The 72,089-nt window shown below is 45.7% G+C and overlaps 2 protein-coding genes across 2 annotated transcripts; both read right to left on the bottom strand.

Annotated features, from left to right (window-relative positions):
• Positions 1 to 20,174: 20,174 nt before the first annotated feature.
• LOC306981250 (collagen alpha-5(VI) chain-like) lies at positions 20,175 to 54,440 on the bottom strand (the record flags this gene model as incomplete). The annotated part of the gene is given in 35 exon segments (XM_079580810.1): positions 20,175 to 20,501; positions 20,503 to 20,560; positions 24,190 to 24,472; positions 25,585 to 25,621; positions 25,714 to 25,746; positions 26,317 to 26,379; positions 26,467 to 26,529; positions 26,881 to 26,916; positions 27,712 to 27,762; positions 27,838 to 27,900; positions 30,788 to 30,850; positions 30,944 to 31,006; positions 31,808 to 31,870; positions 31,971 to 32,006; positions 32,086 to 32,139; positions 34,063 to 34,128; positions 34,637 to 34,699; positions 34,964 to 35,017; positions 37,288 to 37,332; positions 37,409 to 37,435; positions 38,408 to 38,479; positions 38,608 to 38,658; positions 41,115 to 41,207; positions 41,905 to 42,050; positions 42,644 to 42,804; positions 42,806 to 43,061; positions 43,830 to 44,018; positions 44,074 to 44,194; positions 46,741 to 47,004; positions 47,072 to 47,350; positions 47,813 to 47,859; positions 50,707 to 50,953; positions 51,479 to 51,852; positions 53,204 to 53,797; positions 54,152 to 54,440. Coding segments are annotated over 35 exon segments (4,731 nt in total).
• Positions 54,441 to 54,567: 127 nt separating this feature from the next.
• On the bottom strand, positions 54,568 to 57,093 carry LOC306981248 (collagen alpha-1(XII) chain-like; the record flags this gene model as incomplete). Its single annotated transcript, XM_079580808.1, has 4 exons — positions 54,568 to 54,681; positions 54,724 to 54,834; positions 56,376 to 56,621; positions 56,977 to 57,093. The coding sequence occupies 4 exons, from the start codon at positions 57,091 to 57,093 to the stop codon at positions 54,568 to 54,570; spliced, it is 588 nt and encodes a 195-aa protein (XP_079436934.1).
• Positions 57,094 to 72,089: the final 14,996 nt, after the last annotated feature.

Raw genomic sequence — 72,089 nt, 5'->3', positions numbered from 1 at the left:
CACTCTGCACCTTCACTCTCCTCACTCTGCACCTTTACTGTCCTCACTCTGCACCTTCACTCTCCTCACTCTGCACCTTTACTGTCCTCACTCTGCACCTTCACTCCTCACTGCACTTTCACTCTCCTCACTCTGCACCTTCACTCTCCTCACTCTGCACCTTCGCCCTCCTCACTCTGCACCTTTGCTCTCCTCACTCTGCACCTTCACTCCCCTCACTCTGCACCTTTACTCTCCTCACTCTGCACCTTTACTCTCCTCACTCTGCACCTTCACTCTCCTCACTCTGCACCTTCACTCTCCTCACTCTGCACCTTCGCCCTCCTCACTCTGCACCTTTGCTCTCCTCACTCTGCACCTTAACTCTCCTCACTCTGCACCTTCGCTCTTCTCACTCTGCACCTTCACTCCTCACTGCACTTTCACTCTCCTCATTCTGCACCTTCACTCTCCTCACTCTGCACTTTTACTCTCCTCACTCTGCACCTTCGCTCTCCTCACTCTGCACCTTCGCTCTCCTCACTCTGCACCTTTGCTCTCCACACTCTGCACCTTCACCCTCCTCACTCTGCACCTTCACTCTCCTCACTCTGCACCTTTACTCTTCTCACTCTGCACCTTCACTCTTCTCACTCTGCACCTTCACTCCTCACTGCACTTTCACTCTCCTCATTCTGCACCTTCACTCTCCTCACTCTGCACTTTCACTCTCCTCACTCTGCACTTTTACTCTCCTCACTCTGCACCTTCACTCTCCTCACTCTGCACCTTCGCTCTCCTCACTCTGCACCTTTGCTCTCCACACTCTGCACCTTTGCTCTCCTCACTCTGCACCTTCACTCTCCTCACTCTGCACCTTCACTCTTCTCACTCTGCACCTTTACTCTAAACACTCTGCACTTTCACTCTCCTCACTCTGCACCTTCACTCTTTTCACTCTGCACCTTTACCCTCCTCACTCTGCACCTTCACTCTCCTCACTCTGCACCTTCACTCTCCTCACTCTGCACCTTCACTCTCCACACTCTGCACCTTCACTTTTCTCACTCTGCACCTTTACTCTAAACACTCTGAAGGTGAGGAGAGTGAAAGTGCAGTGAGGAGTGAAGGTGCACTCTCCTCACTCTGCACCTTCACTCCCCTCACTCTGCACCTTTACTCTCCTCACTCTGCACCTTTACTCTCCTCACTCTGCACCTTCACTCTCCTCACTCTGCACCTTCACTCTCCTCACTCTGCACCTTTACTGTCCTCACTCTGCACCTTCACTCTCCTCACTCTGCACCTTTACTGTCCTCACTCTGCACCTTAACTCTCCTCACTCTGCACCTTCACTCCTCACTGCACTTTCACTCTCCTCACTCTGCACCTTCACTCTCCTCACTCTGCACCTTCGCCCTCCTCACTCTGCACCTTTGCTCTCCTCACTCTGCACCTTTGCTCTCCTCACTCTGCACCTTAACTCTCCTCACTCTGCACCTTCACTCTCCTCACTCTGCACTTTAACTCTCCTCACTCTGCACCTTCACTCTCTTCACTCTGCACCTTCACTCTCCACAGTCTGCACCTTCACTCTCCAGTCTGCACCTTCACTCTCCACAGTCTGCACCTTCACTCTCCACACTCTGCACCTTTACTCTCCACACTCTGCACCTTTACTCTCCACACTCTGCACCTTTACTCTCCACACTCTGCACCTTTACTCTCCACACTCTGCACCTTTACTCTCCACACTCTGCACCTTCACTCTCCTCACTCTGCACCTTCACTCTCCTCACTCTGCACCTTCACTCTCCTCACTCTGCACCTTCACTCTTCTCACTCTGCACCTTTACTCTAAACACTCTGCACCTTCACTCTCCTCACTCTGCACCTTCACTCTTCTCACTCTGCACCTTCACTCCCCTCACTCTGCACCTTTACTCTCCTCACTCTGCACCTTTACTCTCCTCACTCTGCACCTTCACTCTCCTCACTCTGCACCTTTACTGTCCTCACTCTGCACCTTCACTCTCCTCACTCTGCACCTTTACTGTCCTCACTCTGCACCTTAACTCTCCTCACTCTGCACCTTCACTCCTCACTGCACTTTCACTCTCCTCACTCTGCACCTTCACTCTCCTCACTCTGCACCTTCGCCCTCCTCACTCTGCACCTTTGCTCTCCTCACTCTGCACCTTTGCTCTCCTCACTCTGCACCTTAACTCTCCTCACTCTGCACCTTCACTCTCCTCACTCTGCACCTTTACTCGAAACATTTTGCACCTTCGCTCTCCTCACTCTGCAACTTTGCTCTCCTCACTCTGCACCTTCACTCTCCTCACTCTGCACTTTAACTCTCCTCACTCTGCACCTTCACTCTCTTCACTCTGCACCTTCACTCTCCACAGTCTGCACCTTCACTCTCCAGTCTGCACCTTCACTCTCCACAGTCTGCACCTTCACTCTCCACACTCTGCACCTTTACTCTCCACACTCTGCACCTTTACTCTCCACACTCTGCACCTTTACTCTCCACACTCTGCACCTTCACTCTTCTCACTCTGCACCTTTACTCTAAACACTCTGCACCTTCACTCTCCTCACTCTGCACCTTCACTCTTCTCACTCTGCACCTTTACTCTTCTCACTCTGCACCTTTACTCTTCTCACTCTGCACCTTTACTCTAAACACTCTGCACTTTCACTCTCCTCACTCTGCACCTTCACTCTTCTCACTCTGCACCTTCACTCTTCTCACTCTGCACCTTCACCCTCCTCATTCTGCACCTTCACTCTCCTCACTCTGCACCTTCACTCTGCACTTTCACTCTCCTCACTCTGCACCTTCACTCTCCTCACTCTGCACCTTCACTCTGCACCTTTACTCTTCTCACTCTGCACCTTCACTCTCCTCACTCTGCACTTTCACTCTCCTCACTCTGCACCTTCACTCTCTTCACTCTGCACCTTCACTCTCCACAGTCTGCACCTTCACTCTCCAGTCTGCACCTTCACTCTCCACAGTCTGCACCGTCACTCTCCACACTCTGCACCTTCACTCTCCTCACTCTGCACCTTTACTCTTCTCACTCTGCACCTTCACTCTGCACCTTTACTCTTCTCACTCTGCACCTTCACTCTCCTCACTCTGCACTTTCACTCTCCTCACTCTGCACCTTTACTCTCCACACTCTGCACCTTCACTCTTCTCACTCTGCACCTTTACTCTCCTCACTCTGCACCTTCACTCTCCTCACTCTGCACTTTCACTCTCCTCACTCTGCACTTTCACTCTCCTCACTCTGCACCTTCACTCTCCTCACTCTGCACCTTCACTCTGCACCTTTACTCTTCTCACTCTGCACCTTCACTCTCCTCACTCTGCACTTTCACTCTCCTCACTCTGCACCTTCACTCTCTTTACTCTGCACCTTCACTCTCCACAGTCTGCACCTTCACTCTCCAGTCTGCACCTTCACTCTCCACAGTCTGCACCGTCACTCTCCACACTCTGCACCTTCACTCTCCTCACTCTGCACCTTCACTCTGCACCTTTACTCTTCTCACTCTGCACCTTCACTCTGCACCTTTACTCTTCTCACTCTGCACCTTCACTCTCCTCACTCTGCACTTTCACTCTCCTCACTCTGCACCTTTACTCTCCACAGTCTGCACCGTCACTCTCCACACTCTGCACCTTCACTCTCCTCACTCTGCACCTTCACTCTGCACCTTTACTCTTCTCACTCTGCACCTTCACTCTGCACCTTTACTCTTCTCACTCTGCACCTTCACTCTCCTCACTCTGCACTTTCACTCTCCTCACTCTGCACCTTTACTCTCCACACTCTGCACCTTCACTCTTCTCACTCTGCACCTTTACTCTCCTCACTCTGCACCTTCACTCTCCTCACTCTGCACTTTCACTCTCCTCACTCTGCACCTTTACTCTTCTCACTCTGCACCTTTACTCTCCTCACTCTGCACCTTCACTCTCCTCACTCTGCACCTTCGCTCTCCTCACTCTGCACCTTCGCTCTCCTCACTCTGCACCTTCACTCTCCTCACTCTGCACCTTTACTCTCCTCACTCTGCACCTTTACTCTCCTCACTCTGCACCTTCGCCCTCCTCACTCTGCACCTTCGCTCTCCTCACTCTGCACCTTTACTCTTCTCACTCTGCACCTTCACTCTGCACCTTTACTCTTCTCACTCTGCACCTTCACTCTGCACCTTTACTCTCCTCACTCTGCACCTTTACTCTCCTCACTCTGCACCTTCACTCTCCTCACTCTGCACCTTTACTCTCCTCACTCTGCACCTTTACTCTCCTCACTCTGCACCTTTACTCTCCTCACTCTGCACCTTCACTCTCATCACTCTGTACCTTCACTCTCATCACTCTGCACCTTTACTCTAAACACTCTGCACCTTCACTCCTCACTGCACTTTCACTCTCCTCACTCTGCACCTTCACTCTCCTCACTCTGCACTTTCACTCTCCACACTCTGCACCTTTACTCTCCACACTCTGCACCTTCACCCTCCTCACTCTGCACCTTCACTCTGCACCTTTACTCTTCTCACTCTGCACCTTTACTCTTCTCACTCTGCACCTTCACTCTTCTCACTCTGCACTTTCACTCTCCTCATTCTGCACCTTCACTCTCCTCACTCTGCACCTTTACTCTCCTCACTCTGCACCTTTACTCTCCTCACTCTGCACCTTCGCCCTCCTCACTCTGCACCTTTACTCTCCACACTCTGCACCTTTACTCTCCACACTCTGCACCTTCACTCTCCACACTCTGCACTTTCACTCTCCTCACTCTGCACCTTCACTCTCCTCACTCTGCACCTTTACTCTCCTCACTCTGCACCTTTACTCTCCTCACTCTGCACCTTTACTCTCCTCACTCTGCACCTTTGCTCTCCTCACTCTGCACCTTCGCCCTCCTCACTCTGCACCTTCGCTCTCCTCACTCTGCACCTTTACTCTTCTCACTCTGCACCTTCACTCTGCACCTTTACTCTTCTCACTCTGCACCTTCACTCTGCACCTTTACTCTCCTCACTCTGCACCTTTACTCTCCTCACTCTGCACCTTTACTCTCCTCACTCTGCACCTTTACTCTCCTCACTCTGCACCTTTACTCTCCTCACTCTGCACCTTCACTCTCCTCACTCTGCACCTTTACTCTCCTCACTCTGCACCTTTACTCTCCTCACTCTGCACCTTTACTCTCCTCACTCTGCACCTTCACTCTCCTCACTCTGCACCTTCACTTTTCTCACTCTGCACCTTTACTCTAAACACTCTGCACCTTCACTCCTCACTGCACCTTTACTCTCCACACTCTGCACCTTCACTCTCCTCACTCTGCACTTTCACTCTCCACACTCTGCACCTTTACTCTAAACACTCTGCACCTTCACTCCTCACTGCACCTTTACTCTCCACACTCTGCACCTTCACTCCTCACTGCACTTTCACTCTCCTCACCTTCAGAGTGTTTAGAGTGAAGGTGCAGAGTGAGGAGAGTGAAGGTGCAGAGTGAGGAGAGTAAAGGTGCAGAGTGAGGAGAGTAAAGGTGCAGAGTGAGGAGAGTAAAGGTGCAGAGTGAGGAGAGTAAAGGTGCAGAGTGAGGAGAGTAAAGGTGCAGAGTGAGGAGAGTGAAGGTGCAGAGTGAGGAGAGTGAAGGTGCAGAGTGAGGAGAGTGAAGGTGCAGAGTGAGGAGAGTGAAGGTGCACAGTGAGGAGAGCAAAGGTGCAGAGTGAGGAGAGCAAAGGTGCAGAGTGAGAAGAGTGAAGGTGCAGAGTGTGGAGAGTGAAGGTGCAGAGTGAGGAGAGTGAAGGTGCAGAGTGAGGAGAGTGAAGGTGCAGAGTGAGGAGAGTGAAGGTGCAGAGTGAGGAGAGTGAAGGTGCAGAGTGAGGAGAGTGAAGGTGCAGAGTGAGGAGAGTGAAGGTGCAGAGTGAGGAGAGTGAAGGTGCAGAGTGAGGAGGGTGAAAGTGCAGAGTGAGGAGGGTGAAAGTGCAGAGTGAGGGGAGTGAAGGTGCAGAGTGTGGAGAGTGAAGGTGCAGAGTGTGGAGAGTAAAGGTGCAGAGTGTGGAGAGTAAAGGTGCAGAGTGTGGAGAGTAAAGGTGCAGAGTGTGGAGAGTAAAGGTGCAGAGTGTGGAGAGTAAAGGTGCAGAGTGTGGAGAGTAAAGGTGCAGAGTGTGGAGAGTAAAGGTGCAGAGTGTGGAGAGTAAAGGTGCAGAGTGTGGAGAGTAAAGGTGCAGAGTGTGGAGAGTAAAGGTGCAGAGTGTGGAGAGTAAAGGTGCAGAGTGAGGAGAGTAAAGGTGCAGAGTGAGGAGAGTGAAGGTGCAGAGTGAGGAGAGTGAAGGTGCAGAGTGAGGAGAGTGAAGGTGCAGAGTGAGGAGAGTGAAGGTGCAGAGTGAGGAGAGTGAAGGTGCACAGTGAGGAGAGCAAAGGTGCAGAGTGAGGAGAGCAAAGGTGCAGAGTGAGAAGAGCGAAGGTGCAGAGTGTGGAGAGTGAAGGTGCAGAGTGAGGAGAGTGAAGGTGCAGAGTGAGGAGAGTGAAGGTGCAGAGTGAGGAGAGTGAAGGTGCAGAGTGAGGAGAGTGAAGGTGCAGAGTGAGGAGAGTGAAGGTGCAGAGTGAGGAGAGTGAAGGTGCAGAGTGAGGAGAGTGAAGGTGCAGAGTGAGGAGGGTGAAAGTGCAGAGTGAGGAGGGTGAAAGTGCAGAGTGAGGGGAGTGAAGGTGCAGAGTGTGGAGAGTGAAGGTGCAGAGTGTGGAGAGTAAAGGTGCAGAGTGTGGAGAGTAAAGGTGCAGAGTGTGGAGAGTAAAGGTGCAGAGTGTGGAGAGTAAAGGTGCAGAGTGTGGAGAGTAAAGGTGCAGAGTGTGGAGAGTAAAGGTGCAGAGTGTGGAGAGTAAAGGTGCAGAGTGTGGAGAGTAAAGGTGCAGAGTGTGGAGAGTAAAGGTGCAGAGTGTGGAGAGTAAAGGTGCAGAGTGTGGAGAGTAAAGGTGCAGAGTGTGGAGAGTAAAGGTGCAGAGTGTGGAGAGTAAAGGTGCAGAGTGTGGAGAGTAAAGGTGCAGAGTGTGGAGAGTAAAGGTGCAGAGTGTGGAGAGTAAAGGTGCAGAGTGTGGAGAGTAAAGGTGCAGAGTGTGGAGAGTAAAGGTGCAGAGTGTGGAGAGTAAAGGTGCAGAGTGTGGAGAGTAAAGGTGCAGAGTGTGGAGAGTAAAGGTGCAGAGTGTGGAGAGTAAAGGTGCAGAGTGTGGAGAGTAAAGGTGCAGAGTGTGGAGAGTAAAGGTGCAGAGTGTGGAGAGTAAAGGTGCAGAGTGTGGAGAGTAAAGGTGCAGAGTGTGGAGAGTAAAGGTGCAGAGTGTGGAGAGTAAAGGTGCAGAGTGTGGAGAGTAAAGGTGCAGAGTGTGGAGAGTAAAGGTGCAGAGTGTGGAGAGTAAAGGTGCAGAGTGTGGAGAGTAAAGGTGCAGAGTGTGGAGAGTAAAGGTGCAGAGTGTGGAGAGTAAAGGTGCAGAGTGTGGAGAGTAAAGGTGCAGAGTGTGGAGAGTAAAGGTGTGGAGAGTGAAAGTGCAGACTGTGGAGAGTGAAGGTGCAGACTGTGGAGAGTGAAGGTGCAGACTGTGGAGAGTGAGGGTGCAGACTGTGGAGAGTGAGGGTGCAGACTGTGGAGAGTGAGGGTGCAGACTGTGGAGAGTGAAAGTGCAGACTGTGGAGAGTGAAAGTGCAGAGTGTGGAGAGTGAAGGTGCAGAGTGTGGAGAGTGAAGGTGCAGAGTGTGGAGAGTGAAGGTGCAGAGTGTGGAGAGTTAAAGTGCAGACTGAGGAGAGTTAAAGTGCAGAGGTGAGGAGAGCGAAGGTGCAGACTGAGGAGAGCGAAGGTGCAGACTGTGGAGAGCGAAGGTGCAGACTGTGGAGAGCGAAGGTGCAGACTGTGGAGAGCGAGGGTGCAGAGTGAGGAGAGCGAAGTGCAGAGTGTGGAGAGCGAAAGTGTAGAGTTAGGAGAGTGAGGGTGCAGAGTGAGGAGGGTGAAGGTGCAGAGTGAGGAGGGTGAAGGTGCAGAGTGAGGAGAGTAAAGGTGCAGAGTGAGGAGAGCAAAGTTGCAGAGTGAGGAGAGCGAAGGTGCAGAATGTTTAGAGTAAAGGTGCAGAGTGAGGAGAGTGAAGGTGCAGAGTGAGGAGAGTTAAGGTGCAGAGTGAGGAGAGTGAAGGTGCAGAGTGAGGAGAGTGAAGGTGCAGAGTGAGGAGAGTGAAGGTGCAGAGTGTGGAGAGTAAAGGTGCAGAGTGTGGAGAGTAAAGGTGTGGGGGAGTGAAAGTGCAGACTGTGGAGAGTGAAGGTGCAGACTGTGGAGAGTGAAGGTGCAGACTGTGGAGAGTGAGGGTGCAGACTGTGGAGAGTGAGGGTGCAGACTGTGGAGAGTGAGGGTGCAGACTGTGGAGAGTGAAAGTGCAGAGTGTGGAGAGTGAAAGTGCAGAGTGTGGAGAGTGAAGGTGCAGAGTGTGGAGAGTGAAGGTGCAGAGTGTGGAGAGTGAAGGTGCAGAGTGTGGAGAGTTAAAGTGCAGACTGAGGAGAGTTAAAGTGCAGAGTGAGGAGAGCGAAGGTGCAGACTGAGGAGAGCGAAGGTGCAGACTGTGGAGAGCGAAAGGTGCAGACTGTGGAGAGCGAAGGTGCAGACTGTGGAGAGCGAGGGTGCAGAGTGAGGAGAGCGAAGGTGCAGAGTGTGGAGAGCGAAAGTGTAGAGTTAGGAGAGTGAGGTGCAGAGAGGAGGGTGAAGGTGCAGAGTGAGGAGGGTGAAGGTGCAGAGTGAGGAGAGTAAAGGTGCAGAGTGAGGAGAGCAAAGTTGCAGAGTGAGGAGAGCGAAGGTGCAGAATGTTTAGAGTAAAGGTGCAGAGTGAGGAGAGTGAAGGTGCAGAGTGAGGAGAGTTAAGGTGCAGAGTGAGGAGAGTGAAGGTGCAGAGTGAGGAGAGTGAAGGTGCAGAGTGAGGAGAGAGAAGGTGCAGAGTGAGGAGAGTAATAAGAGTAATAAGAGAGAAAGAAGAGAAAAACACAGTTTGAGAGTTTTTTATAGAACTTTATTCACAAACTCCGCTCACCTGAGTCCCCCATAAAACATCATGAACAACTTAACTGTAAAAAAAAGACGTCTTTAATAACTGATGATCTAATGTGAGGAGGCGGAGCTTAGCACCATGTTTAACACATTACCCTTTGGCTCCACACAAACAGACGTGTTTACGGTAGTTACAGGACGGTGGCGCTGGAGAGCACACCTTTTATTGTACAAAAGTTCAAAAGAAACACGGTTAAGTTTGGATCAACACAAGTCCATCTGAACCAAAGGGGGGGGGGGGGCGGCACATGCTGACTGTGTTGTCATGTTCAAAGCGTGATATCAGTGCGACACATAGAACATGGATATTCACTCTTTTTCTAACTTCCAGTATATAAAGAAGCACTTTGGCTCCAGTTTGTGCGTAAGAACCTTTGTAAATGCAGTTTGAAGCTCATGGCCAGCACACCTGACATTCAAAAATAATGATCTACGTCCTGGGCGGGTCAGGCTTGACTTTTTGGGCCCGATCTAAGATCTAGTTCAGAGGATCGCAGAGTTCTAGTTGATTGGTAGACCGATACAAATTGGGCATGTCGGCCGGTTCCAGACCATTGATGGCCTTGAACACAAACATCAGGACCTTAAGCTCCATCCTGAACCGAATGGGGAGCCAGTGGAGCGAGCGGAGGACTGGGCTGACGTGCGAGCGTTTGGAGGTGTTGGAGACGAGATCTGCTGCTGCGTTTTGTACCAGTTGAAGCCGATTGTGGAGTGGTAGGACTAACCCGGCACTTTTCCGTGGAAGTAAACACCGATATGCGGCACTCATGGGCAGGAGTTATTTCACTTTTACGCTGTTTAACCTGAAGCTAGCTAGCTAGCTAGCTCAACGAGCTCAACTGTTTATGGAAACAGCTGCGGTGGAGTCCGCTTACACCCGGGCCCCACGAACTGAAACTTTTATGATTGACTTTACTAATCCAGACAAATATGTTTAAATGCAGGATCATTTTATGTACGCCTGAAAATCATGAATAGTGCCTTAACCGTTATCAATAGAAATGGAAAGCTCATATTTTATTAACAGTAGGCTAACCTAGCTGCTCACTCTCCTCTACTTCCCATTTATCAAACATTTTGTTTTGGCCAAAAACGTTGAAATTAAACAAAATCCATCTCATACGTTCCTGTCAGTCACTAATTACGTGTTTATCGATTCAGCTGTGTCATGCGTTGCTATGGCGATGCCCACAGCGGAGTGATATCCCAGTGATTTAACTACCGGACTACATGTGCGGTTATACGAAAATAATGCACGCTTGTTAGCCCCCACCAGCCAATCAGAATCGAGTATTCACCCAGACCATGGTATAATACTATTTATTTATTAGTTTATTTGACCGGGACAGTACACATTAAAGGGGGGGGGGGTATTATGCAAAATTGACTTTTTCAAGCTTTACATCATGTTTTTATGTCATTCCCTCATTAAAAACATGCCTGAAGTGTTGCCTTGGCACATTCACGTATTCTTGGGTAATCTGTAAAAACGGCGGCCATTTTAGGGATAGGTTTGCCTGAGTCCTCCTAGGAACGCCCCCACCTCCTGGAGACGCCTCCGAGCTTTCGTCACCAGCCGAGTAACCAACCACTGCTCCTCAGCAGAACCCCCTCCCCACTGATGCCACAGACAGCGTGTGGAGGGGGCGTGTCGGAAAGGCTCAGAGGTTCTTAAAGAGACAGAGGCCTATTTCAAGACATTCACTACAGCCATTTTGAGAGAGACATTTTAAACAAGGCAGTTATTCTAATTTACTGCATTTACAGACCAACAGAAGGTTTGTCATCATTGTAGTGTGATATAGACTGGTGCTGTGTGACTGAAAAAAGCATAATACCCCCTCTTTAATTAACATTTCTGTCAGAGATTATGTCAGATGACCTCCCGTGTTTGGGATTGTGTCAGATGAAGATAAACTTGAGATAAACTTGAGATAAACTTCTGATACACCTACAAGCCCTGCCTCCCCCGCTCGCTGAATGGCAGGTAGAAAGTCAACCAATGTAACGCGGCCACTGAGATCAAGCCCAGACTTACATGTAGGGAAATTATAATTGACCGGAGTTTACGGATGGCTAAGGCCAGGCTAGCCTTAACCAGATGCGGCGCAAAAGTAGGTCACCCTCTTCCGGCGGGCCAAATTTGGGCACCCCTGTCTTAGCGTTTGTCAGTGTGCCCCTCATTTAAAAGCTAAGTAAGCGCTAGTCAATACATTTTGGGGAATGGATCTGCAGAATGGCTAACCTTAAGATGTTTGATAACAGGCTACCAATTAGTTATGCTTAGTTATTCTTAGTAATGGCTGGTTACAGATAGTTAACCATTAGTTATGGTTAGTTACATATAGTTAATGATTAGTTATGGATTGTTAACCGTTAGTCATGCTTAGTTTAGTTAGGCCATAGGTAGTTACTGGCATTAGTTATGAGGGCATGGTTAGCGTTTCCATCACAGCGTCAGAATCAAAAGAACCCCAAAACCCCCAAGTCTATGGCATATAATGAGCAGCACGCTGCCAGATACACACAGGTCATACATGTAACTACAGGAAACAAGCGAGTGCAAATGACATGAATCCACAGGGAACATGACACAACAGGCATCAGTCAGAGACGAGGCAACCGGAGAAAGACAAGACTCCCACTGGCCCAGACTCATGTGAACCCTAAGGCCAGCGCTCACTGTTTATGAAGCGTTCATGTAGTGATGGACCGTTTGTAGAAACTGGACCAGATCAGAATCGCTTTGACTATAAGATCATTCATCAATTTGTTTTTGCTGCACAAATAAACGAGTAAAACGATGGAAAACATTTTCATGACTTTAAACAATAGGTTTTTTTTGTGAGTCAATGAGAATTCAAAAGCTAACAGGCGAGAATTATTTTCGTCTAAACCGCACATGCAGTGGTCGTTATATCACTGGGATATCACTCCGCTGCCACCGCTGATTCAGATAAACACTTCATTAGAATCATGTTAGCTCAACGAGTGACTGACAGTAACGAATAAGATGGATTTTTTGTTTAATTTCAACATTTTTGGCCAAAACAAAACTTTTGATGAATGGGAAGAAGAGAATCAAGCAGGCTAAGTGTTTGAATGGGGTTAATTACATTAAATAAATAGGACGATGCCCAGCAATGCCACATACTACTGTAGCTGTGTTTATTTCCGAGAAAAGTGCAGGGATTGTCCTACTGTGTTGTGATTCTGTGCTGATGTTTTGTTTCCTGACAGATCCTCGCTGCGGCGAGAGAATGGCTCACTTTGAGACAGTGTAAGACTGGCTAAAAACCCACGTAAAATAGTTCCTGTAGTTTGGCATATTTAGCCCGTTTAATAAATGAAAAAAATGTGTTAAAAAATGTAAATTTTTTGGGACCTTGGTATGAGCGGATTAAACAACTCGGAGGCGTGTATGAGACAGGCGTGCATGTGCGTCTAATGCAAGCCTCCTCATTGTTTAATCCTTACGTATATGTGGGTATTTGTAATTTACATGTAATATAATTTACTATATTTATATTCATAACTGTGTAATGTTAAGCCCCGATGAGGTTTTTGTAATGATTGGATAACTCCAGACAAAGTGTTGAATGAGCTGGTTTAAATTGGCCTCTGTGTATTTAGAGGCATGGTCAGGGGGCAGGGCTGGACGGGCAGAAAAAAAATCAGTCATATAGACACTGATTTATGTTCTTTCCAGTAAGTGGGCGTCAGGATTGATCCCACAAACTTGTGGTTATGAGCTCCGCACTCCACCTACGGAGCTAAACTAGCGGAACATTGCTCCACTGCTGCACGTAGATGTGCACATACTTTTTTTTTGTATGACAGTCAGGCCGGCGGCCAGCCCAAATATGGGCATCGGCCCACTGGGAAATGCCCGCTACGCCAGATGGCCAGTCCAGCACTGGTGGTTAGGTGAGGACAGGAGTGGTTGTCTGCACAACCATGTGCTTTGCTGTGCGCCGGCATTAAGGGTCCTGTCAGGAGGCTGTTGTGCATGTTTTAGGTTGATGGGGTAAACTGGAAAAGACCACCCCACTCAGAGAGAACCCGCAAACTCCTGAGGCCCCTGATGAAGCAGGAACGGAGCCTGAAGCCTTATTTCAGGCGTATTCAGATGTTTCTTAGCATGATGTTCTGTGGTTACAAAGGTCTGATCGTCTCCTCTGGTCCAGGTCTGGACAAGGTCCACCTGACCCCCCTGGGACCCTCTGCTCAGCGACAGCCCGGGGCCCGTCTGCTCCTGGAAACGCTCCTCCTCCTCCTCAGAGAGCGACCCCTGGCTGTGGAGGAGAGAATTACCGTTCAATCTTTATTGATGTTTCAGTCAGGTTTCAGTGATATTTTGGTGATGTTTCAGTCATGTTTGATGTTTTGGTGATGTTTCAGTCGTGTTTGAAACATGACTGATGTTTTGGTGATGCTTGGTGATGTTTCAGTCATGTTTGATGTTTTGGTGATACTTGGTGATGTTTCAGTCATGCTTCAGTCATGTTACTGTCATGTTTTTGTCACGTTTCAGTTATGTTTCTGTCATGTTTTGGTCATGTTACTGTTTTGGTCATGTTACTGATTCTATCATGTTTCGGTCATGTTTTGGTTATGTTTCAATCATGTTTCATGCTTCAGTCTTGTTGCTGTCATGTTTCTGTCTTGTTACTGTCATGTTTCAGCCATGATTCTGTAATGTTTTGGTCATGTTTCAGTCATGTTTCTGTCATGTTTCAGCAGTGTTGAGGACTTACCCGATCTGCCCCAGAAACTGTCCACAGCTCATGTTTCGGTCATATTTCAGTCATGTTTCTGTCATGTTACGGTCAAGTTTCAGTCATGTTTTGGCCATGGTCGATCATGTTTCGGTCATGTTTTGGTGAAGTTTCAGTAATGTTTCTGTGATGTTTTGGTAGTTTTAGCAATGTGTTGGTCATGTTCTATCATGTTTCCATCATATTTTAGTCAGGTTTCTGTCATGTTTCAGCAGTGTTGAGGACTTACCCGCTCTGCCCCAGAAACTGTCCACAGCTCCTCTGGACCGACACAGGAGGATATGAGTTCACTCGCACTGAAACAAGAGAAAGAATATATAAATATATTTTACATGGTATCAGGTGGTTATGTTATGAATTTATTCATAATGTAAATTTGTAGAGTCACTTTGAGAAGTTAACGCAGTTTCTTATATTTTAATATTCACAAATTGTATTGTATTCAATAAGTAGTGCAATTTCCAAGCTTTCCTCAAACACCAGTTTTCAATTCATGTTGATAGGTGTAACTTGCAAAAAATGTGATTGTACATGATTAAAAGTAATTAAACATTCCATAACTTGAAGGGAAAGATCTTAAATAGTTAAAATGTAAAGTGAAATTCATGTTTTAAAATTAAGTGTATATAAAAATCCAACAAAAATGGTTAAAGGGTTAAAAAAAACGTTGATAAATATCTGCTAAAACCTGGTCTTTACTTGCCTTTAAAACCTAAAGTACTTACAGTAGGGGAAAAAAGTATTCAATCAGTTTCCCATAGACTTTCTATTGGATTTTGGCCAAACCTTTTTTTCCCCACAGTACCTGGAAAATTAAATATACTTAGTGCAATTTATGTATATATGATTTTGACCATTTAAAAACTGTTTAGATCTTTCCATGTGAAGCCGCTCTGCTTTGTCAAACGCGCTCCAGAGAGCGAGAGAGAAGTGTCGGGTTTACAGCTGTTTACTACGCAACACCGCGCCCCCTCAGACTAACACCACGCCCCCTCAGACTAACACCACGCCCCCTTAGACTAACACCACGCCCCCTCAGACTAACACCACGCCCCCTCAGACTAACACCACGCCCCCTCAGACTAACACCACGCCCCCTTAGACTAACACCACGCCCCCTTAGACTAACACCACGACCCTCAGATTAACACCACGCCCCCTTAGACTAACACCACGCCCCCTTAGACTAACACCAAGCCCCCTTAGACTAAAAAACCCCCCGCAATAATCAATATATGAAATGTCTAGATCATGACTTTTCACAAGTTTTTGATCGTCATTTATTTCACTTCTGCTCATCACAGAGCAACCAACATCACACATAAGTATTAGTGTCTAGTTTCGTTTTTGGCACTCAATGCGCTAACAATGTGAGTTAAAAGATAAGTGCACTTTTCAACACCTGAAATTTGTCATGTATTTGAGGGAACCCAACCTCGAATGTGGGGTTTGTGTCTCACTAACAAGTGCTAACTGCTGTGCCACCGAGCCACTGGGGTTTGTTTTTTAAGGTTATGGTTCGGTTCTCTGAAGGCCTTAGCTAGAGTTAATGTTTGGGTTATTGTTCGGGTTCTTACTGTTGAGCACCTGGTGACATTAGGGTTAGTGTTAGGGCTTAAGAAGAAGAACTTTATTTATAAGTAAGTAGCGTGCAGCGAAATAGTGTTCAGGGGTCCTGAGCTGCAGCGGCTGAGCCTCGCTGCCACTGTGTGTCAACCTGATCCGCATGACCTTGGAGGTCAGGGAAACTGTAATACATGGAAGAAACCTGGCTGGCTGCCCTCTGTGTCCTCTGATCCTAGGGTTAGGTGTTATGGCTTAGGGGTTTGGTGTTTTGGCTTAGAGGTTGGGTGTATTGTATAGGGGTTGGGTGTATTGTATAGGGGTTAGGTGTTATGGCTTAGAGGTTAGGTGTTGTGGCTTAGGGGTTAGGTGCTATGACTTAGGGGTTAGGTGTTATGGCTTAGTGTTGGGGTTATTGTTTGCTTCTTACTGTTGAGCGCTGACAGCAGCATGCGCAGGAACCTGGTGGCGTACTCCCGCTGGCCGCTCTGGAGCTGGTCCAGTTGGATGAGGTGCTGGTCCACAGGAGGACTGGCCATCCTTTCCAACAGCGAGCGTTTAAACCTGGAGCCCACCGTCACCACGGCCACCAGCACAAGGCCTGCTGGGAAACGGACTCCAGCTGTGCCTGATCCTTCGCCGATATCGAACGGGTCCCCAACACGCAGAGGAGCGCCTTCCTGCGTTGAGGAGTGCCCGCGTTCAGGAGCACCTAAAACACAATGACATTATAGATGGAAGCAACACATGGAAACTTTTGCTGAGCCAAACCTCCTTTGGATGAAACAAGAGTTAAAAATGACATCGGTGTGTCTTTGAGGATAAAATATTCTGCTCCAGTGTCAGAACTACAGGAAAATGGCTATACTTGCTCATGGACTTATCACCTCACTGTCAGAAGACGGTTGTTGGGCATAATGGCTCTCCCTGGTGGCTGTGTATTATGACGTATGCAGATTTATTACACGTGCTCAGCGTGCTCAGCCTAATGAATGATTCTCTGGGTTTGAATGCACATTAACGTTTGCATTAGCAGCAGGAGGTTAGCTCCTGAATGAACCATGTACCATCTGCTCTAGGGATGGGTGGATCGATATCATAAATGGCTACTTCTTAGCAATGGATGCCATGTTAAAAGTATCAATACTCATTTGCATATACAAATAAGATGTGGCAGTAATGTTAAAGACAAAGGGATGATTTACTTGCTGAGCCCCCTCGTGTTCACTCTGTTGACCCATGACTGCACTCCAAAGTACGACTCAAAGCTCTTCATCAAGTTTGCAAACGACACAACAATGGTGGGCTCCATCAGCAACAGAGTCAAACTACAGGAGTGAGTGAGCAGTCTGGCCATGTGGTGCACACAGAACAATCTCTCTCTAAATGTGGAGAAGACAAAAGAGATTGTTGTGGACTTTTGAAGAGCATCCTGACCAGCTCCATCACTGTGTGGTTCTTCTACTATAGAAGTAGTCCACACAGAAGGGGTCTCACTCCCAGAAGGAACAATAGCAGACATTGAGGACAGTTACAAGTACCTCGGAATCCCACAAGCAAATGACAACCTCGAAGAGATGACAAGGAAAGCGGCTACGGCCAAATACCTCCAACGAGTAAGGCAGGTCCTAAGAAGCCAGCTTAATGGCAAGAACAAGTCCCGGGCAATAAACAGCTACGCCCTGCCAGTAATCAGATACCCTGCAGGAATAATAAGCTGGCCAAAGGATGAGATACAGACCACAGATGTTAAGACGCGAAAGCTCCTAACCATGCACGGAGGGTTCCACCCCAAATCCAGCACTCTGAGACTGTACGCTAGCCGTAAGGAAGGAGGCCGAGGACTAGTGAGTGTGAGAGCCACTGTCCAGGATGAAACATCCAAGATCCATAAGTACATCAAGGACAAGGCTCCAACAGATGACGTGCTCAGTGAATGTCTCAGACAATGGGGAACAGAAGATGAGGTGCTGGAGGTCCCGTCATGGGAGGACAAGCCCCTACACGGCATGTACCACCGAAACATAACTGAAGTGGCGGATATACAGAAATCCTACCAATGGCTAGACAGAGCAGGACTAAAGGACAGCACAGAGGCACTCATCATGGCTGCACAGGAGCAGGCCTTGAGCACCAGAGCAATAGAGGCCCAGATCTACCACACCAGACAAGACCCCAGGTGTAGACTGTGCAAAGAGGCCAATGAGACAATCCAGCACATAACTGCAGGGTGTAAGATGCTGGCAGGGAAAGCTTACATGGAACGCCATAACCAAGTGGCTGGTATAGTGTACAGGAACATCTGTGCAGAGTATGGGCTGGAAACCCCAAGGTCAAAGTGGGAAACACCTCCAAAGGTGGTAGAGAATGACCGAGCCAAGATCCTGTGGGACTTCCAGATACAGACGGACAAAATGGTAATGGCGAACCAACCGGACATTGTGGTGGTGGACAAAGAGCAGAGGAAAGCCGTTGTGGTCGACATAGCAATACCAAGCGACTTCAACATCAGGAAAAAGGAACACGAGAAACTAGAGAAATACCAGGGGCTCAGAGAAGAGGGAGGAGTGGCTCCAGCAGATCCCAGGAAATACATCAGACATCTCGGTCCAGAAAAGCGCAGTTCTAGGAACAGCAAAGATACTGCACAGAACCCTCAAGCTCCCAGGGCTCTGGTAGAGGACCCGAGCTTGGAGGAAAAAAGAGACCGCCCGCGGAGGGTGAGGAAGAGTTTTTTTTTTTTTATATATATATTTTAATTGTGGTGATCGACATACAACAAAAATGACCTCCAAAGTATTGGAATTGTATTTTTTAAAAAGTAGTGTCTCATCACTAATCGAAACTAAACTATAGACATTAGATGATATATGTGCCCCATCGTGGAATCCAGTTGGCTGATTCAGTTTCCCACAAATCGAGAAAGAAGAGTTGTTTTTTTTAATTGCTGATTTTCGCTTTTTTGCAGTATTGGTATATTTAAAAGCATGAATTCTCAGGCTGAAAAAGTCTCGTTTTATTGGAGAAAGAGCGATGATGCCCTGGCTGTAAGCATGCACAGCGCCCTGCTGACCATTACGTTTCCCGAGCCAACTCGCCTTCAGAGCGTGCTTTAAGACAGAAGGATGGCCATACATTGAAAATAACTGAGATGGACTGGATTTTAACACAATAGTGAGCAAGTTTGCTGAGCAGAAGGCACACAACGGTTACTTCAGACAGTGAGTGAAAGTTTGTTTTTTTCTGCTCGTGGCGGCTGTGCCATCGTGTCTGTTTGCTTTTTGATGAGGCCATTGTTGTGCTGTAAGCTAACGTGGTGATGTCAGTTGATTGGATTTGTTTGCCTTTTGTTTTTGGTCACAAGCTGTGTGTGCAGGTTACAGATAATATAACGTAGTCTAATGTCTAATGACCGTGTGCGTTCTTCTTTCCCTCTGGTCAAATGTGTGTGTGTTGGGATAATGTTGCTGGTTGTCATTGTGTTGCTAGTTGCTGTAGAGGTAGGCTCTATGGGAAATGGATTCATGAGACATTTATTTATATATTACCTGTTTGCAAACCTTTGTTTTTTTTTTCTTGAATGCCACATTTTTGTTGCTTTTTGCCTTTTCTCCAGAGCCGGTATGGCTTATCTAAATGAGATGTAAATGAGCCCTATTGTCACTCCGAGCAGCAGAGAGAGGTGAGAACTGCCCAAAAGGTTAGAGGCCGATTTCTCTCACCTGAACCATGCCCTCACCTGTCTGAGGGCATGGTTTGGGGTATGTGTCTCACTTGTCTAAGAGCATGTCTCACCAGTCTGAGGGCATGGTTTGAATGCGTGTCTCACCTGTTTTAGGGCGTAGTCCAGTGTCTGTCCCAAGGAGGACGAGCCTCTATGCTGAGTGACCTTCCGGAGGTGCTCCTGCACCTGGTCTTGCTTCTGGTACTTCTTGAGTCCAAACTCTAGAGTGGGCGTGGCTCCGCTCATCTGCAGCAGTGCAACACGGACACCTTTCCCAGAGGTGGGCCTCTGAGGGGTGGGGCTCAACTTCACCTGCAAGACCACACCCTGTAGCAGCTCCTGGGCTCCGAGGAACTCATCCTGAGGAACTTCCCGCGAGCCGTCCAACACCAGTGTCAGATCCAGGTCAAAGGACAGTGGGGGGAGGGGAGAGGGGATAAATGAGCAGAGCTAGGAGGGGCTGCAGGGGTCTGAGGGGGAGAAGGGAGGATGGAAGAGAGATAGGGGAGAGAGAGGAGAGGAAGAGAGAGGGGGGAGGATAGGGAAAGAGTGGAGAAGAGGGGAGAGGAGGGTAAGGAGAGAGAGGAGGAGAGAGTAAGTGTGAGGAGAGTGATGAGAGACAGAGGAACGGGAGGAGGGAGGAGAGAGAGAGGGAAGAGGTGGGAGGAGAGGGAGACAGATGAGAGGAGTGGAGGAGATAGAGAGAGGGGGAGGAGAGGGAGAGAGAGGAGAGAGAGATAGGTGGAGGTGGGGAATAGGGAACAGGGAGACAGAGGGAAGAGAGAGGAGAATAGCGAGAGAGCGAGAAGAGAGAGTAGAGAGGAGAAAGAGAGGAGAAAGAGGGGAGAGAAAAGAGAGGGGAGACATAATTCTTCACAATGTCTAAAGACTTCCAGACAAAGGAGACAAAACATGAGACAGGACTAAAACCCAAAGTAAAACAGCAGTAAACAGGAGCCGCTCGTTCTCGCAGAACTACGGTCCTGTAACCTACACAGATCTACACCACAGAGGCAATGGTTTGAGTGTGGTTCTGTTTCTGTTTTAGTGTCTGCTTCTGTTTTTGGATTGGTATCTGGTTCTGTTTCAGTGTCTGTTTCTTACCGTAGCAGACGGCGCAACTCTGGATCTTCTTCAGATCCTCGTCTTCGTTCTGCAGCAGCGTGAACATGGAGTTCCCGGAGTCATCCACTTGCAGTGCCCGCTCCACCTCGGCCGCCACCTTCAGCGACACTACGGCGGGCACCACGCCCAGCGCCCGCAGCTCCATGACGGCCGTGACCAGCAACGGCTGGTCCTGCGTCGCTCCGTTACACAGGAACACACACAACCTTTCGCACCATGGCGCCACTGCGGACGCGCTTCAGGACGTTCAGCCCCACGAACCTGGATCGGGTCAAAGCAGGACAAACTGGGTCAATGCAGGACAAACTGGGTCGAAGCATGACAAACTGGGACAAACCAGCTCAAAGTGGGATAAATTGGGTCAAAGTAGGACAAACTAACGCTACTCTCTGAATGTGTTAGCCGACAACTGTTGCTGCATCTGCTGCTTCCATCCCTTCATGTGTTCGCTGTTTCTAGCTATGCAATGTGAGAATGTAACTACTCCGGTCGGACAAAATGGCGTTGCTGAGGGTGGCTTTAACATTGATTGTTTGATTTTTTATTCCTCAAAGAAGAATACACATGGGAACTGACGACGCATGTCAACACGGCAGAAGACGACTCATTCACGCCCCCTCAAGAACCAAACCAACCTCTCCAACGCCAGCAATGTGCGTTGGAGAGACAGGCGGACGTTTTACGGAGGTGTGTGGAGACAAAACAGACGCAACAGAGATCACCAAAGAAATTAAGCTCAAAAGGTCAACAGTACCCCAAAACTGCCTCCACTTAGAAGCGAAAAGAGACTGCAATCATCAGGAAGTCGACGTCAAACAAAAACATTATCTGACTGATATCTGACCTGCTCCTACAAGAGGGTTTCAAAGATCAGTGTGAAGGGTTGGAAAATGAAATCAAGAATAATAAGGATGAAATCCAAAAATTGCAGGAAAAAATCCTCAAGATGATAATCAAAGTGATTGAGGGGGCCTTTCTGGAGATCTGGTCACGGAGCTGTGGGACGTAAAAGAGGTCAAGAAAACAGAAAAGAAGGAAATGGAGAACTATCTGAAAATGGTAACTCTATGGTAACTGTGGCCTTTCCCGAACTCTAGAATTGTATACTATTAACAGTATATTTTATTAAGCTGCCCCTTAGTGGCTGGAATGAGCATTCTGGTTATTCTTTAAAAGTTTATAACTCCGCACAGGAATTGGCAAAAGACTTACTTTTTTTATTAAACATTTTTAAACTCCGTATAGTCCCTTTAAGGCACTAACTAATGCAAAGCTCTCACTACAGAAACAACCCAGACAATAAAGTTTGGGAAAAGGCATAAAAACAATTCCAAAATGTCCTGTCCTCATTGTCCTCATGTCGTCAGTCCAAATGAAAAAAATATTATTGGAAGAGAAGAGGAATACCAATACACATATTATATATCAGTCTCAGCATACAGTGCCCTCTAGTGTGGTCATTAAAATTACCTCGCGTGACAAATAGCGAAATAGCTCCGCGCACTGCCTATACGATTACATTAGGCCTGAGCCCTGCCAGGCCGCTCAGGCCTATTGCAATAAAACCAAACCATCAATGTCAAGCCCTGAGTAAACAGCGTGGAAACTATTCAAGTACAATTCAGTCAATGCTTTTCAAACTGTTCTATTCAATATCATTATCATCATTAACCCACCCAAGAATAAAAAATATAAATAAATGGTGATAGTGACAACAATAACAACAGAATAAGATTTGTTCTCACTTAGAAACCCCTGAAGCTGATTTTGTAGATGGTGATCCCATGTTGTGGTGCATTAAAAGACGAGATTTTATGAGCCCGTTGTGAGGGGGCCTCTCAACAGATTTATAGCGCGCCTAGCCTAGTTCTCTTTTTGTAATTTTGAGCACTAGAAATTTGTTTCTGTGGGCATTAGCGCACTTGATGCGTGGGTTACGGGTTTCCCCGCGGTCCCGCAGGCAGTCCGCGGAATGGGTCGGGTCATAAAATTCTCCTTGGATCGCGGGTCGGGTTGGTGCGGGTAAAAAAATCCCTGTCCGCGCCCGTACGCGCGTCCAGCCACGACTCATTCTGTCATCTGTACAGCAGGTTATTGACGTGGCGGATGTGGCGGATTGCCATAAAAAAAGCCGCGTTTTGCTGCTTGTGATCCAGACAACACTTTTGTGGAGCTCAATGTCTACTATTTTCCACGGCATGTGCGTCGGTGTGCGAGTTATCTCTACGTCGGGTTTCGGTTGAGATCGCCGAGTTCTAAGGGCCTATAATGGTACATAGAGGTGGAGTTGTTTTGTTTTTGAGGACATTTTGGGTCATACATATACCCAGTGATTGGTGTGTAGATAATGTCCATTATCGACATCACTATGGCCCAACAAACACATAACATGACATGACAGTGGGGAGCTTTAGGGGGTATGGCGTATCTAAATGAGATGTAAATGAGCCCTATGGGCTATATGCACAGTGACCCCACGTGATTTCCGCCTGGACAGTCAGCCAGAGGCTGTCCTTCCTGTCTGTCATCTCTTCCCATTAAAAATTAGCAGGTCCCACAGAAATGAAGCAATAGCTTAAGATTTGGTAAAGGACAGCGAGTAAAAGTTCGGATGTGGCTGGAGCAGGTTAGAAAATATTACGTGAGACGTAACGACTTCACTGGAGGAAACCTCCGTGTTCATAACGGTGGATGTTTTTGTCTTGAAGCTAACGCGGCTAACACAATAAAAAATAAAACTAGCGCAAAGTTTAGAACGAGCCTGCGCAAAAAAGAATCGTCCTGTTAGTAGTTTAAATAATATTTACTTGTTTACATGTTATATTATCATTTTTCAACACTAGCCTTTAGCTCTAAGATAAAAGCTCCTACCGTACGACAGCTGGCGTTTCCTTTGGGTGCTGGATTCACAGCGAACATGATGTTTGTAATACGTTGCTGTGACTGTCCATCAGTAACTCGTTGTCCTTAACCAGATCCTGAGCTATCGCTATTTTTGTGTGGGAACCTGCTAATTGTGAACGTAAACGACCAGCGACAGGAAGTGCTGCGTCTGGCTGACTGTCCAGGAAGACGTCACGTGGGGAAACTGTGCATATAGCCTATTGTTGTTCTCAACAGCAGAGAGAGGTGAGAACTGCCCAAAACTTCAGAGGGGTTTTTTCTGCCCTTTCGGCTTTCTGGAGCTGTTAAATTCAAATCGCCGCTACGTCTCCAAATATGATCAGATTTCCATGAGTTACACATTGTTGAAAAGCTTGGAGACTACACTTTCAAAATCTGTGAAAAGCTCAAAATGCCCAAAACCGACATGTGTCCCTGACTCCTGTGACTGGTCACTCATAGACTGAGACTGAGACTAGTCTGGTGACCCTGTCGTAGAAAAGCTACTGCTTAAGGCGGGACTAATGTGGGACAACCGAAGCGCAGAGCAGCCAATGAGAACATAGCGGATGTGACGACAGAAACAGCGACAAGAAAGTTGTCGTCATTGGGACATTAACAATGGTGCTCCTGCCACACGGAGTTCAGTAAATGACTTCTGTCGTTTATGTCAGAAAAACTTGAGAATACAAGCATACCGAAGCACTACATGAAGTGGTTGCTTGTGTTGAAAAACTACAAAACAAAGGCGCAACAACGTGACACCCGTTCAGGGAGCTGCTCTGATTGGTCGGTAGGCTCCATATTGCTGCGTCACTTCCTTTGAAAGTGCGCAATGGAGTGTTGCCAGACCCTCTTCTGTAAAGAAGCGGAGTCTGGTTGGCGAGTCTAGGTCACTCATGCCCGGCTCTCTCGTACCTCATGCCCCGCCCTCTCGTACCTCACGCCCCACTCGTCCATCCCTCATGCCCCGCTCTCCCGTAACCACATGCCCCGCCCTCTCGTACCTCATGGTGCTGCCCAGGTGCCTCTGGCTGTACGTGCTCTCCAGTGAGATGTTCCTGACGGCGTCCAGGAGCTGGGCCTTGCGCTTGTAGTCGTTGAAGCGGATCAGGTACTTGGTGCGGTCGCTGTAGCTGACCACTGAGACCCGGGCGCCGCGGGGACAGTTGGAGTCTGTGATGGACAGCGCTGCCGACCGCTGCCTCTCAAACGCCATGGGAGTCACGTCCTCCGACATGTCCAACGCCAGCACCAGCTCTGTGGGCACCGCCGGGCACTCCACAGGGTCTGTGGTGAGAGGAGAACTGGGTCAGATGTGCGTCTGTACTGGGCAGTTTGGCTTTAATAAAGTGTGGGTCAGATGTGCGTCTGTACTGGGCAGTTCGGCTTTAATAAAGTGTGGGTCAGATGTGCGTCTGTACTGGGCAGTTCTGCTTTAGTAAAGTGTGGGTCAGATGTGCGTCTGTACTGGGCAGTTCTGCTTTAGTAAAGTGTGGGTCAGATGTGCGTGTGTACTGGGCAGTTCCGCTTTAGTAAAGTGTGGGACAGATGTGCGTCTGTACTGGGCAGTTCTGCTTTAGTAAAGTGTGGGTCAGATGTGCGTCTGTACTGGGCAGTTCCACTTTAGTAAAGCGTGGGACAGATGTGCGTCTGTACTGGGCAGTTCCGCTTTAGTAAAGCGTGGGACAGATGTGCGTCTGTACTGGGCAGTTCTGCTTTAGTGAAGTGTGGGTCAGATGTGCGTCTGTCCCGGGCAGTTCCGCTTTAGTAAAGCGTGGGTCAGATGTGCGTCTGTACTGGGCAGTTCCGCTTTAGTAAAGTGTGGGTCAGATATGCGTCTGTACTGGGCAGTTCCGCTTTAGTGAAGTGTGGGTCAGATGTGCGTCTGTACTGGGCAGTTCTGCTTTAGTAAAGTGTGGGTCAGATGTGCGTCTGTAATGGGCAGTTCTGCTTTAGTAAAGTGTGGGTCAGATGTGCGTCTGTAATGGGCAGTTCTGCTTTAGTAAAGTGTGGGTCAGATGTGCGTCTGTCCCGGGCAGTTCTGCTTTAGTAAAGTGTGGGTCAGATGTGCGTCTGTCCCGGGCAGTTCTTCAGTGAGTGACATGTGGGAGGTTCAGTCGAGACGTACCGAGGGAACAGGCTGTAAACACAAGAACAAAACCCAAATGGAGGTCAGTGCTAAGAGAAATATCTTCAACATCTCAAACATAGAGCCGTGCATGGATCGTGTCTAGCAAATATAAAAAGTTTGGAAGATACAAAATGTGGAAAACACAGAAATAATTTAAATGCAGAAAAAGTGTAAGATTTGGGGAAAAATAGGGACAAACTGAGGGAAATTGGGATAATGGGGCAACAAATAGGGAAATCTCCATCGTCCGTCCGCGGCTCAGACTCACCGCAGTTGTTGCGGATGTAGCGCACCAGCTCACACTCCTGCACAGAGGCACAGTCATAATTAGAGATCGCTAGAATAATAAAGTGTTAGAATAATAAAGTCATTAGCACGGTCTATGGGAGAGACTCACGTTCATACGCTCTCCGGCTGCACTTGGAGGACCCTGAACACATCACAAACAGGGGGCATTAGAGAGGGCGGGAAAATCTGACTCACGCACACAAACAAACAGAGCACCCCTGCAGGTCAGGAGCAGCACTGCACATGCACAGTCGTCTGGACTAGGTTGTTTGGAGGACACTTCACTTTGATGGTAAATGCTTTTCCTCCTTTATCAGGCCCAAAGCGTTTTACATCAAGAAACAAACTCACCCTCGCGCTCTCATTCACACTCCGGTGTATGCAGACACTGGAGGCAAGATGGGTGAATCCGCTCTACCACCTGCACCACTGTGAATCTTCAGAAGCTTCTTCTCGCTCCTGGCAATCAGTGTCAGACTAATGTTTATATACAGTGCCTCTCAAAAGTACTATGGTTGTAAATATGACAAAATGTGCAAAAGTTCAAAGGTGTATTAGTACTTTCAAGAGGCACTGCACACTCCCCTTCCTGAGGGGTGGAGTCAGAGCTGATATAGCCCCGCCCCCTCCACTGTCTGACCGCACAAGTGAGAGGAAGCTTCTGAAGGTCAGTCCAGTCTGTGGAAAACCCCTAGACGACAGAGAGCCTCACCTTGTGTCCAGTGTATCCCGGTTCTCCAGGAACTCCAGGTCTGCCCTGAGAACCCGCGTTTCCCTGTGGACCGAGAGAGACCAGAGTGAGACTGGGTCTAAATCGGATATCAACCAGGTCTAAACCAGGTCTGACCCGGGTGTGACTCACCCCTCGGCCGTGGTTTCCTCTGCGTCCCGGGAGCCCCTTTGGCCCCTTCAGACCACCCTCTCCCTAAACGACACAAACACCTTTCATCAGGATTCAACTCAAACAAACAAACACCAGCAAAATAAACGATAAATCCGTCGCCGTCACAAAAACTACTTGAGTAAAGTCCAGGTCATCAGACTCTACTGTACATTTACTCTGGGCTCCTCCTCCGCTTGGCCCTGGGCTCCTCCTTCGTGCGGCTCCTGGAGTTTAATCAATGAAATTGAAACAGTTGCTCTGTTTATTCTTCCTCAGAATCCGCCATTAGACCGGCCCCGTGTTCTCTCCCAAATATTTATTTAACAACACTCTCCAACCACCTCTTTTCTCACAGAAAAAGTAAAACGTGGAAGACTTTGATCCTGAACTCACCATGAGGCCGGGGTGTCCGGGGAAGCCCTGGTCGCCCTGAGACAGAGACACGAGTGTTACTTTGAACATGTGCAGGATGTACTGCAGTACAGACTCCAGTACAGACTGTAGGACTGTACTGCACTACAGACAGAGTACTGAGGACAGAGGCTCCAGTATCTACTGCAGTACAGGACTGTAGTACTGAGGACAGACATACTGCAGTACAGGCTGAGGACAAAGGCTGTAGTACATCCTGTAGTACTGGGGACAGACATACTGCAGTACAGGCTGAGGACAAAGGCTGTAGTACATCCTGTAGTACTGAGGACAGACATACTGCAGTACAGGCTGAGGACAAAGGCTATAGTACATCCTGTAGTACTGAAGACAAACATACAGCAGTACAGGCTGAGGACAAAGGCTATAGTACATCCTGTAGTACTGAGGAGAGACATACTGTAGTACAGGCTGAGGACAAAGGCTGTAGTACATCCTGTAGTACTGAGGACAGACATACTGTAGTACAGGCTGAGGACAAAGGCTGTAGTACATCCTGTAGTACTGAGGACAGACATACTGTAGTACAGGCTGAGGACAAAGGCTGTAGTACATCCTGTAGTACTGAGGACAGACATACTGCAGTACAGGCTGAGAACAAAGGCTATAGTACATCCTGTAGTACTGAGGACAGACATACTGTAGTACAGGCTGAGGACAAAGGCTGTCGTACATCCTGTAGTACTGAGGACAGACATACTGCAGTACAGGCTGAGAACAAAGGCTGTAGTACACCCTGTAGTACTGAGGACAGACATACTGCCGTACAGGCTGAGGACAAAAGCCTTGTACCTTCTTGCCCTTGGGTCCCGGGGTCCCGTACCCATTTCGTCCGTCCTGACCCTGTAACAGACACAGACTCCGAAGGCGTTGTAGTTATGTGTAAATTAAAGACTCTGACCCTCATGGGGGACTCACCGGCTGCCCTTGTGGGCCCTGACCTCCAGGGACGCCCTGCACTCCTGGCTCTCCGGGCTGACCCTGCACACAGAGGGTCAGAGACAGTGAGGAGAGCTTCTCATAACAGGATTATCCTGTAAACCTCCAGCAGAGACGGCAGAAGCTGTCTCTGCTAGAAATAAAATCAACATTTAAGACACTTTTGTAAATAATCAAATCTAACAGAATGAGTTTATCTGAAGCCGTTTTAGATCCTAAACTTTGGATGTCACTGCTTTGAAACATCATTAGGACAAGATGCAATATGGAGCAGTTTTTAACTATGAAAGCGAACCGTGATTGACCAAAAGCACCACAAATTCCAATGAGGCCTCCTCCAGTGGGGTCATCCAAGTTCTTCTACGTTTTTTTTTTTTTTTTTACCCCAAATTGTATAAAAGTCAACATGGGGTCCTCGGCCGGGTCCAGGAGGGGACCCAAGATTTCTATATGGGTTCTCCTCTTGTAATACTTGCATTTGGACTCACAATGGCGCCAGACTATAAGTGATTTGTCTCATGTATGTGCCTTGTTACTATTGCTACTTAGCAATTTCCTTTTGAGCTTTGAGTAACTATGTAGGAACAGGAAAATGATGATGTTATCAATATGTTTTTGAACTAGGGGGTGGGGTTAAATAAGTTTAACTTCTCACTCCTTTTTGGACATGTGCATTTGTATTTGGCTTTTCAAGGGAACTGACAAGTTTGCTTTGTCTTTTTGATTTGTAACAGCCTTTACGTTTAAAATTTTGTAAAGGTGTTGTGTTGCTCACATGTTCAAAATAAAATAACGAACGAACTCTAAAGGGCTCCATTCTTTCCCTTTAGGGGACCTTCTTTCCATATGGTGCCATATTAATATTGTTTTGATATTTGGGGAGTGGTTTCTGTGGGTCATTTCAAGGTCACCCGAAAAAACCTACTTTTTCAACATAGAAAGTCTCCCAAATGTAATCAGGAGGCCGGAATGGCCTCTTTGGTTTGACTTTAAAGAGAAGCCAAGGTCACACGCACCCACGACGGGACACGCCCATAAACTGAACCCTCGGTAACTTTTAAATTATCAAAACAAAAGCACATGATAAATTTCATAAAGGACACCTTTCCCAAAAAGCGTGAGCAGTCTCTGACCCGTTTTAACCCCTTGGACTTTGGGCTTTGACTGTTTCCCTTAGATCAGTCACCCGTCACACACTTCTGATGAACATATGGGGCCAGATCTTGTAGCGGCGCACGGGGCGGCGCAGGCTCTTGGCGAACTATTTTCCGAGTGGCGGCGCTATATGTGCCATTCACCTCCGCCACCTGTGAGGGGGCGTCACAAGAGGAGGCACTGATGGAAACACGGCTGACATTCACTTCCTCATTTACATTGCGCTGTCTTGCGTTCTTTCTTAAGCCTTAGGCTCTCACAGGTCAAACTAAAAACTTTATTTACCCCATCGTGAGCTAAACCATGTTCACGTCTCCAGAGAAAAAGAGCTACAGCGTGCGCTGTGGCGCGGATCGGCCGCGCTCGGCGTGAACGCGAAGCAAAACAAAAGCACATGTTCACCCCCCACTCCCACACAACCACTCTCCAGGACGCGGAGTCGATCTGGTTGGAGGAAAATGTCTGTGTCTCCACCCATGTAAATGCGCTAAGCCTGGAGTGGCAAGATCACAAAGTGCGCTCCGACTGAGCGCAAAATGTCACGCTATCGTCTCTGTTTTGATGCACAAGATCGGGCCCATGGTATTTTCAACCCTGTAGTTTAAGCCAATTCTGAAAGATCAAGAAAAATACACTACTATGAACAGTTAGTGGAGGATGGGTAAACTGTGAGGATCTTTGAACCATGGCAAGTGTGTCGATTGACTTTTTTTTTTTACATAGCAGAGTCTTATCAATCTGTTTGGGGCATGTTACTGGTCAGTTTTGACGGGAAAAGGGCCCATTATCTGTGGGATACTTTATTTGCTTTTTAAGATTGTGAGGAAATTTGGGGTATGGAGTGTCCCTCGCTTTTCAAGTGGCAATTATGGGTTTGGATTGGTCCAGTCAAAGTTTATATCAGTTACTTCCATAAAGGCGGCCGTTCATTATAACAACATGTCCCTGATGGAAGTAAGTGTCAAACAGGACTTCCAGAAGGGCTCTTTTCTAAACCCTTAAGTTCCATTAGTCACTTTTTTTTTTATTGTAGATGAATATGTTTTTCAAACTTGTCTCCACATAATGATGTTAATCTTCTTCAGTTCTGCACAAAACATTTGGCCTGAATTTGAATTTTAAAACACCCTTGGGTATGTCAAAGATGAGTAACAACTTTGACTTTGATTTGAGTTTTAATGTTTTCTCCCTAATGTCACATTAGTCATTGACCTCCATTATAAACTCACTTTTCCATCGCTCTGCGTCTCACTTTTAAAATCATGCATTCAACATTATCTGTGTTTCTTCTGATCAGAGGAGGAAACATTTGTGATTTTTATTGTTCAAACTGAAATTCGAGCATTTACCCTGAAAATGCATTTCCAGTGTATTTCTATAGGAAGAACATAATATCACAGTGAGACTTTTTCTGTGGAGCTATGAGGCTCATGGGTGATATGCTTATGTGGGGCTTTGGGGGAGGTCTGTGGGGAGGTGCTGGGGGTATGTGAGCTGGGGGTGGTTTTCCATGTTGAGGGGAGTCGTCAGGTGTAAACAAGTTTACAAATATTAAAGTCATATTACAGTTTACAAATTGACTGGGGGATGTGTGTGTGTCTATTATAGAGGGCTGCTGATTACAAACACCCCCCAGACCCCCCAAACACACTTGCACTTGGCCCCAGACCAGTAATTCCCTCACATTCCCACACCCCGCCCCAGGCCAGTCTATCCCTCACACACCTACTCCTCGCCCCAGGCTAGTATATCCCCAACACAGCATGACAGTTACCTTCTGTCCATTGGCGCCTCGTCTCCCGCTCAGACCTGGACCTCCGGCTTCCCCTAGTCCTCCCTGAAACACGAGATTATGTCACTTATTCACAGTATAATAAAAATAAAAATGTGAGAAGAAGAAGCAGGAGAAGTAGAAGGATGGAGGTCTCACCTGAGCTCCAGGTAAACCGGGGGGTCCCTGGGGGCCCTTTTCGCCCTGCTCGCCTCGGGGCCCCTGCACACACACACAGATACAGTTACTGTGACAAGAGCAGACACTTCACCGAGTTCTAGTCTGTGACTCTGTTTCTGATTTAGACCAACGCATGGGCGGGGGGGCTTTTATCGTAAACAGCCTATTGTTTCCTATTGTGGTAACTACGGTAACAGGACTTGCTTTATGGTTAATGTCCCTGTAGCAGCTGGACCTATCCACATAAAACAAGAACTGTCCTGAGTCAGCTGTATCTCTCTCAGCACTGATGAACTAAGGTCACATAACTGTCTCATAAAGGCGTCCAAAAGCAGAGTAGGTATTCAGAAAACTTTTGTGAATAAAGATAAAGGAGAACATTTAGATGATTCTTTACAAAACTGCTACGACTCATTCATGCGACGCATTCCAGCTCCACGAGCCCTCTCTTCCCACTAACGTGCACATCCAACGTGCTTCTTCAACTCGTCACTGGGACCAACCCAACCAGGCCATGTTTCCCTGTGCCTGCTTGCCCATCTTGCTGTGTCCCCTCCCATTCCCTCCCCCACCACCCTATGCATTCCACATGTTTACACCCATTTCTCCTGCTCAAGCATTCGCCTTTGGTTTACTTTACTATGGATGTTCATTCCATTTTGGCTCCTTCATTTATGCTATGCAAACTCATGTATCTCTGCTCCTACTAGTTCATGTGAGCTCACCTCCTGCTAGTCCATGCTATCTCAACTCCTGTTAGCTGATATTATCTCAGCTCCTGCTAGCTCATGTTATTCACCTCTTAGTGGTCCTTGCTAGTGAAAGAATAGACGTGAGTGTTACCTGAGGTCCGGAGGCTCCAGGCGTACCCCGGGGTCCGGCATCTCCCGGCGCTCCGGCCGCGCCCTGTGACACGAACACAACCAATCAGCTGCAGTGTATGAATGTGATGTCACTGCTGCAGTGCATGAATGTGATGTCAGTGTCTTGTGTTGCTTGGTATGACCTTTATTCCGGGAGGTCCTCGTCTTCCGTCCGCGCCCTGAAACACAAACATCAGTCACTTCAGCCCAAACCCCCGCAGCAACGCCTTCTGTCCACAGGGGGCAGTACTCACTCACCGGGTTCCCCACCGTCCCGCTCGCCCCCGGGCGGCCGTCAGCTCCGGGACTGCCCTGCACGGAGAACGCTGGGATTAAACTTGATCACAGAGAACGCTGGGATTAAACTCGATCACAGAGAACGCTGGGATTAAACGCCATCACAGAGAACGCTGGGATTAAACGCCGTGACAGAGAACGCTCAGATTAAACGCCGTGACAGAGAACGCTGGGATTAAACACCATCACAGAGAACGCTGGGATTAAACGCCGTCACAGCGAACGCTGGGATTAAACGCCGTCACAGCGAACGCTGGGATTAAACGCCGTCACAGAGAACGCTGGGATTAAACGCCGTCACAGAGAACGCTGGGATTAAACGCCGTCACAGAGAACGCTGGGATTAAACGCCGTCACAGAGAACGCTGGGATTAAACGCCGTCACAGAGAACGCTGGGATTAAACGCCGTCACAGAGAACGCTGGGATTAAACGCCGTCACAGAGAACGCTGGGATTAAACGCCATGCCAGAGAACGCTGGGATTAAACGCACAAAATACACTGCTCACAAATAAACTGCTTCAAACTAATATAATATAATATAATAGCTCATAAATACATAATATGCTTTTACTTGGTCTCAACATTAGTCCAGTTCTCCAGAGCAGGTAGTTCTCTCCCTTTTCCTGCCAAAATATAGTCGACCTATTGTCCGTCTCCACAGCGAGCTGCCAGGTCCTATATAACAGTCCATTGTTGTGCACTCGGTCACTCCCTGCTCCAAAGTGCTCATTCATTTCAACCCACTGCAGCTGCTGCCTTCCCATTTTTCCAATAAACCCGGGCAGTGCCTAAACCGTTAGCCGCAACCCTGTCATCAAGAGTCCAAATCAGTAAATATGTTTGATGTCTCTGACCGACAGGAGCGCGAGGCCAACGATAATCCACATACTCCACACATCCATCGCACACAAGGCTGTGAGAGTCCAGTCAAAGCTGACGACCTCCTCCATGGCGTCACTTTGTAGAAGAAACCTGATCAAGTGTGCAGAGAGACCAGTCATCAATACCACAGTGAAGGAGTTCAGGAAGACAGAGACAGCAAGCAGGGGATAGAGACGAAACATTCATCCTGGGTTAGTGTCGGGTACTCACTATAATCCTGGGTTAGTGTCGGGTACTCACTATAATCCTGGGTTAGTGTCGGGTACTCACTATAATCCTGGGTTAGTCGTGTACTCACTAAGTTAGTCGGGTACTCGCTATAATCCTGGGTTAGTTGTGTACTCGTTACAATCCTGGGTTTGTGTCGGGTACTCGTTACAATCCTGGGGTAGTGTCGGGTACTCGTTACAATCCTGGGGTAGTGTCGGGTACTCGCTCTAATCCTAGGTTAGTCAGGTACTAGCGATAATCCTGGGTTAGTGTCGGGTACTCACTATAATCCTGTGTTAGTGTGTAGGACTCACTATAATCCTCTGTTAGGTACTCACTATGATCCTCTGTTAGGTACTCACTATGATCCTCTGTTAGGTACTCACTATGATCCTCTGTTAGGTACTCACTATGATCCTCTGTTAGGTACTCACTATGATCCTCTGTTAGGTACTCACTATGATCCTGTGTTAGGTACTCACTATGATCCTCTGTTAGGTACTCACTATGATCCTGTGTTAGGTACTCACTATGATCCTGTGTTAGGTACTCACTATGATCCTGCGTGAGTCCAAACGTTTCCAAAATGTTCCTAAATGTTCAACTTTTTGTCTTGTTTTTTTAAAAAGAAAAAAGAAACAATTCAAATATTTATGTCAAAAAAGGTAAAAAAAAAACAAGAATAATTTCAAACATTTTCCATTTTTTTTCAAAATGTTTCCAAAAAATGTGTCAAAACTTACAAAAGTTTTCCAAAAAAATTCAGAATGTTCCAAAAAATGTAAACATTTCTTTACAATAATTGTACAACTTTTCAAAAAAATAAATAAAACTGGTACTCACGGGTGCTCCTGGATTCCCGTAGTCTCCTTTAGGTCCTGGGCTGGTGTTGTCAGTTCCTGATTCTCCCTGGAACAGAGCAGGAGGTCACAGGAGTTCACAAGAGGTCACAGGAGTTCACAGGAGTTCACAGAAGGTTACAGGAGGTTACAGGAGGTCACAGGAGGTCACAGGAGGTCACACAGAAGGTCACAGGAGTTCACAGGAGGTCACAGGAGTTCACAGGTCACAGAGGGTCACAAAGAAGGTCACAGGAGGTCACAGGTCACAGAGGGTCAGAGGAGTTCACAGGAGGTCACAAAGAAGGTCACAGGAGTTCACAGGAGGTCACAAAAGGTCACATGAGGTCACATGAGGTCATCGTGGCTGTAATCTTAATCTCAGTTACTGCATGTGTACAGAATATAATCCTTGTTGTTTTGTTCTTTGTACTGTTGTGAAATGACAATCTTGATTGTACTGATTAGGGGGGTGGGCGCTCTTTCCTACGGCCCACTCCTCTTGAGCAGAATGTTTTACTGCTCGAATAAACACATTTACTAAACTAAAAGAGCTGTAGTTAAAGGGCCGTACTTACCGGGTCACCGCGCAGTCCCCTCTGACCCCTTGAGCCCGGCCCTCCTCTCAGTCCCGGGATTCCCTGCAGGACATCAGAGCTCACACAGAATTCCTCAGCTTCATCGTTCACACAAACTTTATTATTATTCCTGAAATAGCTCATAACTTAAATGAGCTATTTCAGCCAATATAATTGAGTGGAAGACGCCTGAGCTCCCGCTATGGACCGGCCGCCACTGGTAGTAGTAGTAGTAGTAGTAGTAATAGCAGTAGATGTAGTAGCAATAGCAGTAGTTGTAGTAGTAACAGCAGTAGTAAAAGCAAGAGCAGTAGCAGTAGTACTTACAGGGGTTCCGGGGCGACCTGGAGCTCCTTTGTGCCCGTCTTGTCCCACCAGGCCCTGACACCATAAAGTACATGATTTAAGTATATGCATGTACATATAAGCATTAGGGCTGGGACAATACGCGTTTGTCCGATACTTCTGCAATACAGTAATTATGATAAGTATTATGTTTGCCTTAAAATGTATAAAAAGACACGTCCGAAATCTATCAACAAAATGCCATTTCACATTTGTTTTTTGCCTTTAAAAGATTAAGTTGTGTTTTTTACTTGAGAGCAGAGGTGTGTAAAAATATTTAACCGAGTAATGAGGAACGTTGCTTTTAAATAATTTTACTCGAGTAGAAGTACAAAAAGTACTGGGGGAAAATTAAGTAACAAAATTGTGAAAATGATTGTGAAAATGATTATTCGCTTAAAAATGTACTCACAATGGTTGAAATTATTATTTTAACTGAAGTAAGAAACGGGTAGTTAATTTTAATATTACTGAAGTAAAAGTACTGAATGAAAATAGTACTTGCAAAAGTACAAAAAGAGACTCAAGTGCAAATGTACTTGAGTAAATGTAACTACCCACGAGTACTACCCACCCCTGCGTGTGAGACAGGTCTGTTTAGTCATTTCACTTTAAAAATAAAATGTTTTTGAAATAATGGTGTTTTCTGGTTGTGACACAGGTCAAATAAACCTGTCAGAACTACTGACCCCCCACACCAACACCCTTGGGCCACCCAGGACAAGGCTGAGCACAATGGGGGACAGGTATTTTCAGTCTGCGGCTCCTCGGCTGTGGAGTGCCCTGCCCAAACACCTGAGGGCGCCACAGACACTCAAGAGGCACCTGAAGACATGACTTAGAAAGGCCTTTTCTCTGGGTCCTTAAAGGATCTATATCATGCTATTTTAGCCATTCCAAAGTTAAGTATAGGCATGTATATGATATATTGTACCTCTACCACTATGGAGCACTCATTTTTGTGATAAATATAAGTGTTTTCTGTAGGTATCTTTCAAACCCGGAAGACACAACGCTTCGATTCAGTTAACTCCGCCCCCTCTCTCCGCACATACAACTTTACCGTAATATAAATAAACAATAAGTGAAGTTACTTCACGATGCTGTTATACAGAGTTGACATCTGCAACACAGCTTCATAAATGGCTAACATACACAAGCTAATATGCTAACACACTTGGATTGCGCTTGGATTGACTCACCCCCTGCTCCATCGCTGTTTACATTATGGGACTTGCGTTGGTTATAAAAGTTAATCCACTTTGGTTCTGGCGAAGGTTCACCAAACATCCATCAGAGACAGTCACAGAAAAACAATATTTTGGCTGATAGTCACTGAATCCCAGAGAAAAAAACAGCTGAGTGGCCTCTTCCTGAAAAAGGTTGAATAAACTCCTTGTCCTCGTAGCCAAACGCGTTTCTTTTTCTCCGTGACATTATCGTTAAGTAGGATGAAGAACAGGTGTGTCCAGAGTAGGTAACGAGCTCCATCTTCACAGCTGCAGCGCAAACATGACGTCTGTTCAGACGCTCAGGGGTGTGTTAGTTTTGGCCTCAGCTGACCTGGAAGCACCTCGGGCACATCCTTTATTTTTTTTAATTTTTTTTATTTTTTATTTTTCTCTTTGTTTCTCTCTTACGACAGAAATAATGAAAACGCTGTTTTACATATTAAAATCAGGCCGCAAGCATAGAATTAAGACATTACATTACAGACGTCGAGCACTTCCGTTCCGCTGTTACGACACAACTGAACACTCAGTCGTTCACCAGGAGAGGGAGGAGCAGCTGCTCAGAGAGCAGGATTCAGGAGGATTACTGAGAGCTGCGTGAATGAAGCCACAAAACACTCTGGGGGTGTTTTTGATAAGGAAATAGCCTAACAACATGGCTAAAAGCTCCAAAAAGTCGATTTTGCATGATATAGGACCTTTAAACTGTGTTTATGTTGATTTTATGCTTTGTTTTAAACTCTGGAGCACTTTGGGATTTTGTGTAAAAATATACATATACATATTATTTTTTATTATTTTTATTTTTATTTCCCTTTCTGTAATAAAATCAGGCACACATTTGAAGCATCACTGGGTTGAGAGTTTTTAAATCACAGTTGAAGACACATCTTTTCATGTGTAGCCACTGACTTGACTGCTGTTTTTATACACATTTGTGTTTTTATTTATTGATGTCAAATGTGATTCTTGTTTTTATACTGGTAAGCGCCCGGGGCACCTTCTGGCTGTTGTAAGGTGCTACACAAACAGCATTTGATTTGATTAATTGAAAAATGATTTCTGGTGTGCTACCTGTTCTCCATCGACCCCATCCAGCCCGTCCTCTCCATCCTCGCCCTGAAACATCACAGTTTTTTCTTTAAGTTCACCTTGTTCTTAAAGATGATCATTTCTGTAACTGACAGTGACTCACCTGGTCTCCTCTCTGGCCGTGGGTTCCCTGCAGACAGACAGTGTTAATCACAGGATGTCACTGCCAGATCTACGTCATTAAGCTACGTCTGCATCATAAACTAGGCCACAGGTTTCTCCAGGCAGAAGCAAGACAATATACTGCTTTTTAATGCTTCAATACTATATTATAATGCTCCAAATGTATTAAAACAATGCAAAGAATTGAATATCTTCGGATTTGCAAACATTTCATTGATCAGAGAAACAGGAATTAGACAAAACAGGAAACTTTAGAGCACAAAAATTGTGTCAATTTCAGCCAAAACTGCAGCCGAGCATGTTTTAGGCCATTATTTTGTTAAGCGATGTCATCATTTTCCAGTAGATTTCAATTTAATGCCAATGCACAATTCATTGATATTGACATTCTCATCAATTCTCATCGTGCTTGTCTGTTAGTCAGGTGCTGCTAGCTGTATGCAGCCTATTGCTGCGTTCTACTGCGTTGATCTCGGAGGTCAGAATTTCCGAGCTCCGATGTCTCAATTAAAGGTTTAAAGGAAAATATGAAACTGCCATAGCTGTGTGTTTGATAAAACATTTGAAGTGCCTTAGTAGTTTACTACATGGTCAAACCCTGCATAGACTAGAGGGCCATTTTTAGGACCCATCTTTGTGAAGCTATAACTCTGAGACCCTTTATCAGATCAACATCCTGCCTCTACTGCAACAAGGTAATATCCTAATAAACTCAAATCTACAACATGAAGATGATCACTCAATACACTTCAAAAAAGAAATAGCAGCCTATATATCCAAACTGTACAATCTGGAACATTGTTGATGATTGTATCTGGAACTATGTTTAGTAGACGTGGCACAGACCACAGTGCCAGTGTTCATAATTTCAAATGCTTTCCTGTATGAAGACTTGGAGAAAACATTTCATCCGGGTTGGATTTTCCGACTTCCAACAAAAGTGGAACACAGCATAAGTCCCTCAGTTCTGCCTGGTTACCTTCTGTCCTCTGAGTCCGGGACAGCCATCGTCTCCCGGAAGTCCGCGGAGTCCAGGAAAACCACGTTTTCCCTGAACACACCCGGAAGTAACAGTTAGATCATGGAAATATCAAAAAGTAACAGTAATTTATAGTTGTCCAAATAAATATTCATATTGTTACATTAATATTAATGTGATAAATGTAGAGAGTAACTCACGATGCCCTCCTCTCCAGGGAATCCTGGGTAGCCTTTCTGCCCACGCGTGCCCTGAAACACAACATAGTCTTACACCCCTGATCAAATACTGCAGTAGCGTAGTCATGTAGTATCTTAGCTGTAGTAGTGCAGTATTTTAGCTGTAGTCATGTAGTATATTAGCTGTAGTCCTGTAGTATCTTAGCAGTAGTCATGTAGTATCTTAGCAGTAGTCATGTAGTATATTAGCTGTGGTACTGCACTGTTCTAGCTGGAGTCCTGTAGTGTCTTAGCTGTAGCCCTGTAGTACCTTACCTGTAGTCCTGTAGTACCTTACCTGTAGTCCTGTAGTATCTTAGCTGTAGTCATGTAGGATCTTAACGGTAGTCCTGTAGTATCTTAGCTGTAGTCCTGTAGTGTCTTAGCTGTAGCCCTATAGTACCTTACCTGTAGTTCTGTAGTATCTTAACGGTAGTCCTGTAGTATCTTAACGGTAGTCCTGTAGTATCTTAACGGTAGTCCTGTAGTATCTTAACGGTAGTCCTGTAGTATCTTAACGGTAGTCCTGTAGTATCTTAACGGTAGTCCTGTAGTATCTTAACGGTAGTCCTGTAGTATCTTAACGGTAGTCCTGTAGTATCTTAGCTGTAGTCTTGTAGTATCTTAGCTGTAGTCCTGTAGTATCTTAGCTGTAGTCCTGTAGTATCTTAGCTGTAGTCATGTAGTATATTAGCTGTGGTCCTGCACTGTTCTAGCTGGAGTCCTGTAGTGTCTTAGCTGTAGCCCTGTAGTACCTTACCTGTAGTCCTGTAGTACCTTACCTGTAGTCCTGTAGTATCTTAGCTGTAGTCCTGTAGTATCTTAACGGTAGTCCTGTAGTATCTTAACGGTAGTCCTGTAGTGTCTTACCTGTAGTCCTGTAGTATCTTAGCTGTAGCATCTTAGCTGTAGTCATGTAGTATCTTAACGGTAGTGCTGTAGCATCTTAGCTGTAGTCCTGTAGTATCTTAACGGTAGTCCTGTAGCATCTTAACTGTAGTCCTGTAGCATCTTAACTGTAGTCCTGTAGCATCTTAACTGTAGTCCTGTAGCATCTTAACTGTAGTCCTGTAGCATCTTAACTGTAGTCCTGTAGCATCTTAACTGTAGTCCTGTAGCATCTTAACGGTAGTCCTGTAGCATCTTAACTGTAGTCCTGTAGTATCTTAACGGTAGTCCTGTAGCATCTTAACGGTAGTCCTGTAGCATCTTAACTGTAGTCCTGTAGTATCTTAGCTATAGTCCTGTAGTATCTTAACGGTAGCTGTAGTCATGTAGTATCTTAACGGTAGTGCTGTAGCATCTTAACTGTAGTCCTGTAGTATCTTAGCTATAGTCCTGTAGTATCTTAACGGTAGCTGTAGTCCTGTAGTATCTTAACGGTAGTCCTGTAGCATCTTAACTGTAGTCCTGTAGTATCTTAGGGCGCACTCACACTTGTCCATCCGAACCGCGCCCAAGCGCTGGAAGCCCCTTCTGCGCGGTTCGTTTGTGCAGTGTGAGTGCAATCAATCCGTGCCCGAGTCGGACTCGGTTCCGGACTTTGGCCCGCTTAGAGGGGCTGTATTTATCAAACAGAGCAGCGGCTGCCTCGCTCTAGTCTCCCCGCCCCCCTACCGCTTCTCTCCCGGGCGGCTCCCCGGACCCCCGGCCACATACCGCTCGTCTCCCCGACTGCTCACTCCCGACGCCCTGGCCGCTTCACGCACGTCTCGGGCTGACTTTACGGGAGCGGCTGCGCTTCTCCCGCCCTGTGTCCGACTAAAGCCTGCGGCCAAACCAGGTGCAGCAGCAGAGAAGCTCGGACAGATAAAACCTACTGCGGGTGCTTTTATCGCTTGTGACTTCGGTGCGTGTTCGTGTTAAGTGCTTTGTCGCAATGTAGCGTATACGAAGTATAGTCTATACTTCCAGGAGTTCACCAACATAAAGCTGTTTAACCAGTGGCCGAGGCAGCAATGAATGACATAAACTAATCGTCATATCTTCTGTTCTCGTCGCCTTTTTTGAAGGCTGTATATGACTCCAAAGAAAGGCTCAGAGCGGCAGGTGCTGCTCCACCCCCCGCCTCAGCTGAGCGGGACAGAGGGACCTGCACTTCTCTATTTCTCTGCTTTATTAAAATCGACTATTATATTCACCATAGCCCTTTTTGTTAAACTGTAGTAAAATGCAAAGAAAAGTAGAGTGAAGAGATTTGACAGGGGGTCAAAGTAGACATTATTTCACGACATTTTCTTCCGCAATATGTTGCGCTGCTGCTGTTCACGTGCACTTGTAAACAACTCCTCGTGTTCGGCCACGGCTCGGTTCGTTTGTGTAAGTGTGAGCGCAGGCCGTTCGGGGCATCCAGGCCTTTCCTCAAACGAGCTGGAGTGTGGCACGGTTCGGATGTCAAGTGTGAGTGCGCCCTTAGCTGTAGTCATGTAGTATCTTAACTGTAGTCCTGTAGCATCTTAACTGTAGTCCTATAGTAGTGCAGTACTCACATCGGTCCCTCGTTTTCCCAGGTCGCCCCTGACACCCGCTGGTCCAGAGCATTTATAGGTGACACCACAGCACTCTCTGGTGGACACCGTGTCCTGCCACAGGGGTCAGAACAGGGGTCAGAACAGGGGTCAGAACAGGGGTCAGAACAGGGGTGGGCATAAAAAGCCAGAATAGAGTCAGAGGGTCGCACCAACAACAACTCCAACTTATTCCGCTCAACTTTATCCTATTGTACATTTCACTAATCTAGCTAAATACTAAACCACATGTAAACCACGAGTCAGAACTAAGACCAACTCAGGACCAACTCAGACCAACTTGGCCTGGGTGGGGTGATGTGGTGAGTGTTTCAGGTGAAGCCAGTGGAGGTGTTGTAGCACGGGGTGATGTGGTGAGTGTTTCAGGTGAAGCCAGTGGAGGTGTTGTAGAACGGGGTGATGTGGTGAGTGTTTCAGGTGAAGCCAATGGAGGTGTTTTATGATGGGGTGATATGGTGAGTGTTTCAGGTGAAGCTAATGGAGGTGTTATAGGATGGGGTGATGTGGTGAGTGTTTCAGGTGAAGCCAGTGGAGGTGTTGTAGGACGAGGTGATGTTTTTCAGGTGGGGTTGGTGTGATGATTTGTGCTGCTGAGCTTTAGAGCAGCTGCAGTTTCTGTAAGGATTTGTTGGGGAGGCGGGTCAGAAGTAAGTTTCAGTAATCAATCTGGGAGGTGATGAGGTTTTGGACGATAATGTGGACTGGAAAGAGTCGAAGATGACATTATGCAGAGTGAAATTGTCCGACTCACGATGTGTTTGAGGATGTTGCTGCAAACGCTGCGCATCCCGATGTTCAGAGGAACGCTGTATAGGGAGCCACGACCGAACTCCAACATCTGCAGCTGCTCCACATCCTGAGCGCCCTCTAGCGCCACCACCAGGAGAGCACTGACACCTGCAGGATAATACAGTCACGACAGCGCCACCATCAAGAGAGCACTGACACTTGCAGGATAATACAGTCACGACAGCGCCACCACCAGGAGAGCACTGACACCTGCAGGATAATACAGTCACGACAGCGCCACCACCAGGACAGCACTGACACCTGCAGGATAATACAGTCACGGCAGCGCCACCACCAGGAGAGCACTGACACTTGCAGGATTATATAGTCACGACAGCGCCACCACCAGGAGAGCATTGACACCTACAGGATAATACAGTCACTACAGCGCCACCACCAGGAGAGCACTGACAACTGCAGGATAATACAGTCACGACAGCGCCACCACCAGGAGAGCACTGACACCTGCAGGATAATACAGTCACGACAGCGCCACCACCAGGAGAGCGGCAACACCTGTAGTCGGGGAGAAGTCAGGTTCAGACCAGATTTATTTCAGGTTTAGGGTCAGATAGAAAAAGAAAGAAAATTAATATGTGCTGTCAAGTTAGAGTGTGGTAGGTTTAGATTAGACAATTGTAAAGTATTGTAGGGGGTTATAGGGGGTTGTGGATTATTGTAGAATTTTGTAGGGGGTGTACCTGACTGTAGCAGCCGCTCCGACTGCGCCATCATCACGGGCAGCTCTTCGTCCAGTCCATCGGAAAACACGAGCAGCACTTTGACACCGGCCCTGGACTTGGAGCTGCTGAACATGTCCCTGAAGGAGTTCATGAGGGCGGAGTTAAAGAGCGTGGGTGTGCTTGTTGACCGTGCCCTCGTTGTACGGCTCGAAGTTGCTGTCAATGAGCATGGCGCCGCTCTGGGACAGCACGCGGAACGCCAGGTTGGTCCTCACGGCACCAAACGTGCAGCACAGTTTAGGGACGGTCGAGACGTAGTGCACAATCTCCGGGAGGAAGGAGCGCAGTTTGGTCTGACCAGCGAGGAGCGGGCCACCGGGAACGAAAGCACCGCCATTAAAGATGTCCAGGCCCACCGCGATGTCGATGCTGCAGTCTGTGACAGAGGGAGGGGGGGAGGGAGAAAGAGAAGAGAGAGGAGAAAAAGGAGAGAGTAGAGAGAGTGAGAGAGGAGAGAGAGAGGAGAGTGAAAGAGAGGAAAAAGAGAAGAGAGAGGAGAAAAGAGAGAGAGGAGAGTGAGAGAGAGGAGAAAGAGAAGAGAGGAGAAAAGGGAGAGAGGAGAAAGAGAAGAGAAAAAGGAGAGAGAGGAGAGTGAGAGAGAGGAGAAAGAAGAGAGAGGAGAAAATGGAGAGAGGAGAAAGAGAAGGAGAAAAAGGAGAGAGAGAGTAGAGAGAGAGAGAGAGGAGAGAGAGGAGAGAGAGAGGAGAAAGAAGAGAGAGAGTAGAGAGAGGAGAGAGAGTAGAGAGAGGAGAGAGAGTAGAGAGAGGAGAGAGAGGAGAAAGAAGAGAGGAGAAAAAGGAGAGAGAGAGGAGAGTGAGAGAGGAAAAAGAAGAGAGAGGAGAAAAGGGAGAGAAGAGAAAGAGAAGAGAGAGGAGAAAGAGAAGAGAGGAGAAAGAGGAGAAAAAGGAGAGAGAGAGTAGAGAGAGTGAGAGAGAGAGGAGAGACCACTTTCAAAAAACTTTGTGAGAACAATGCAGAAAAAAAGGAAAGAAACCTGATTAAAACCGCAAATTGTTGGTTTTAATCAACAAATTGTTGGTTTTAAGCAACAATTTGTTGATTGAAACAAATCAACTAATTGTAACACACACAAGACACAGTGTTACAGTGTTGTTTGACGTTTTTAGATGGATTGCAACATCACCTGACTGCTCTTTGGGAGGCTTGCTATTGCATATCTTGTCCACCACCTTCTGCCTGATAGTCTCCAGACTCCCGAAGTCAGCGACAGTAAAGAGTCGCTCGCTCTCGGCGATCTGCAACAGCTCCACCACTTTGACTCTGCCGATGCCGAGGATGAAGATCTCCACGCCAAGCTTCTTCAGCTGCTGCGCTGCGTCCGCATCATGGCTTTCGCCGTCTGTGATCAGCACCAGATTCTGGGAGACCAGCTGATCGCGCCGGCGAGCCCCGCTCTGGCTTGAAGTGCTCTTTCACAGCGTACAGGGCGCGGCCAATGTTTGTTTGCCTGCCGCTCTGCTGACTCATGGCCTGGATATGCTCCACCACCTGTCAATCACACAGCGGTCTCAGGGGTGAAGACAGACAGAGGGCTCTACGCTCCCACAAGCATTATTCTCATTCAAGTGTTTCAGTGTTTTACAATTTTCATAGATTGATAATAAATGACGCTTGGATCTGAAATGTTGTGTAATGTAAGTAATATTAACTTATTTTATTTTCTAAAGTTTGCTGATCTCCTGGCTTCACTTTGACCAATGAGACAAGCTTCCTGTAAACCGGCTTGTCAGGACCAATTCCTCATTTCCAAAATACACAATAGGTCACTTTGCTAATGCCACGCAAAATTCCATCCACAGAGCGGCGCTGTGATCAAAAAAGAGACACCGTTCGTGGCCTAGCGCACTTCCTGTTGCTGTTATACTGCATTCAGACTGAAGGCGATGGAGACTTTTCTGTTCTGTTTTATTGCCTTAATGGTTTGTGCAGCCCTGTGAGGCGACTCCTGTTGTGATATTGGGCTAAACAAAACCACTGATTGATTTTCCACGTCAGGGGCGAGTGAGTTTAAATGTGTTCTGAAGCGTATGAAGGAGCTCTTGACTGAAAAATAATTGCTGTTTTAGTTCTACCTAGTCCCTCTTTGTTACTTCCTTGTCCTATGGATCTTCAACTATAGCTATACACACGATCTACGCAAAGATCTCCCTAGTATTTAAGCACATATCCAGCCCATATGTCCAAATAAAGGACGATTATTTGTGCCAGTGGACAATGGTTATTCCAGGTTAGCCCAGTTAGCTTGTTACAATCGCCTACAGCTCATTGTTGATGAAAAGTCTGCAATAAACCACAAATCCATCAAGCCCGGCTCAGTGTGTGATCATCTCAAAGGCTGCTTTATATAGTTACTTCTTTATTTCCTTTTTTTTGTGCATAATACTTTTCACTGGGTCTATGCGCTGCTAAGGAGCTAGTTAGCTCCGGGCGAGAGGTTAGCAGCTCGGCTACAGACTTGTTTTTTGACATGGCTGATGTTCTCACGTTGAAAACACAGACTCGATAAAGTTGAATTGGGCAGAGAGATAATCAGAGGCTGTCGGTGCTTTTTACTATAGTCTCCCAGGGACAGCTCACAGACCCCAGGGGCAACGCTTAGCTATCCCACTGCCCTACAGCGGGGCAGTGGGAGTCTGCATCATAAAATATCAGCTACAGAATTGTATTCCTCTCTTAGCAAAAGATGAAGCAAGCAGAGCGAACGAAAACGCTCCTTCAGAACCGGAAGTTGCGAAGATTACAGTTACCCATAATGCACCGCAAAACTGACTGCCCATCGAATGAAATTTTGGGAGAGCAGAACGCCCGATTTGTGACAGGCAAGAAGTTGGGACATGTCTGGGACAGGTGTAAATGATCCAGAACTGTAGAAATCAGTCTTAAAGCATCATAGTTTATCATGGGTCATGCTGTAAGGCCATACCATCTTACTAATGCAGCTAGTGCCAACGCAGATGCTAATGTGGCTAATGCTAACACGGCTAGTGCTAATGCTAACACGGCAGCGATTGCTAACGTCAACAGGAGGGTCTGAAACAACGAGTTTCATCTCTTTGGCAACAAGTGGAGACAACTGCTCGATTAAACTCTTCCCAAATCAGCCGGAAGCACTGAGAAAACAGTTTTTATTATTTATTATTATTAGTTATAGTAGTATTAGTATTATTAAATATTATAGTAGTATTAGTATTAATTATAGTAGTATTATTATTATTGTAGTATTATTAGTATTATTATTATTATTGTAGTAGTAGTATTATTATTATTGTAGTAGTATTATTATTATTGTATTATTATTGCATTATTATTGTATTATTATTATTATTATAGTAGTATTATTATTATTGTAGTATTATTATTATTATTATTGTAGTATTATTATTATTATTATTGTAGTAGTATTATTAGTATTATTATTGTAGTAGTATTATTAGTATTATTATTATTGTAGTAGTCCAGAGACGTTCCTACACACTGAGCGAGAGAGCGAGCGAGAGCGAGAGGGTGCGAGAGCGAGAGGGAGCGAGCGAGCGAGCGAGGGAGCGAGCGAGAGAGGGAGCGAGCGAGCGAGAGCGCGCGAAAGAGAGCGAGAGAGGGAGCGAGAGAGAGAGCGAGAGAGAGAGCGAGAGAGAGAGGGAGCGAGAGAGAGAGGGAGCGAGAGCGAGAGAGAGAGGGAGTGCGAGAGAGGGAGCGAGAGAGAGAGGGAGCGAGAGAGAGGGCGCGAGAGAGCGAGGGAGCGAGAGAGAGCAAGCGAGCGAGGGAGCGAGAGAGAGCAAGCGAGTGAGAGAGAGCGAGAGAGAGCAAGCGAGCGAGAGAGAGCGAGAGCGAGCGAGCGCGAGAGAGAGCGAGCGAGCGAGCGAGAGCGAGCGCGAGAGCGAGAGAGAGCGAGAGAGCGAGAGAAAAGAGGGCAGAGCTTACTCCTCGGTGGAGCAGAGGGCAGAGCTTACTCCTCGGTGGAGCAGAGGGCAGAGCTTACTCCTCGGTGGAGCAGAGGGCAGAGCTTACTCCTCGGTGGAGCAGAGGGCAGAGCTTACTCCTCGGTGGAGCAGAGGGCAGAGCTTACCATAGGGGGAGCAGATTTCCCTGATGACATTATCTTTGATGGTCTTCAAGGCATCGAAGTTGTCGACGAAGAACATCTTTTTGGGGTCTCCTGAGATCTCCAGCAGCTCCTTCTTGTTGGCTTCCTTCACTCCAATGGCGTAGACCGTCACACCTTGGGACCGCAGTGCATCTGCCGGAACCTTCACCTTGTCGTGTGACTCTCCATCCGTGATGGCGATCAGGTACTTGGGCACCTGCCAGAAACAAACATGTCAGAGAAGCTTGGCTCTGATGGAAAGCTCTCGGGTGCCTGAGGGTTACCTTGTGCCCCCTGGAGGCCTCCGCCTCTGTGAACAGCAGGGACATGAACTCCAGAGCTTTGCCCGTAAATGTGTCGCCAAACCCCTGCACGATCTTCTTCACGCCGTCCTCCAGCGACGCTGCGTCCGAGTACGCTGTCATGTTAAACTCCAGCACCGGGTTGGTAGAGTATTTGGCCACGCCTATCCGCACGTGGTCTGGCCCGATCAGGAACGTGCGCAGGAACGCGATGATGAACTTCTTCATGTCCTCGAAATCTAAGGGATGGATGCTCGAGGACTGATCGATGAGGAAGATGATGTCGGCCCCGTCCGTCTGCACACAATCTAAAAATATACACACCAGTCAGCAGGCAGCCTGGAGAAATATACACAATACATGAGTCAGCACGCAGCCTGGAGAAATATACACAATACATGATTCAGCACGCAGCCTGGAGAAATATACACAATACATGAGTCAGCACGCAGCCTGGAGAAAGATACACAATACATGATTCAGCACGCAGCCTGGAGAAATATACACAATACATGAGTCAGCACGCAGCCTGGAGAAAGATACACAATGCATGAGTCAGCACGCAGCCTGGAGAAATATACACAATACATGAGTCAGCACACAGCCTGGAGAAAGATACACAATACATGAGTCAGCACGCAGCCTGGAGAAATATACACAATACATGAATCAGCACACAGCCTGGAGAAATAACACTAAATCTAAGGGATAGATGCTTGAGGACTGATCGATGAGGAAGAAGATGTCGGCCTCGTCTGTCTGCACACAGCCTATCGTTATAAACAGGGACATTTTGGGACGTTACCATTGCAACACATTCAGAGACGGGGCGTGGCTCCGCCTGTTTTACCATCAGAGACGACTTGTGTGTACTGCGCCAGGGGTACCAGGAGTAATTTGGCATCCGCACAGTAAAGTGAAGATTACTGCGCAGTAAAGTGAAGATTACTGCGCAGTAAAGTGAAGATTACTGCGTGGATTTCGAACTACTCCTGGTATTATTACGCCTTAACAATATAGTTCCCCCTTTTATCCGCTTAGAAAATCCACATTGTTTAATTTTGTGTAATATACTTTGTAGTGGAACACTTCACGTAACCATATTTAAATAGGGAAAACGTGGAAGAGCTTGGTAGCTTCTATCTTCACCTGGTTTGGAGCTATAGAGGAGAGAGGGAGAGGCTAAATGCTAACGCCGTCTGCGCTGTGTTTACGTGACTGAAGGCACGGGTGAAGATCAGACAGGTCCTAAAGAACTCGTCAAAGCTAAGGTAAAGAACATATCTCAGTATGTAAAAACGGTGGCCTATTCCTTTAACAGACACCTTCAAGCCAGTCAGAATCGAGTATTCACCCAGACCATGGTATAAAAGTTGATTAAAGCTCACAGCATGTTCATGAGCTGCTTCTTGTGATGTTATCGAGTTCACTCATTCTAAACACTGAAAAAGCCGAGTCCACACTCCTCAAACTCCTCAAGTCTGTGCTCTGAGTCTGGACCCACAACTCCGTTCCCCGGAGTTCACAAGTACTGCACTCTGATAATTGAAAACAGCTCCCTACTACTAGTACTACTGTTCCCAGAGGCGGGTAGTACTCAGTTACATTCAGTAACTTTTTGAAGAAATTGTACTTCTAAGAGTAGTTTTTTCATACAGTACTTTTTTACTTATACTTAAGTAAAAATATAAGTATCTGTACTATAATAATAATTTTTACTTCTTCCACTGAGCTACTGAACTACTTTTACTAGTACTGCCAGTAGTAGTAGTAGTAGTAGTAGTTCTAGTGCTCATAGTAGTAGAGAAGCCAAAATGTTGACTTAAGTAAGAGTAACGTTACTTTGAACGTTACTTTTTAAGTGGAGAAAATGTTACTTGAGTACTGTGAGTAACTGAGCGAAAAAGTCTGATGTATTTTCAATGACACCATAAATGGTGTGAAACAAAACAAAAAATCATGTGGAAATGGTGATATTTACAAAGATAATTCCAAGAAAATGGCAGAAAATTCAGAACAACGAAATAATTCACAAAGAGTGCAAGACAAACTACGTCTACTTCTTTGGTAATGGTCTTAACTTTAATAGCTTTTTTCTACCTTCATCAGGCCCAATGCGCTTCACACTCTCATTCATACACCAATGAATGCAGAGACTGAAGGCGAGGACGGGGAAGTGTCTTGCCCGAGGACACAACAACCGTGGGCATCTTCAGGAGCGGGGATTCAAACCCCCGACCTTCAGATCATGAAACGACCCGCTCTGCCATCTGTGCCAGTGTCACCCCATTATTGATCAAATGAGCATTTGCCACTTAAATATTTACTCAGTGGAAAAAAAAGAATTGCTTTTAAGCAAGTAAGAGTACAGATACTTCAGTAAAATATCAAGAAGAAGAAGAAGAAGAAGAAGATCTTTATTTATATAGCGCCTTTCACAGACATGGTCACAAAGCGCTTTACATGAGACAATTGTACATACTCGGTGGTGTAAACTACGTTTGTAGCTTCAGTTTCCCCTGGGGGAGACTGTCAGAAGCGCTTTCGCGACTACACACGTCTGCGCCAACGGACCCTCTGACCACCACCATACATTCACTCACACACATCATTCATCCTGGCCTATATCAGTTAATATTAAGCATAAGTAAAAAGTATACTGTATGAAAAAACTACTCTAAGACGGACAATTTCTTCAAAATTCCATACTATCCGCCTCTGGTAGGAGTAGAAGTAGTAGCACTAGTAGTAGCACCAGTACAAATAATAGATACCGACGGCATCTTGTCATAGAAGGGGGCGTGGCCTCGCCGAGGGGGAAAATAGAATCTTTTGGGAAACACATTTTTTCGCTCTTTAGCCATTTTCTGGTGGAATATGAACTTATTTATCACATAAATAAAGTCAAGTGTAAATCGGGCCCATATGGATATTTTCTCACAGCAGATTGTTCAGTAGAAGTGAAAAACGGCAGTTGTAGCAAGCGCTAGCTAACCGTTAGCATTAGCCCGATGCTAACATGTAGCATTATGTTAGCATTCTCCATTATTTATGTATTTATGGGCTGTTGAACAACTTTGCTCCGCCCCATGTCTTTGTGTCTTTATTTAGTAGAAACTATATTCATAATTCAGCATTTGTTACAGTAGATTTTAAATAATTAGAGAAAGTCTCGATTTTTTCAAAATTGTTTTCCCCCTTAACTGTTTTCAAACATGACCATATATGGACAATTCCAGAGATGCCGTCTGTATCTATAGTAGTAGTAGTAGTAGTAGTAGTAGCAACAGTGGTCCCACTTCAGCCCCTCCAAATCTACCTTCATATGTCTATGTCATATGCACCAAATTTTGATTGTCCATGACAAACTTAGTGTTTGATTGGCTCATGACATCATTGCCTCCCCAGGGGGCGCTATTAGGTCCGCTTTCCAATTCTATTTTAAACAACTTTAATTCCACTGTTACGCACACGGGTCAGGGTTCTGTTGCCTATAGCAAACAGGCTGTTATGATGCAGCGCACTAAATTTAACACCACTACCAATTATTTTTTTCAACAACAAAGAGGGCGCTATTTCTCTTATATTTCTATTTCTCACTTTAAATTTTAAAGTACCCTCTTTGAGGCCCGTCGTCCTCGACATCGTGGTGGTGGCACTACTGTAGATGTTTTGGCACATTGTCTTCTGCAGAACCTGCTCCACAGCCTTGAGTTGGGTGAAACTGTCCACGGAGAAGACGTGTTTGTGTTTTGGGTGAGACGCCATCTTTTCCAGCTCGGCCTCATCAGCATCCTTCACACCGAGTGCGTACACGGTCACGCCTGCTCGCCGCAGCTCCACGCTGGCCTGCACCACGTCGTCCTGGAAACGGTACCATAGTTTAAACAAACACATGATTATTTTATTATGGTAAAAACGTCGATCTGACCTGGGCCTCATTATGATCATTATTATTATTATAATAAAACATCCCTCTGACCAGGGCCTCATTATTATTATTATTAAGGATAAAACGACCCTCTGACCTGGGCCTCATTATGATTATTATTATTATTATTATTATTAAGGATAAAACGACCCTCTGACCTGGGCCTCATTATTATTATTAAGGATAAAACGACCCTCTGACCTAGGCCTCATTATGTTTATTATTATTATTAAGGATAAAACGACCCTCTGACCTGGGCCTCATTATGATTATTATTATTAAGGATAAAACGACCCTCTGACCTAGGCCTCATTATGATGATTATAATTATTATTATTAAGGATAAAACGACCCTCTGACCTAGGCCTCATTAGGATTATTATTATTAGGACAAAAGTCCCTTTGACCTGGGCCTCATTAGGTTTATTATTATTATTAAGGATAAAACATCCACTGACCTGAGACTTTCCGTCCGTGATGACCACTGCCACCTGCTGGACACCTGTGCCCGCGCGGCTGCCCCTCGCCGCCGTGAACATGCTCTTGCGGGTGAAGTTGAGCGCCTCGCCCGTGTTGGTGCCTCCTTCATGGTAGTGCAGGATCTTGATGAAGTTGAGCAGTTCAGTCTTGTTGTTGAAGCTGTCGAGGTAAACCGGCGCTGTCGGCTCGTGGTTGTACGTAACGATGCCCACGCGAACGCGGGTCGGGCTGACCTCCAGGCCCCTCACCACTGAATGCAGGAATGTCCGCACCAGTTGGAAGTTTGCCTTCCCAACGCTTTGAGACTCGTCCACGATGAACACGATGTCCGCCACCGTCGCCCTGCTGCAGTCTAAGCACACACCAGAGGAGAGCGCAGAGGGAGGTCAGACACTTGAGGTGGTCACAGGGCTGCACAATATTAAAGTAACTTGTGATATGCAAAAACAATATTATTGCGATATTTTACAAAACCATTTCAACAAAATACGTTCCATTTTATTTAAACTACTAATTTTTCAGCAGAAGTCAGGAAAACAAAAAAAATCGGGATCAAAACGAGGGTCAAATTTAACTAAAACTTTTGTACATTTTTAAGTTCTGTTCATTGTTTTTTTGGCGGATGTGTGGAGTTAGCTTATGAGCTAAAGACATTTGAGACCTACACATTTCTTCTTCTGAAACACTGAAGAGGCACCAAGAACTCCCCACACCTGCAGCAAAGTGGAGGTGTCACAAGAGGAGCTATAGGAAGCAATGAAGGGACAAAAGAGGAGGTATCCGGGCAGGACTCACAGCTGCATTTATTTGCTGAAATGAACTATTTTAACCCTGTATTTAGCATTCACCCATTGCTGAATATTGCTTTTTCTATAATTTAAACTATAAAATCAAAAACAATTCATTTGAATGGAATAAATTATTATCGGGGACCCCCAAGAGAATTTAGGATCGATAAGGAGTCACGACTTTTGAGAATGGCAGGTCTACCAGATCGTATCAAGGTGAAATAAGAAGCTATCGCTATGAACAGAAGTGTCTAAAAATTATCATCGACATTGCCTTTTTTTTAATGACGCCATCTTTGATGACTATTAGACCAAGGGTGTCAAACTCGTTTGTGTCATGGGTCAAAATTCGGGTTGTGGGCCACATTGTGTTGATAACATTTTTTTCTTTAAACGAGTGCCCTCAAATTAGTAATTAGAAATAGATTTGTTTAGATGACTGATTTGAGCATGTTAACACAAGAATTGGGCTTGGCAACATTGATTTTTGGAATTGAATTGAATTAGTAAAATCAGAAAGAAATGGCATACATTTTTAAATTTTTCCCCTTGACTGAAACTGAACTTCACTATATTTGTGTGTGATATACAAGTTTATATTCCGCCAAAAAATGGTTAAAAAGAGTGAAAAAAACACTTCCTTCTCCCTTGGCGAGGCCACGCCCCTTGTATGGCGAGATGCTGTCTGTATTTATGATTAAACTGTAGACAGGACGTTGCCATAGTAACACAAATCTATATTGTGCACGTCACAACACATCTATGTTCTGATGGTCCCAGACTCTGCTGGGGACTTTCTGAAAGATGAAGGGGTTAACATTTCACGGACTCTGATACCTTTCCACCTCAGCACATGAATTTACATTAGAATTTAAGAAAAGGACTGTGTGACGATGGCTGGCGTGTGACTCTGACCTCCGCTGACGTTCCAGTCCGCTTCCTGCGGCTCGAACACGGCCTTCAACGTGTCCACAGCCTCCACGGTCGCCGCGGCCATGGACTTCTTGACGGCCGACAAGTTGTAGAAGTACGGCGCAGTGGACACCTCTTTCATCTGGGTCATGGGCGCCCCCAGAGACACTCCCATCACCGTGGTACCCGTAGCCTTAAGGTCACGCGCCGCATTGAACACGGGGTCGCTGGACTCCATCGCGCTCAGCACCACCAGATACTGCAATAAGCCCTGCTCCGCTCTGCCGCCGTTCGCCGCCGTGAAGAAGGTGAGCGCGTGCTGCAGCGCTGCGCCCAGGTTCCGCGGCTCGTTGGGCTGTGGCCGGCGCAGTTTCAACTTCTTTATGTCAGCCAGAGTCTGCTTTTTGGTCTGGATAGCATTCAGGAGGAACTCTGTCTTCACTGTGGAGCCATACTGCGCCAGGCCCACCCTGAAGGCATCGGCGCCAACATTCAGCTGGTTCACCATGCGGTTCAGGAACAGCTTGACATTGAAGTCCGTCAGAGAGAGGCCGCTGTCCCCCAGGAAGAAGATGTCAGTGAACTTCTCTGCCAGCGCTGGAGGCCAGAGCAGAGAGTGAGGAGACAGACCAGACTAAACTTCAACTGACAAAAGGAACAAGAACGAACACGAGAAATCAAAGACAGAGCAGACACTGAGGAGCCTTCAACTAACAACAAGTAGAACAACAACAACACGACCAATGAGCTCCTAAAGTCAGCGCTGAAGGACAGAGCAGAGAGTGAGGAAACTTCTAACCACTGCCAACGAAAAGATCTTTACTCTTTACATTAAGAGAAAACATCAGTAAGTAAAATACATTTGAGTTCGATGAGTGTAAAAACCTCCCCTCTCTCTCGTTCTCTCTCTCTGTCTCCCCTCCTTACTCCCTCTCCCCCGGTCCTCCTTACCCTGCTGCATGTCCTCAATGGTCACACACATGGTCTTCAGCAGCTCGTCTGCGAGCTTCATCAGGTCCTGGTAGGAGTCAGTCTTTTGGATGAAGTGCTCAAACGGCCGTGAGGCGATCTCCTGCAGCTGCGTGTTGTTGGTTTGTCCCACTCCGACGGTGAACACCAGGACGTTCCTCTGCCGGAGTGCCTGGGCCGCGTCCAGCACCTGCAGGGGGAGGTCCACAGGGAGAGCCGTTTGTTTGAGAGCCGATACAACTTCTGTGAATATCTCAGAATGAACGTGCATTGGAAAGAGGAGTTAGAGCTTTAAAAACAAGCCGTCCCTGCAGGTCCAGACCTACAGGGGACAGAAGGGAGGCCCAGTGGGGTCCGGATCTACAGGGGACAGAAGGGAGGCCCAGTGGGGTCCGGATCTACAGGGGACAGAAGGGAGCGCCCCGTGGGTCCGGAGCTACAGGGGACAGAAGGGAGCGCCCCGTGGGTCCGGAGCTACAGGGGACAGAAGGGAGCGCCCCGCGGGTCCGGATCTACAGGGGACAGAAGGGAGCGCCCCATGGGTCCGGATCTACAGGGGACAGGAGGGAGTGCCCGGTGGGGTCCGGATCTACAGGGTACAGAAGGGAGCGCCCCACAGGTCCGGATCTACAGGGGACAGAAGGGAGCTCCCCACAGGTCCAGATCTACAGGGGACAGAAGGGAGCGCACCGCGGGTCCAATTCAATTCAACTTTATTCCGGACTCGTAGTCCATTAAAAAGAAATAAAAGACAAGACAAACAATTAAGATGGCATTTTAAAAAGACAGTCATGCCAATGTCTCCACAAGTCAGACTGATAACGTGTCGCACTCCATTTTATATTTGTGAGGGACACTAGTATTTCATTTTCAGACATGTTCAGTCTACACATAAAGCTGTACATCAAAGTTCGTAGTACGGCCTTTAACGTGTTCACTCTGGCATTGACAAACATTTCTGAGGCACTTGACCATCTCGGCTTCTTCAAAAACACACGCAATGCATCATTATAGGCCACCTGCAGCCTGCGCATGCTGCCTTTCTTATAAAGAGTCCAGAGATGAGCCGTGTACAAGGGAGTACAGTACACTTTAAATAAAGTCAGCTTTACTCTGTACAACAGCCAAACCTCCGCGCCAGAGTATTGGCCTGGGCATACAACACTCTGCATTGTCTATAGATATCATCATCACCACCAAAACTCACGATGACTCCATGATTGGTCACGTATTACGAAAATTATTTTCTTCTATGGCAAACAACTGGTGCAACAAAGTTACTTGAAAATCGTTTTAAGTCGACAAGATCCTTAAATTTAAAGTGGTTTCTTTTCAATACCTAAATTATTGGTGTGCTCTCTATAACCTTTTTACTGATAATTCTAATTGCTCTTTTTGCTGTATGTGTTACCCCAGACTTCAGTGCAATAACTGAAGTATGGGAGAATAATCGAAGGAGTAAAGCATACTCAAGTTACAATCAGACACATCTCTGATCAATATGAGCTTAAACAACACCTAGAAACTGAACTTCCTTGACTCTTTTAATACTAACTATCAATTGCGATTTTCACATTTTCAATTTTGCTTTGATAACAAAAAATCTTATAGTTTGTTTTGTCCCAATTTAAAGATTACTTTTTTTCGTTAAACCAATTTCTCCCATTTAACAATTTCTCACATTTAACATTTAACTACGGTCCCCCACGACCGTAGTCATTATGGTTAACGGGGAGGAGTGAGCAGAAGCTGTCCATTTATATATACAGTCTATGGTTGAGTTACAAATGTCAAAAATAAAAAGCAATGGCATGAAGACGGACCCTTGTGGCACTCCACATATAAACTCTATATTCAGAGTTTAGCCCGTTGATGTGTACATACTGCTTAAGATTTGTAATACAACTTTAAAGCCACTTGTGTTATAGCCGCAATCCCATAATTGAATAATTTTGACAGTAACAACTCATGATTTATGCTGTCAAATGCTTTGCGTAAGTCCAATGCTGTTGATCCAGATACAGGATGCAATGAAGCTAATGTTGCTTAAGCTTTTATATTTTATTATTATTATTTTTCACCATTTTTTTATTTATTTTTTACTCAATTTTTCCTTATTTTTACGACAATTTATCCAAATTATTCCCCAGTATCATGAAAGTACTGGTATCAGAAAGACCTCTAAACCTTCCAGAGTGTGTGGTACCTCGTCTGTGGAGCTTCCGCCGGTGATGACCACAGCGACCTGGGGTACCCTCTGGGCCGCCCGGCTGCCGGCCTTGGGGATGAAGTAGTTTGTCTGGAGGAAGTCCAGGGCCACCCCGGTCTTCGTGCCCCCAGTGCGGCACGGGACTGTCTCCAGCGCGTCCAACAGGACGCTCTTCTGCAGGTACTTGTTGAGGAGGAACTCTTGATGCGGCTTATCGCTGTACTGCGCCAGAGCCACGCGCACCTGGACGAGCGAGAGCAACAACATCAACATCTCACTTTAGTCGCTCCTACACACTCCACAATTTACATGCTCCAAATCAGCGACATTTGGAAGATTTTTTCAGATCAAATTCCTGAACAAAAAAAACGAGATTTAAATGTATAACTAGTTTATTTAAAAACCAAACCAGATCCATAATCCCTCTGAGCAAATCTTAAAATATGTGACAAAATAAAACCACACATTTAAACCTGACTCTGAACTTTATTTAGATTATGACATTTTGGTTTAGAAAAGTTGAGGAGTTTGGAAGAGTTTAGAAATGTTTGTAGTAAAGGTTTGGAAGCGGCCCAATCCACCCTCCCCCTGTCCTTACCCTGTCGGCGCCAATGTCCAGTCCGGTGATGATGTTGCGCAGGAATCCTCTCATCAATTCGAAGCTGCTCGAGTCGTTGCACAGCGATCCATCAACCAGGAGAACCACATCCGCCATCGTCGCTCTGGCACATTCTGAAACGATCCGACAAAAAATCAGCTACAGCATGAGAGAGTGAATGGGTGACTGGTGCCTCACTGTAAAGCGCTTTGGGCCTGAGAGAGGTAGAAAAGCGCTTTTAGGTAAGCTTATAATTATTAATATATGGGAGGTAAAATACAAGTATAGACCAAAATGTAAAGTTCAATATTTTTCAAAATAATCTAGTAAGTATAGGATTAAGTGTCATAGTTTGTTAATCAGGCTGTTGGTTAGTTTGGCTGGAGCTGACACGTGTGCGCGTTCACGCCACTGTGTGCGCGTTTTCGGAACATAGACTCCACTCGAATCGGGTATTTGTGACAGTGCGAGGCTCTGTTCAGTATGAAGGCGTTACGTTTCGCTTTTTACAGCGGGTCAGCGGCAGCAGCTCGGAGGGTTTACGAAGCGTGTCTTTCCCGTGCACACCTGTCTCACCGCGCGCACCTGTCTCACCGCGCGCACGGCTGCAGAAGGAGGCACGGAGCGGGGCAGGTCCGACACTACGCTCTCGTGCGGGGCTTTTAGTGCTTATTTTATTATTTTTAGCGCAGGTGATGCGACCCCGTTAGCCCGACTGTTCTCACAGAAACAGTAAATAAACTCACTGTGGATCAGACGTAGAACTTGCTGCTCTTCGCCTCTTTACCCGATTCTCACTCGTCTGGTCATAGCGTCCATTTGGCAAAACTTAATCCATAACAAAAGTAGCTCCAGCATCCGCGTGGCAGTTGTTTTGGTTTCAGAGGAATCACGTAACAGCGAGGCTGCGTGAGAGATGCATTCATGGACCGTAAGAAGTGCGGGAAAGGAGAGTTTTTTTTACAAATGCGCGGAAAAAACGGACAAATAATTTGCAGTCTGATACACTTTGCTTGCGCCAGAGGCCTCAGGCCGGAATACTTTAAGCCCTGAATAAAATATCACGGTGAAAGTCATCATAGCTTGCAGAGTATAGACCCAGCTCCCAAACCCAGCTTTGAGAATAGATTAACGGCGATATTTTTTTTATCGCGCGATAATAGTCTCGCGTTAACGCAGCACGTTTACCACTATTATAAACGCTACATTATTTATGCTTTTAACAAGTTTACCACAGTTAATTAAATACAGTGATGAATTACTAAACTATACATTAAACCCAGGTAAACCGCATAAAAATCAATATTTACAAAATACCACTGAACACAGCATTAACACAACAGAAGCACGCGCTGGCGCTTACCGGCAGTCTCTTCAGGTTTTTAAAAAGTGAGTCCGGTCCCGCTCAGCGTTTTGTGTTGGTTTAGAGTCTTTTGTTGAGTTTTTTAGGAGTTTTCCTGTGCTCCTGCCGTGGTGTTGGGCTGCTCCCGGTGCATGACAGTGCAGTGAGTGAGAGTCATTTTGAACAGTCCAGGTGTGTGCACCTGATTGCAAATTGGTCCCACCTGGCCTCAGACGAGGAGGGCGGCAACCAAACGGGGAGGGCAGAAGAGAGGGCAGATCACCGCAACATTTTGAAAATGCAATTCATGTTTTTATATTTTTATTTAATTGTTAAAGGAATAGGCCACCCTTTTTACATACTGAAATATGTTCTTACCTAAGCTTAGAAAAGTTTATTTGTGCCTGTCTGGTCTTCACCCGTGCCTTCAATCACGTAAACACAGCGCAGACGGCGTTAGCATTTAGCCTCTCCTCCACTCTCCACTATAGCTCCAAACCAGGTGAAGATAGAAGCTACCAAGCTCTTCCACGTTTTCCCTATTTAAATATGGTTACGTGAAGTGTTCCACTACAAAGTATAATTCCACAAAATTAAACAATGTGGATTTTCTAAACGGATAAAAGGGGGGACTATATTGTAAGGCGTAATAATACCAGGAGTAGTTTGAAATCTGCGCAGTAATCTTCACTTTACTGTGCGGATGGAGAGATTTGACTGAGGGCACGCGTGAAGACCAGACAGCTGCAAATAAACTAAGCTACGGAACGAACATATCTCAGTATGTAAAAACGGTCTATTCCTTTAAAAAGATGTCTAAAATGTATGTGCACAATATGCTTGCTGTGAGGGGACTAGTGTGAGCTGTGTGCATGGGAGAGACTACAATACATGTGACGTACACTTTTATTTTAGCAAAACTGCTAAGTATCACTCGCATTTAGCTCCAGGCTTAGTAAATGACTCCCAAAGAGGGATCAGAAGCATCTGGGAAGGAGCTCGTGCAGAGAAAATATCCAAACACGTCTTTCACCGTGATCCCGCCTCTACATAGTTCTAACCCGAAACATTTTTAAAACTACAATATAAACTTAATAAAGCCAACTAGTCAACAACCTTTTTTTTCCTCAAACTTCTTAGTGATAAAACTATGGAAGCCCGTTTCCGCCATGTTAAAAAATAAAAGCCCAACGGGAAGTCGAAATTACATGATTTAAAGTCATAATTTTGTGTTTAAAACACAAAATTTCGAGTTTAAATCTCGAAATTACGACTTTTAAATCTCGAAATTACGAGTTTAAATCTCGAAATTACGACTTTTAAAACTCAGAATTTCGAGATTTAAACTACAGCAACTCTGGGACTTTTACAAAGACACACAGAAGTGTTTATTTTACCTCAACACCCAGGATTAAAAGCAGTGACAAGAAAACGTATTAAAAATGGCTGTATCCACGATAGGAATGTGTTTAGACCTTGATGATGCATGGGCATTCCCAAACGTAATGCTACGATTGTAGCATTATGAACTTCGATGAACTTCGGATGATCATGATCATGTGAAAATGGAAAATATGCCTGAATAAAGTCAATAAACCCACTGTCTACATAAAGCATCCCTTTAACAACGATCACACACTGAGCCGGGTGGTTGGTTTTGCAGTTTATTACTCACACTTCATGTACAATTGGCCGTAGCCGATTGCTTAGCACCCGCAGCTAACTAGCTTCTTAGCAGCTCTAGCATCCAGCTCCAATAATGGATCTTGTGGAATTAAGTATTATACACTAAACACGTCAATAAAGCCGTAACCACATAATGCAGTCTTGAAGATTATCACACACTGGGTCGAGATTGACGCATTGGTGGTTAATTGCAGACTTTTTTTTTTATCAACAATGAGGTGTTTTGCACATGCTAACCGGGCAAACTAGCCATTGTCCACCGGCATCGCCCTTTTATCAAGCGGGGAGACCATAGGGGGGGTCCATAGGACATAGCAGAGGCAAAGAGGCACAAGTTTGCCCCAAACTAGCAGTTGTTTTTCAGGCATGATACGATTCCAAGATACGGCTATGCCGGCCAGATCAAGCTCCACAGTTCAGACGCATCAGACAGGAAAGAGAACAGCAACAACATCCGGATTTTCAAAGTAAAATAGGGCTGACGTCTATGAGTTTAAATCTCGAAATTATGACTTTTAAAACTTGGAATTTCGAGATTTAAACTCGTAATTTTGAGATTTAAACTTGTAGTACGAGTTTAAAAGTCATAATTTCGAGATTTAAACTCGTAATTTCGAGATTTAAACTCGTAGCATGAGTTTACAAGTCGCAATTTTGAGATTTAAACTCGAAATTTTGTGTTTTAAACACAAAATTACTTTATTACTTTAAATCTCGTAATTTCAACTTCCTGTTGGGCTTTTATTTTTTAACATGGCGGAAACGGGCTTCCATATAAAACAGACATAATGTTGGTCCTAAAAAAAACACCAAATCCAAGACTTCAGCCTCAACCTTGGAATCCGCCGCTCTTTCTTTCAAACCACACGTCAAGCAAATAATTCGGACTGTGTTCTTCCATCTCAAAACGTATCATGACATTTTTCACCTTCTTCACTGCTGAAACCCTGATTCATGCTTTTATTACATTATTATTATTACATTGACTACTGCAAGAGCATCCTCTATGGCACACCATCCAAAACCCTCAATAAACTGCAACATCCAGACTCCCGCTGCTTCTCACCCAAACTCATCATCCAAACTCATCACCCCTGTCCCTCAGAACCTCCACTGGCTCCCGGTCCCTCACCACATCCAGTTCGAGGTCCTCCTCATCACTTTTAAAGCCCCCTCTAACCTCACTGACCTCCACCACCACTCTCCATCTCGCTCTCTCTGCTCTTGTAAGACCAAGGACCTTCTCCATCGCCGGCCCCACACTCTGGAATACCCCACCTTCAAGACAGAACTCAAAACCCATTAATTTCAAAAGGCTTTTAATGTTCAGTAGTTGCCCTATAGTTTTTATGTGTTGTTTTGTGTCGGATTTTATTGCTGAGAAATGTGTAATAAACCGCAAATCAATTGATCCCAGCTTCTCTTCTCTGGAGTTTACAGCCTCGAGGCCAGTGTAACAGCTCATTTGAAAGCTACAACATGCAAAACTCATCCAAGCGCTTTCTTTGTTTCTGTGGTCATGATTTCGTCACATTTTCATCACATTTTTGCTGCTTTTGTGTTGCATTTTTGTCACAGTTTCGTCACGGGATGCAGACGCGCCTGACGTTTTTGCCTGGTTTGGTCTGAACGCACCATCGGGCAGAAGCACAAGACAAACAGTTCCTGCAGCGTGTGACCAGTGTGGCCGGCGTGTTTGTTTGTTTTATCACATCACACACATCACCTAGTCTCTTATTACATTTAAAAGACACGTAGCAATATCCTTAGCCTTACATAGTGATATACATTGTGACTGCATAAACATATATTTTACTTACAATTCAACACATCCTTTAAAGCTAATGCTCGCAGCTCCATAAACCAATCCTTTACTTCTTTAGTGAAGGTTCTGGAATCAGTTCTGGAGGGAGCTCATTGCATTTTTTAGTGCCTATGTAACTGAGTGAATGAACTTTTGCATTTCGGGATACTACACTGCTCCCTGGTGGTAGATCTCGTTACCCTTGTAGCTGTATCTGCTGTTTGGTGAACAAAAGCTTTGAGTGGAGGTGGGGCCAGGTTATGAAAAATCTTGAAGACCAACTGCACATGATCGAGTGAAATAAAGTCATCAAAGTTCAGCATTTCATATTTGTTCAGTATGTGACAGTGATGGTATTTGCTTTTTTTGAGCGGGTATTTGTATAAAGATACCACCAGTAACCGGTGTGGCCGAACAGTCTGACCCCACTGACCCCCCGGACTCACCTGTCCGTTGCGCCTGGCTGGACCGGCTCAGGACCAGGATGTGGAGCAGCAGCAGCAGCACGGACCCTCGATGTGCCATCTCCAACGTTCTGAGGAGAATCAGATCAGTCAGTGATAATTTCTACCAAATGCGATTCACAAATCCATCGAAATCAGCGCTTCTACTTTGTTCATGGTGCTCACGTCAGGCACCACATCTGCGAGGGGCACTGAGGCCACTGCTGTCTGGCCACTGCTGTCTGGCCACTGCTCTCTGGCCACTGCTCTCTGGCCACTGCTCTCTGGCCACTGCTCTCTGGCCACTGCTCTCTGCCTGCACTCAACGGCCGAAGAGAAAGGTAAGGGGAAGGTGCAGAGAGGGAAGACACATCTCAGCTGAAGACTGCGGCAGAAAAACTCGGGGTCTCTGTTATACCTAAATGAAATGATTTTAATCCTTATTGGTGTAATTGAGCTTTTCAAGCTCAAGAAATTGGCTTGAACCTAACATGGTCTGCCACACTTTTTATTTCTGTGTGTTTTTTTTTTAACCCTTGTGTCATCCTTTAATTTTGTTACTTTCGCCATCCTAGTGTACAAAAATGCACACACCTAAAAACAGCCATACAATCACCATACATTCATATTTTTCCACTTTTTTTTGCATAAATCTCTTGAACTACTTGATGTCTTTCCAAAATTACCAAACATTCAATCATTTTATGAATTTTAACCCTTTAAATGCCAGATTTATTTTTCAAACTTTGAAAAATGTTTAACGAAAATACAGAAAAAGTTGAACATTTTCTGAACAATAAACATTAGAGAGCTGCGGCTTTGATGGTGTTTAGAGCCTTGAATGTGTCAAAGTTTAGACCAGTATTGATTTGACTGCATTAGTAATTTTTCTGTACTGGACGATTCTTTATGTCAAAATGTTCTTGGCCCCATTGACTGCCATTATAAAGACATTCAGGACTTCCAATTTTCTTTGCTCTCCTATCTCCATATAAAAGTCGTATATTTTATAACGTCAGCATTTCATTTTGAAGAACAAGAGTCAGATTTGACATTTTGACTGTATTTTTTCAGTTTGGACCTTGTTCCTGTCGGCAGATGAATGAAATCGAGGTATTTTCCCATTAGGATATAATGGAGCCATGGCAGAACCTGGGACTTTTCTGACATAAAACTTCAGATTTTAAAGAAAAGGAGTTAAATTTGACATTTTCACTGCATTTTAAAATGTTCCACTTTTCTAACATTTTACAGATGCATGTATCTTCAGTCAGCTGAAGCTGTGGCCGAGGGGAAACAACAGGATTAGTTTGCCTTTGTGTTTTCTATAAAATATATGAATATTTTTAAAATGAACAAGTGCCCAGAAGACAGGGGAGATGATCGTGGACTTCAGTAAAGACACAGCCCCACCGCCCCCCCTCGCCCTGACAGCCTCTCCCACCGCCCCAGGACCTCAAAATGGGAGCCAACCATCAGCTCCCTTATCAAGAAAGTCCCGCAGTGGATGTTCTTCCTGCGGCAGCTGAGGAAACTTAAGCTGCCGACCAAGATGCTGGTGCAGTTCTACACGGCCATCATCGAATCCATCCTCACCTCCTCCATCACCGTGTGGTCCATCCTCTCCTCCTCCATCACTGTGTGGTCCATCCTCTCCTCCTCCATCACCGTGTGGTCCATCCTCTCCTCCTCCATCACCGTGTGGTCCATCCTCACCTCCTCCATCACCGTGTGGTCCATCCTCACCTCCTCCATCACCGTATGGTCCATCCTCACCTCCTCCATCACCGTGTGGTACCCCGGCGCTACAGACCGTGACAAACATCGACTGCAGCGCATTGTGCTGCTGCTGAGAAGGTGATTGGCTGTGAGCTCCCATCTCAAGGACTTGTACTTCTCCAGCACCTGGGTCGGATCACAGCTGACCCTTCTCATCATGGACACCCTCTCCCCTCAGGCAGGAGGCTACTGTCTATCCAGACCCATACCTCCTGCCACATGAACAGTTTTTTCCCCTCCGACATCAGACTCATGAACAAAAACTCGTCCCAATAACTCTGTATCAGACTCATCAATGTTCTGCTCTATTGCACTATATGTCCACACTCATATTTGCTGCTAACACTCAGTGCACCTGTACATCTGTAAATACACTCACACTGTTGTTCTATGTCAAATTGTTGTCTTCATCATAGTTTAAATGTAATCCTCTTACGCATACCCTTATAGTCTTATTGTCTTCTTTAACGTTGTTCTAGTTTTCCTCTTTTTATGTATTCTGTTTTTTATGTAAAAAAAAAAATCCTAGTTGTGAACCTATTCATCATCATGGCAATAGAAACAATTATGATTCTAAACTTGGACTAAACCTTAAAAATGTAAAAAGTGAGACTTACTGAGAGTCGTCCTGATCAGCACAATCCCAGGTCCATGTGCGGACTGATCCAGGCGAGGAGCCTCCGAGGGTCCAGGAGGCAGAGGATTCCTTCCCCCAAGACCTCCCCCTCATCATCATCCATATCATCTATCACCATCATCCGACCTGCGGTCACAGCGCCCCCTGGTGCTGAGAGTAGCTGATTGCAATGAAAGAGGTGTTGAGAAGTGGCTCATACAGAAGACTGAGATTTTCCACACACGACATAAAAAGAGACAAATACTTCAAAAATGTGACAAAACTGTGTCAACAACGTGAGAAAAAGTTACAATTCATTTTCTTTCAGATGAGACGTTACACTGTTGCTCTCCAGTCAAGAAGCTTAGATTTGGGTAAAGCCAAACGGGAGAAAATGTGCTCTGCTCATGTGAGGGTAAGAAGTTCAGACTCATGATAATGACTATAAAAATAATCAGTCATGTCTTCATGGCTTCATTATAGTTTTAGTGTTTTTGGTTCTGTTCGGATAATCTGCTCTGTCCCCGTTTCTTCTTTCCTCTCTCTCCTGCTTCTTCTCATGTTGTTGTGCTCTCTCTCTAAAATATACCACAAATGAAAAGGAACTGATCCCAAAGAGTCAGAACGCCCTCTGGTGGAGAGCTGCTGTCTGTGCAGAGAGGTTTTCAGCTCCATGTCTGAGGGATAGCGATATCTTATTCTCGAATATTATTTTTATAATATTGGGGTCTCCTGGTGGTTCCCAGAGTTCGCCCCTTGTCCAATTTATCTAATCTATCTTTAACAACATGTACAACACCACTGTCATGGAAACGTACTAGAGTGACTCCTTTGTATAAGAATGGTGATATGCATGACAACAGCGTAGTAAAAATATTTGAAAAAGTAGTTTTTAACCAAAAGTCTGATTACATAATCAACGCTGATATTTTGTCTCCATATCAGTCTGGTTTTAGACCAAAGTTTTCCACAACAAGCGCTCTACTGCAATTCTCAAATGACAAATTCCATTCAAATAAACATTCATAGATTAATCCAAAGCATTTGATTTGGTAGACCATTAACTCTTGCTTGATAAATGCTATGCTATTGTTTTGTTCTCAACAAAGTGTGCTCTGGTTTAATTCATACTCACACCATAGATACCAGTCTGTCTCTTATCAGGGCTGCACCTTCCCCAAGGATCCTTTCTTGGCCCTCTGTTGTTTTCTATATTTATTAACAACTTGCTAAAGGTTTGCGTTAACTCACAAATTCATTTGTACGGCAGTGATAGTTAATTTATTGATCCAGTTTCTACATTTTCCAAATTCAGTGCACATTACAGTCTGTCTACTTGGGTCGCCGATACCGAATACCGATACGAGTACAAGGCATTTTCTTTCAACATTCTTACTTTTTTCACAGCAGATTGGTTTGTAAATTAGTAAATTTACTCATTTACATTTCCTTAAGTAAAGTAGGTGACACATTTAAGAGCAGTTATATTAGAATTGTGCTGATGCCATTTATTTATTTTTATTTTCATTCAATATATTTTTTTATTTTTATTGTACTGTCCATCATAGACAGAACAGCCCATGTCCTAAAGCTCCCCAATGCCTGTTCTTTATTCATTTATGTATTTTTATTTAACAATAGTATTGAGATGTTACTTAAATGGTCTCTTTTCGTCTTTACTTCAGCTCCGTGTATTTTCTCGTGTGTTTTGTAGTAACTTAGCGAGTAGCTACAGAGTTTTCATTGTTTTGCTACAGCTCATTTTCACTCAATATAAACATGCTGTATGTCTTTAATTTGGATTTTCTGAGGACTTTTTAGTCGCTGGGTTAGTTTTTCAGATGAATAAACCCCTGGGCATAAAACGGCGTCAGAATGGCCAAAACTGCTAGCCGCGAGTTAGCAACGTTAGCCTGTATGTTGTGCTGCAGCACTAATGAAGCAGCTCCTCATCCCCTCAGCAGCCTGTCATCGCTCAGGATCCCCTTTTTACGCTTCCTGGTCAATCACTCAGCCGCTTGCCAGCCGTGCTACGAATCTGCCTGTCCTGGCGAGAGTTACCTGGGACGTTTGTCGTGTCTGTTCACCTGCTTGTCTCTACAGTGGATATCTCCGGGCGCTGTCGCCATCTCGACCCGTGAGCTCGCTCTTCCTCGTTCGGGTGCCCTCCTGTTAACTCCTCGCTCTGGAGCCCAGGTGCTGCGGCTGTTGTCTCGGACTCATGGTCATGCCCTCGTTTGTCGCTGCTGCCTGGACCTCGTGTTTCCGTCTCTTATATTAAACCTCGTCTGGATCCGTTTCTTCCTTGGGCATCTGTCAGCGCTCGCTCGTCAAGCCTGCTCCTGATTCCGGTCGGAGGGGGCTTTCTAGGTGAGACGTATGCACCCACACTCGCACTCATTTCAGTCCCATTCTCTCATATTATGGCCTCTCACGTGGGGGAGGCTCGCTCTCTCGGGGTGCCATTCATGCGTCATCAATGACATGGACCGGTTTAGCTCGCAGCGGGGCCCAAATAGTGTCCTACTCGTGAGTATCCACTAGCGTACATGTTAGCCGTTTTGGTCGTGAAATTTAGTTGCAAATACCTGGTGGTGGTTCTGTCTCGCGTCACTATATGCGTTGTGGTATCACGTAGGCATCTTCAGCTGTGCCGCTCTACGTCGTAGGCCGCTGGCTTCCTGTTCCGTGCTACACGGCGGCTGTTGTCCCGCCTCGCACGTTCGCAGTCGTTCTGCTTCTCAAGTTTTGCTGCTGCAGTCCACTGCCTCACGCATTTCACTGTCGCCCCACGTACCTTGCACGTTTCGCTGCATTCTGTTCTGCTGCCGTGCACGCTTCGCTGTGCTGTCAACCCGCCTGCCATGTTTGCACTGTTGCCCCGCCTGGCATGTTTCGCATCGCACCGCCTCGCTGTTTTGCTGTTGCCCCACCTGGCCGTTGTCCCGCCTCGCACGTTCGCAGTCGTTCTGCTTCTCAAGTTTTGCTGCTGCAGTCGCACTGCCTCACGCATTTCACTGTCGCCCCACCTTGCACGTTTCGCTGCATTCTGTTCTGCTGCCTTGCACGCTTCGCTGTGCGGTCAAGCCAGCCTCCACTTGCGAGCTTCTGTTATGCTAACGTTAGCGCCGGAGCTGCGGGTGCGCTTGTTTCGGAGACCTTGATCATGCCCTACATATGGACCGCCTTCAAATGTCAGCTGCCCACGGCTAACATCTCATCATATTGTAAACATGTCAAGTCTTGTATCAACATTGAAAATGTATCAATTAACTGTAGCATCAACTCCATAATAAAAAGAAAACAAAAAGGAACTGCACTGATCATTGCATTGCAATTACCCCATCAATCCTGTAGAGGTCTCTTGCTATGTCTATATCTTGCAACACAAGCCACTTTCATGCTTACAAAATACATGGCATTTTTATTTTCCACTGAATATTTTGCATTCTGGCACAGACTACACAAGTATATGTATGTGTGTACTAAATATCACAAGTCTGTAATGTGGGGTTTTAGAGAAAATGTACTTGAAAAGTGGCTCCAAAGTTACTGCACATGCTGCACATAGTACCAGAAAGCCTCCACAAGCCACTTCCAGGCCTCAATATGCACATCATTTTCATTTTCCACTGTATATTTTGCATTGTGGCACAGACTACACAAGTATATGTATGTGTGTGCTAAATATCACAAGTCTGTAATGTGGGGTTTTAGAGAAAATGTACTTGAAAAGTGACTCCAAAGTTACTGCACATGCTGCACATAGTACCAGAATGCCTCCACAAGCCACTTCCAGGCCTCAATATGCACATCATTTTCATTTTCCACTGTATATTTTGCATTCTGGCACAGACTACACAAGTATATGTATGTGTGTACTAAATATCACAAGTCTGTAATGTGGGGTTTTAGAGAAAATGTACTTGAAAAGTGGCTCCAAAGTTACTGCACATGCTGCACATAGTACCAGAATGCCTCCACAAGCCACTTCCAGGCCTCAATATGCACATCATTTTCATTTCCCACTGTATATTTTGCATTCTGGCACAGACTACACAAGTATATGTATGTGTGTACTAAATATCACAAGTCTCTAATGTGGGGTTTTAGAGAAAATGTACTTGAAAAGTGGTTACGGCAAACACACATGAAGCTTCAGCACTGGAGAGCAACATTAGATGTCACTTAGAGAGAAAAAAAACACCCTTCTCTTAAAATGCAGTGAAAATATAGATTTTTAATAGTTTATATTATATTATATTATATTATATTATATAGTATAATATAATATAATATATTATATTATTTTACATATATATATATAAATATTTTAGAAAGAAACTTGCATGTTATGTAGGAACAGACAATTTGTCAGCTATTGTCACTGTTCATTATTATCCAGTGGAAATGTAAAAAAATATATTTGAAATTAGGAGTTGAATTGAATTTAGGAGTTTTAATTTTAAACAGAAACTGTAGCACGCATTTAGGAACAGATAATGTAGTCTAATTATAATAACGTAATCAAAGTGGCCAGTTTATAAATGTAATAAATGGTAGCTTTTATATAGCGCCTTTCTACGTGCTTTACAAACTCAAATGAACCAGCCACCCATGCGACAATGTGCGCCTGCAGGATTCGAACCAGCAATCCTCCAATCACAAGACACCCCTCTCTACTCTCTGCGTCGCTGTAACCCCACTACTCAAATGTGATCATTTACACACAGTTTAAAAAAGACACATATGCATGTTTTCTCACTGTCTGACATTACAATAATTTTTTTTAGCACACATTCACATAGCGCCTTTCTACCTGCTTTAGACACTCAAAGCACTTTGCATCAAGGAACCACTCACCCATTAATACAACAGTGTAGACAATGGAGGCAATCGAGAACAAATTTAATACATTCAACATATAATGTAATACTAACGTAGCCTAATAATTCAATTTGGCTTTATTTTCAAGAACTAACACCTTATACTACGTTATTTTTGTGCAGTTTTTTCTAAAATGTTGGATGGCCTGTTATTTTGAGTGTTCTAAAAAATAAACTATGTCATGACCCCCTTGAAAAAGAGATGGTTCATTTCAATGGGGCTATCCTTGAAATAAATCAAATCAGACAGTGAGACAAAAAATGCTAATGTTTTTCAACTGTATGTAAATTGTCACAATAATATATCGGCGTCACGGTGGCACAGAGAGTAGAGAGGGGGGTTTGTGATCCGAGGATTGGTGGTTCAAACACTGCAGGCGCACACTGTCGTTGTGTGGATGACTGGTTCCTTGATGTAAAGTGCTTTGTGTACTGAAAGGCGGTATATAAATGTGAACGATTCCGATTTATAAAATTTTAAAAACTCGCCAAATTGATTACGTTATTAGGCTAAATTGTCTGTTCCTACATAACATGTTTCTTTCTAAAATATGTATATATATATAAAACTATATAATATAATATAATATATTATATTATATTATATTATATTATATTATATTATAATATAATATAATATAAACTATTAAAAATCTATATTTTCACTGCATTTTAAGAGAAGGGTGTTTTTTTTCTCTCTAAGTGACATCTAATGTTGCTGTCCAGTGCTGAAGCTTCATGTGTGTTTGCCGTAACCACTTTACAAGTACATTTTCTCCAAACCCCACATTACAGACTTGTGATATTTAGTACACACATACATATACTTGTGTAGTCTGTGCCAGAATGCAAAATATACAGTGGACAATGAAAATGATGTGCATATTGAGGCCTGGAAGTGGCTTGTGGAGGCATTCTGGTACTATGTGCAGCATGTGCAGTAACTTTGGAGCCACTTTTCAAGTACATTTTCTCTAAAACCCCACATTACAGACTTGTGATATTTAGTACACACATGCCTGGTCTAGTGTAGTCTGTGCCAGAATGCAAAATATTCAGTGGAAAATAAAAATGCCATGTATTTGTAAGCATGGAAGTGGCTTGTGTTGCAAGATATAGACATAGCAAGAGACCTCTACAGGATGGATGGGGTAATTGCAATGCAATGATCAGTGCAGTTCCTTTTTGTTTTCTTTTTATTATGGAGTTGATGCTACAGTTAATTGATACATTTTCAATGTTGATACAAGACTTGACATGTTTACAATATGATGAGATGTTAGCCGTGGGCAGCTGACATTTGAAGGCGGTCCATATGTAGGGCATGATCAAGGTGTGCGAAACAAGCGCACCCGCAGCTCCCGTGGAGAGCTAGCATAACAAAAGCTCGCAAGTGGAGGCTGGCTTGACGCCGGTTGTCAACCCGCCTGCCATGTTTGCGCTGTTGCCCCGCCTGGCATGTTTCGCATCGCACCGCCTCGCTGTTTTGCTGTTGCCCCACCTGGCTGTTGCCTCGCATGTTTCGCGTTGCCCCACATGTTTCGCAGTCGCCTCGCCTGACATGTTTCACCGTTGCCTCGCCTCGCATGTTTCGCATCGCACCGCCTCGTTTGAAAAGCAAATGGCCGGTAAAAATTATGTTCATCGGCCAAATTGGCCGACAGTAAAAAAGGAGAAAAAAAAGAAAAATATATTAAACATGTCACCTAAGTCAGTGACTAACATAACAAAGTGTTTTCGAGACCGGCCTAAATATTAAAAAAGGTTCAATATTTCTATCAAAAACGTTTTGATTTACGGCTTTAGCCCGTTTTACAAAGCGCAGTCGAAGCGCCATCATCGCTGTCTGGATGTGTAACGCTCTTTCTCCGTCCATTAAAGCAACAACCAGGGGATCCAAGCACATGACACACTGTTGGCAGGGTTATTGACAGCAGGGATGTTCCGCTGCCAAACAAGTGGCAGTCTTTATGGCACTAGGGCAGAGGTCGGCAACCTTCAGCCTCAGTGGCTCTCAGTCCCGCTGGTGCAGCCACGAGTGAATTGAGAAATCGAGAGTTGGCAGTGAAAATATTTTTTTACGAAATACTTCAAAAGCATATGTAAATGATGATCTGTCTTCTCTTTCGGCTCAGCTGTTTTTCATCCCTGTCAGACATGTTGGGCAGTCCTCTCTCATTCATCTGCCTGCTTTCACTCAAAGAGCCAGTGTATTTACGCAGCTGTCGTCTCTTTATGAGTTAACAGAGAATAGATACTGGATCATTCATAAACTTGTTGGGACAGGAGCCATCTCTTCAAAGACGCTTTACTCGATGTCAGGAAGGGAAGCAGCGCAAACTTCAATCCAACCCGCTCGCCCCCTTGTACAGCACTGAAAGTGAAAAGTGAGGAGAGTGAAGGTGCAAGTGCAGAGTGAGGAGAGTGAAAGTGCAGTGAGGAGTGAAGGGGCAGAGTGAGGAGAGTGAAGGTGCAGAGTGAGGTGAGTGAAGGTGCAGAGGTAGGAGAGTGAAAGTGCAGAGTGTTTAGAGTAAAGGTGCAGAGTGAGGAGAGTGAA

This window comes from Gobius niger (genome assembly GCF_951799975.1).
Source record: "Gobius niger genome assembly, chromosome: 22".
Lineage (NCBI taxonomy): Eukaryota > Metazoa > Chordata > Actinopteri > Gobiiformes > Gobiidae > Gobius > Gobius niger.
Note: the sequence above shows the minus strand (reverse complement) of the source record. Positions and strands in the feature narration are given on the sequence as shown.